The sequence below is a fragment of the Triticum aestivum genome, chromosome 4B (assembly GCF_018294505.1).
Source record: "Triticum aestivum cultivar Chinese Spring chromosome 4B, IWGSC CS RefSeq v2.1, whole genome shotgun sequence".
Taxonomy (NCBI): domain Eukaryota; kingdom Viridiplantae; phylum Streptophyta; class Magnoliopsida; order Poales; family Poaceae; genus Triticum; species Triticum aestivum.
The window spans coordinates 395,901,863-395,973,951 of NC_057804.1; the positions used below are offsets into that span (position 1 = coordinate 395,901,863).

The window sequence follows — 72,089 nt, forward strand, 5'->3', positions numbered from 1 at the left end:
GTCACCGTCTATAAAGCTCGACTTGTCGCAAAGAGTTTTCAACAAGTTCAAGGAGTTGACTACGATAAGACATCGCCCGTAGCGATGCTAAAGTCTGTCAGGATTATGCTAGCAATTGCTGCATTTTTCGATTATGAAATATGGCAGATGGACATCAAAACAATGTTCCTAGATGGTTTCCTTAAGAAAGAGTTGTATATGATGCAACCAGAAGGTTTTGTCAATCCTAAGGATGCTAATGAGGTATGCAAACTCCAGAGGTCCATCTATGGACTCGTGCAAGCATCTCGGAGTTGGAATGTTCGCTTTGATGAGGTGACCAAACTTTTGGTTTTATACAAACTTATGGAGAAGCTTGTATTTACAAGAAAGTGAGTGGGAGCTCTGTAGCATTTCTAATATTGTATGTGGATGGCATATTATTGATTGCAAATGATATAGAATTTTTGGAAAGCTTAAAGGGTTATTTGAATAAGAGTTTTTTAATGGAAGACCTGGGTGAAGATGCTTACATATTGGGCATCAAGATCTATAGAGATAGATCAAGACGTTTGATAGGACTTTCACAGAGCACATACCTTGACAAGATTTTGAAGAAGTTCAAAATGGACCATTCGAAGAAGGGGTTCTTTCCTTTGCAAGGTGTGAAGTTGAGTAAGACCCAAAGCCCGACCATGAACAGAAGAAAAAGTCGTCCCCTATGCCTCAACCATAAGCTCCATAATGTATGGCATGTTGTGTACCAGACCTGATGTGTGCCTTGTCATAAGTCTGGCAGGTAGGTACCAGAGTGATCTAGGAGTGGATCACTGGACAACGGTAAAAAATATCCTTATGTACCTAAAGAGGACTAAGCAAATGTTTCTCATTTATGGAGGTGACAGAGAGCTTGTCATAAAGGGTTACGTGGATGCAAAGCTCCAGCACTGATCCAGATGACTCAAAGTCTGAACTGGATACATATTTATTTTGAATGGTGGAGCAGTCATTAGGAGTTGCTCCAAGTAGAGCGTGGTAGCAGCATCTCCATGTGAAGCGAAACACATAGCTGCTTTGGGAGCGGTGCAAGGATTCTGGATGAAGGAGTTCATGTCCGATCTAGGAGTGGTACCTAGTGCATCGGATCCAATGACTATCTTTTGTGACAACACTGGTGCCACTGCCATTGCCAAGGAACCAATGTTTCACAAGAAAACAAAGCACATCAAACGCTGCTTCGAATCCATTCGTAATTACATTAAGGATGGAGACATAGAGCGTTGCAAAATTCATACGGATCTAAATGTGGCGAACCCGTTGACTAAACGTCTTCCACGAGCAAAACATGATCAACACCAGAACTCTATGGGTGTTAGATTCATCACAATGTAAACAAGATTATTGAATCTAGTGCAAGTGAGAGACTGTTGGAAATATGCCCTAGAGACATTAATAAGTTGGTTATTATCATATTTCCTTGTTCATGATAAATGTTTACCATGCTAGAATTGTATTGACCGGAAACTTCAATGCATGTGTGGATACATAAACAACATCGTGTTCCTAGTGAGCCTCTACTAGACTAGCTCGTTGATCAAAGATGGTTAAGGTTTCCTAACCATAGACATGAGTTGTCATTTGATAAGAGGATCACATCATTAGGAGAATGAGGTGATGGATAGACCCAACCGAAAGCTTAGCATCAGATCATATCACTTAGTTTATTTGTTACAGCTTTCTTCATGTCAAGTATCTGTTCCTTAGACCATGAGATCATGCCACTCCCGAATAACGAAAGAATGTTTTGTGAGTTATCAAACATCACTTCGTAACTGGCTGACCATAAAGGTGCTCCTCAGGTATCTCGGAAAGTGTTTTTTGGGTTGCATGGATCGAGACTGGGATTTGTTGCTCCGTGTGACGGAGAGATATCTCGGGGCCCTCTCGGTAATACAACATCACAAGAAACTTGAAAGCATGTGACTAATGAGTTTAGTCACAGGGATCTTGTATTACGGAATGAGTAAAGAGACTTGCCGGTAAGAAGATTTAACTAGGTACAAAGATACCGACGACCGAGTCTCGGGCAAGTAACATATCGCCGGACAAAGGGAATTGTATACAGAACTAACTGAATCCTCGACATTGTGGTTCAACCGATAAAGATCTTTGTTTAATACGTGAGAGTCAATATGGGTATCTAGGTCCTGCTACTGATTATTGATCAAAGAGGAGTCTCGGTCATGTCTGCATGTTCTCGAACCCGTAGGGTCTCATACTTAATGTTCAATAATGCTAGGGTAATATTGGGATATTAATATGGTGAAGTCGAAAAGTAATTCGGCATCCGGGACCACGAGGAGCTCCAGAATGGTCCAGAGGTAAAGATTCATATATGGAAATTTGTGGTCCGGGTTCCGAAAAAAGTTCGATTTTTTCGGTATTGTACCGGGAAGCTTCCAAAAGGTTCCAGAAGTCCACTAGGGGTTCCGCTACGTCCCAGAGGCCAGCATGGGCTGAGGAGGGGCTGCCCTACATGGGCCAGGCGCACCAACCCCCACAAGGTCCATGCGCCTGAGGGGTGGGTAACCCTAAGGGGAGGGGTCCACTTGCCTTGGAGAGCAAGATCCCTCCCCTGGCCGCCGGCCGCCCTCCTTGGAGGGAAGGAGGGGGGCTAGGGCTGGCGCACCCCTCCCTCACCCCTATATATAGTGGGGAGGCGTAGGGATCTTTGGGTGTTTTGTAGGAAAAAATTTGTTTTCCATGCAACGCTCCCCATTAGTTCTAGACTAGGTGGTGTTTACCACGTCGTCTCCTGGCCATATGGGCCAGACTGAGGACCCCTATGATGTTTAGCTAGCGAGCTACATTTGTCGGGCCCAGGAGCGCCAAGATGGATATCTTTCGAAGACTTGGTGCATACTCCAAGAGTTAGAGGTCATCTTCATCACGATTACCCTAGATGTAACCTATATAAACCAAAGGGTGATGATCGTAGACGACACCCTCGTAGACACACGATTTCATGTAGATCAACCAGTAACTTGTACTCACTCGAAATCAATACAATCAAGCAGTGTGTAGGGTATTATCTAAGCCTGAACTCCTGTTACCATCACACCAAGGCTAACAGCTCGGGAACCCTATCCGAGATCTGTTGGGTTTAGCTTCATCACCTACGTACGTGTGGACTTAAATAGGAATAACAAAACCTTCAGGTTGTTCCATATAAATATCCTCTTCTAATTCTCCATGTAAAAATGCAGTTTTAACATCCAATTGTTCAAGCTCAAGATCATGCATGGCAACAATACTGAGTAAAGTGCGAATAGAGCTATGCTTCACAACAGAAGAAAAGACTTCGTTATAGTCAATACCTGAAATCTGGCTATAACCTTTAGCAACTAACCTTGCTTTATATCTTGTCTCATCATTAGGAGAAACACCTTCTTTCCTCTTGAAAACCCACTTGCAACGAATAGGTTTCTTCTCTCTAGACAATTTTACTAAATCCCAAGTGCCATTCTTTTCAAGTGATTCCATCTCATCATGCATAGCGGTCATCCACTTATTACTATCACCAGAAATAATAGCCTCGGAATATGAAGAAGGCTCAGAATTACCTTCAATTTCCTCTGCAACAGATAAAGCAAAAGAAACAATATTGCACTCTTCAATTAACCTGTCAGGTTTATTAATACCCCGTCTAACTCTGTCACGTGCAAGATTCCAACTTGGTGAAACAATAGGCTGATTTGGAGTGGGAGTGACATGATCATCATCAACGACGGGTTCATCATGTGCATCACCAATTTCATTACCAGATGTATCACCTGTTTCAATAACATGCTCCACCTGAACAGTAGGCTCCTGAACAATAGGCTGCTGTTCACTCTCAACGGGAACATTAGTAGATGAAACATCATGTAACATAGCAGATTCATTAAAGATAACATTTCTGCTAATAACAACCTTCTGGGTTTCAGGATTCCACAATTTAAAACCTTTAACACCAGACTTATAACCAAGAAAGATGCACTTAACAGCCCTAGGCTCCAACTTTCCATTATCAACATGAGCATAAGCAGTGCAACCAAAAACTCTCAACTGTGAATAATCAGCAGGTGAACCAAACCATACCTCAATTGGAGTTTTCTTATTAAGATCAATAGATGGTGAACGGTTAATGAGATAACAAGCAGTGGAAGCGGCCTCAGCCCAAAAACGCTTATGCAAACCTGCATTGGACAACATGCAACGGGCTCTGGAAATAATGGTCCTGTTCATACGCTCAGCAACACCGTTTTGTTGAGGAGTATAAGGAACGGTGTAATGTCTGACAATGCCTTCAGACTTGCAATAATTTTTAAATTGCTTAGAACAGAATTCCATACCATTATCAGTGCGAAGTATTTTTACCTTCCTTTCAATTTGCCTTTCAATCATAATCTTCCACTCCTTAAATGCTGAGAATGCTTCATATTTATGCTTCAAGAAATAAGGCCAAACTTTTCTTGAATAATCATCAATAATAGTCAGCATGTAACTTGCACCACCTAATGACTTCTTGCGAGATGGTCCACATAAATCAGAATGCACATAATCAAGAATACCTTCAGTTGTATGAGTCGAAGTATTGAACTTCACCCTCTTGTGCTTGCCGAAGATACAGTGCTCACAAAATTTCAATTTACCAGGTTCATATCCATCAAGAAGACCTCTCTTGTTTAACTCTGCTAAACCGAGTTCACTCATATGTCCAAGACGCATATGCCAAAGGTTAGCAGCATCACAATCAGAATTCTTTGAAACAACTGGAGTAGCGTTACCTGAAACGGTAGAACCTCGAAGGTAATAAAGACCATTGGTCGAACTTAAATCACCTTTCATCACAATAAGGGAACCTTTGGTGACTTTCAAAACACTATCTCCACCTGAATACTTGTACCCCTTTGCATCAAGGGCACTAACAGAGATAAGATTTCTCTTCATCTTTGGAATATACCGAACATCTGTCAAAGTTCTGATCATGCCATCAAACATCTTGATTCGAACGGAACCTATGCCTTCAATCTTGCATGGTGAATTATCAAAACCCAAAACGGAACCAGCAGAAGTAGTGGAATCAAAAGTATTGAACCAATCTCTATGTGGACACATATGAAAAGTGCATGTAGTGTCAAGTACCCACTCATCATTGGTCTCAGCACATCCAGCAATAACGACAAGAGCATCATCGAAATTATCATCACGAGCAACGTAGCAGAATTGTCACCTTGTTTGTTACCTTTCCTCTTTTCCTTGTTCTGCAACTTCAAACACTCAGAGATGTCATGCCCGTCTCTCCTACAATATCTGCAATACTTCTTGTCTCTGGATTGCGACCGGCCCCTATAGACGTTCTTACTTTTGCCTCTGTTTCCATTATTGGAGTTCTTCTCCTTTGTCCTGCCACGAACAGATAATCCCTCGGCTTGGGATGAACTTGAACCGTCATGAGGCACCATTAATTTCATCTTCTCCTTGGAGTTCAAAGCTTCATAAACTTCATTAAGCGTGAGAGTATCACGACTGTATAATATGGTGTCTCTAAAATTGGTATAAGAACTTGGCAATGAACAAAGTAACATTAAAGCAGTATCTTCTTCTTCATACTTAACCTCCATTGCAGCTAGATCAGATATGATCTCTTTAAATTCTGAAATATGATTCAAAACATTACCTCCCTCGGGTAACCTGTGCAGGAATAATTTTTGCTTCAGATGCATCTTACTGGTGAGATCTTTAGTCATGCAAATCCCTTCCAGCTTTAACCATAGAGCGGCGGCAGTTTTCTCGCTCAAAACTTCCTGCAAAATATTATTATGCAAATGGAGTTGAATTTGTGACAAAGCCTTACAATCAATTCTTTTCTCCTCATCAGTCCAGTCCTGAATTCTATTCTTTCCAAAACTATCCAGTGCTTCATCATAGTCAGACTGTGCCAACAACGCCCGCATCTTGACTTGCCATAGTGTAAACCTTGTGTCACAATCTAGCAGCGGAAGATCGTACTTCATGGATGCCATGAATCGATAAATTTGTGTACACAAAGTAATACAAAAAAGGGCAACCTGGTGCATGTAGCTCCCGCTTGCGCAGGGTCCAGGGAAGGGTCCGACCACTTTGGGTCTATAGTACGCAGCATTTCCCTACATTTCTGTAAGAGGCTATTTCCAGGACTTGAACCCATGACCTCATGGTCACAAGGCAGCAGCTTTACCACTGCGCCAAGGCTCCCCTTCACACAAAGTAATACAAGCCGGTAGAAAAATTCTTGATAGTACTAATGTTGTGGGGCAAAGAACTAGAGAGATAGCACCTGGTAGTCGCTGGTGGCCGTAGCAATTGAGAAACTGTAGAAAAAAGAAAATCTGGACTTTTGGATCAGCTTGGCCTTGTGAGTAGTACTCCCTCCGTTCCAAAATATAGCGCGCCCACGCTTTTTGAGGTTCAACTTTGACCATAAATTTAACCCACGAGACCAACTGCGGCGGGATCAAAAATTATATAATTAAAAACTTTTTTTGAATACGAATTCATTGGTATAATTTTTTCGCCCGCCGCAGTCGGTCTTGTTGATTAAATTAATGGTCAAAGTTGAAGCACGGAAACCGAGGACGCGCTATATTTTGGAACGGAGGGAGTAGTACTCAACTAGTACTAGCAGGTCACGTGGAGTAGTACTAGTACTTTGACTGCTCTATGTTGATCCGGTCTTCACGTCACGATCGGAAGCAGCCTCAGGTTGCGCGCGGCAGCAGCGGAACTCGGATCGATGTGCGTGCTTGGGGACTTGAGCTTGTACGCAGCAGCAACAACTAGCGGCAGATACGCGTGCAGCGGCGCACACGTCGGAACCCTAATCTCCCGGTCTCAATCTCATATCGGTAAACTTGGCTCTGTATACCACTTGTTAGATAATAACGAGAAATAAACGAGACAGAGAGACACGGATTTTTACGTGAAAACCCTTGCGGGAGAAAACCACGGACGCACGAAGGCGCAATCACTATGATGGAGGAGTATTACAAGCACGAGACGACAGACCGTCTGATGTGCGACTACATGGAGTATATATGAGGGCAATACATGAGAGTCCTTGGAGGACAAGTAAACGAGTTGTACTCGTACGCGTCGACGTCAACACAAAAGCCCACACCGGTTGTACTACGTCTAGTCCAACATATTATAATTTGGATCACAATTTAACAAAAAACTTGATGGAATCCCTCCTTCCCACGCTCTTGAACCAGTGCTGCTTGCAATCTAATCCTATTGATATCTTCACAGGAGAATAATGGTCATGGTGCAAGATGTATTGATTATGAAGCGATACCGGCCATGATAAGCAATATCACAAATTGAAGGAGCTATCAGCTAACATACTTATATGTTGGACAGGAAGGGGCCATGACAGCTGATATTGTTCTTCATGTCGCTCCTAACAAACAAAACTGACAGGAGGTACATAACGTCTGGATCAGTACAAACTGAATGCTAGGTTGACATGTCTAAATTTTGTATTCATGGACATCAACACCGTTTGTGTGTCTTCATTTATTTATTTTATTGGACTTCTCAACACCCTTTCTCTATGTTGATATCCAAACTTGAGATTCTTGATGAGACACGTCTCAACTCCCTAATTGGATAACTAATCAAATGATTGCCCCTAGATGCCCATGTGCAAGACTAATAATAAATCAGTTAAATGAAATAAAAATTTCCGATCCCCAAGAGCTTTTGTGCAAAGAAAAAGGGTGAGGATCACACATGTATCCTCCTTTCAAAACACATGCACGCCACTACAATGCATGCTGAACTCGGTTTGTTCAGTGCAAAGCAAATTCATCAGTGATTTGGATAAAGATGATTCTCGTTGGATGACAAATGGACTTCATATGGGTGTTCAAACAATCAATGGACAGGCAATATTATATAACTAATCACGTTTGATGTCCCACCAGCCACGGGGATATGAGTGGAGCAAGGGTGAGGCTGCATGTCAGCCACACAACATAGACTAGAGGCAAAATCACATTCAGGACAAGAATGTACGGTACGCAACCACCCTGGATCTAACTATACCTTACAAGTTCTTACCAGCAGCCATTAACTGCGAACTCCCTGAATTATCTCTCGGCACCACAGTATAGGCTAGAGTAATTGGTGCAGGACTGGGTACCCCCTCTTGGAATTTGACATCAAAAGCCACAGATTGGTAAAGACAAACTTCATCTTCTTTGCAGTAGTAAACCTGCAAATCGGAATACAAAATGCTCACAATATGATCTTAGAAAAGAATTCCTTTAGTTCGGCTATGTGCTTGCACCAAAAGTACAACCCATGTCACAAAAGTGCAACACCAGGATACATCCATTGAATAAAAATGAGCACCACGTCACATGATCTGAAGATATCAATGATGCAAAAGGAATTCTTGTGTCCTAAATCAGTGACGTATCCACATAGATTCGAGATGATTCTATGCATGTGGCCTGTATTGGACCCTCTTTATAGAAAATATAATGTGCTGCTGTAGTGTTTGCTAGAAGATCATGCGGTACTATCACTGAGTGGAAAAGATCAGTGTGATGTTCACCGATGATCCAAGAAATTAAACAGAACTGTTGCTTGAAGGTTTAATATATCTCTACCTTGCAGTTGATCCTTCCTGTTGATGATGATGATGATGTTCTTTTGAACTTGAGTGACGCCTGCCCATCTGAGTTTAGAGATCCATTCACTGGCTCGATCTCAATTGCATTAGCTGGTTCTGTTTCCACATCAAATTTGCTGCGAGCTTCCTGATTCTCAGAGGTAAAAAAAGAAAGAAGATTTAGTCTACTGAAAACAAGCAAATTTATCATCTGAAGCAGCTCATGTTGACAGAGCTGTTTCAAGAAATGTTTACTAAAACACTGAACTGGCATTTAACCCAAATATACTTCATGATAGTAATCGCATGTAACATGTTAGATCTGATTAACCGTTATCCCTGTTCATATCTTACTGTCCTAGACTTCATACATGAATCAGGTACCTTCATCCGTTTTGGAAAAAAAAAGGTACCTTCAGGTTTCCAGTCCAGCTAAGCTGTATGAACATATCGCACAAGCCTTTTAACAAGACCAGTTCTTTGAAAACAGAAGTGCTCGTACAGAATATGGAGGTTGCAAGCATGAACCTTAAAGCATCAAGACAAAACAAACATGTTGTAGGCAGTACGGAGATGAGATGCTGTCACACAATCAAATGAAGAATGCTGCTAATTTTGAATTTGTACCACACTATAATGTGTACAGTTTCACAAAACTCTACATTTGTTGTATAAACTATCACAGAACTCCACACTAAGATAGCTTCACGAAATTCCACATTTTAGATTTTAACAGCGGTCTGACAAGTGCCCACCTACGAAACTCTTATAAATAGCAAACGACCTTCAGCAACTATAAATAACTATCATGCACCATCTACGAGAGACTATGATGCAAAAGATAAAATCCTGAGAAGATTTGGACCTTCGAGAAATGGTAACCATAAGGAACTGAGATTGCAAGAGACACATATCCTTCCATTGAGGAACCACCATCAACATTAATAACATTTGTGTCTGCTGATAACCGTCGTCTTAGGCGTCTCAACGCCTTCGGTTTTGGTGATGGCGGCTGCACTCCAGTCAAATCTAGTGTGCGCACCTCAGCACCTCTCTCATTCAGAACTATAGATCTGATTGCACTGTTGTTTGTATCTGCTACAAGAAATCTTCCTGCAAGATATCAGAAGCACAAGCATTACCCTCAGTTAACCTAAAAGAGAAATAATATAGGGAATAAGATTATATTTGTAACACTTGTATTTAACAACTTAACATAGAAAATAAAATGAAGTATTACCTTCTCCAACTTCAACAAGTCCTGCTGGCTCAGATAGCTGCATCAGCCAATTCAAAACATTCGTGTCATAAAGCGCTTCCTAGACAATATTTCTTTTCACAGATAGTAACATAAAGAATACTCCATCAACCTATGGTTAAACTAGTATAGAATGCTGATTACGGTGGTATTTTTAATTAATAAGCATCGCATATCAAAGTAAATGCAGACAATAGAGATTGGTCGAGTGATCCCTCACTTGAGCTGACAAGGCATCACCATCCATGTATCCTGCACGTCCAGTACCAGCAATCGTTGTAACTTTTTTTGTGACGGGATCTAACTTTTTTATCTGCAGTTTCAGAAAAGAACATGAAAATAATAGCGTATCTTGCAGCAAAACAATAGTGGTTGAAAGAGGCAAAAGAATCAGGGCATATTGTGTGCAGTAGGCACAAGAGGTGTAATAATGAACTAGAGGCACAATTACCATCTCTAATGGCCATGAAATTTTAGAAGAAATTCATCTACCGTAGCACAAAATTTCATATCCAAATTGATAGTGAGTAGTAGCAAATTCAAATTTAGTGTGAATAATAGCTTTTGGTACTATTAAGTACTCGCAACAGGATTCATATTTTTGTTTCTCGTTGAGTGTGTGGATTGAATTTATATTTAGAATTTTGTGGATGGATGCTCTTTGTATCGATGTTGTCCATTTTCTTTTTCAATTTATGACCAGAGCTAATTTAGCCTCCAATACAATAGTACATCCAGCCACATGCAAAGTTGGTGAAGGATTAGGCATATGTCCATCTGTTTTCATGGAGTACATACTAAGACTAATCTATTTCCAATTATGTACCCCATGAAAAAGCCTGTGTATTTTTATAGAACCAACCTGTGTAGTTTGCTGCTATGAAGTTTTACTCACGCATTCTGTTTCCTCTATGCTTTTTGGGGGCATATTGCTTGTGCTAAGGGGCAACCCATGTCCAGTCACATGCTGGTAGATGATTAGGCATAATTACTCTGCATGGCATCTAACTGAGATCCAGATTGCACCTACTAATTGAGTTCTATGAGCAAACCGAGCAATTGACAAGTCCTGTGGTTACTTATTTGATGGGGAAAACCTGAGTTATGTTCCCTTGGGAGGTGTCCCTTAATGAGTAAAGCTGTAGACAACATTCAGGTTTGCAATCACTCATTTATTAATCAACTGACGGAAAAGCTAACTGGCGACCGTTTGCTGGGAGAGCATGGCATTTCATACGTTTTTCCTGGCAGTTTTAGTTGTATCGGGGGTGGCAGTTTCTTTCAGAACACGGCATTTTCTGGGAGGATGGCAGTTCTGAGCCTTCATTCCAGAAAATGACATGCTCTTCTGAAGAAACTGACACCCCCTGACAAACTAAAACTGCCATCAAAACGTTCGCAAATGCCACCCCCTCCCAGCGAATGGTCGCAGATAAGAGGGTCCTTAATCAACTGGATCTGGTATTTGGTAAAGAAGACTCTACTTTAGTCATGGCTCTATGAAGCATTCTAGCACACTACTAAAAAAGAAATAAGTCCATTCTAGATCGTCGAAGGTGGGCGGCGCGCAACCTCCTCTCCGGCGTGGGGTGCATGAAGGCCGGACCTGGCTGTTCGCGGTCGGATCCAGCACGGGCGTGGCAGGGTGCGTCCTCGCCGGTGGTCAGCGGCTGCAGGCTGCTGGTCGGCTGCGCGGACCATGGTGGTGGATGTTGGCTGGCGGTGGGTGAGTTCGAGGGCCGGCTCGGCCAGCGGTGATGCCCCAGCGGCGCTGCGGTCCTCTCCTTCACCTTCTGTCTATGGCGGCGATCGAGGTCAGTGTTAGAGTTATAATATAAGTCATGTACCCCTTTGTATTTATCCCGTTGTATAAGGGGTTTCCTGCATATGTTCCACACCTGTACATGTACATATATATATCGGCCTATGGCCTCATGGGCATACAAGTTGCTTATTCCTAACATGGTATTAGAGCTAGGTCAATTTTTTTACACCCCGCAACTCATGTGATTGATCCTCCCGTGGCGCCGCGGCTGCTTCTCTCTCTCTGCCGTCGGTTTCCCACGTCCGCTCCTGCTGCTGGTCCCCACGGCCGCTCAACTCTCTCCTCCATCGAAGCTGCCTGCCCGCCCTCGATCGAAGCTGCCCGCTCGCCCGCTTCCTGCCCGACTTCTTCTGGAGCTCGAATCGCAGCCGAAGCAGGGGGCTGGTCCCGCAGGCGCCCCGGATCTCACGCTCGCTCGTAGCAGGCAGGGCGCTGCTCGCTCGCAGGACTCCCTGCTCGCTCGAAGCAGGCAGGGGACTCCCGCCGCCGCCGCTCGTTCTCCTGCGGCCTCCCGTTCTCCTCTCCAGTCGGCCACGATCTCCTCTCCGCCGGGCCCTGCGGTTCTGCCTGCCGCTCCCTGATCCCGTTCCCGATCCTGCTGATCTCGGATATCCGTTCCTAAAAGAAAAATGTCTACTGCATCGGGATATGTTGCTGTCCCTCGTTGTCCGGTGATCTTTGATGGTACTAACTACACCGAGTTTACTGGCTTCATGCGCATTCACATGCGTGGCATCCGTCTCTGGGGTGTTCTTTCTGGCGAGGTCTGCTGTCTGCCACGTCCGGTTCCTCCGGTTGCCCCTACTCCGCCGACTCCACTGGTTCTTCCTACGGATGCTAATCAGGCCGCCAAGGATGCGGCTAAGCTTGCTGATGAGGCTGCTGATCGTGCTTATGATGAGAGGGTTTTGGCTTATGAGGAGGCTCTTCAGACGTATCATGGTGCTCCGTCTGTTTACACCCAGTGGCTTGATGATGATGCTCGTGTTGCAGCTGTTCTCACTGCTAGTGTTCTGCCTCAGTTTGCTTCTGAGTTTCTGGGTCTTCCTACTGTCTTTGAGATGTGGACCCGTCTTCGTCAGCGCTATGAGCCCTCTGGTGATGCCCTATACCTTTCTGTGGTCCGTCAGGAGCATGCTCTTCAGCAGGGTGACTCTACTGTTGATGACTTCTACGCACAGAGTTCTGCTATCTGGCGCCAGCTTGATTCTCTCCGCAGTGCTGGTTGTCGTACTTGCCCCTGTTGCCAGGCTGTCCAGGCCAATTTGGAGTTTCATCGCGTCTACGAGTTCCTGTCTCGGCTCCGTAAGGAGTTTGAGCCCGGGCGTGCTCAGTTGTTTGCTCGTGGCCGTATTTCTCTCATGGAGGCGCTTTCTGAGATTCGTGCTGAGGAGACTCGCTTACGTGGTGCTGGTTTGCTGGAGGTTCCCTCTGTGCTCGCTACTCGGTCTTCTTCCACGCCACCTGCTGCACCGACCTCTTCTCGCTCGAGTGCTCCGCCACTCTTGCCCACTCCTTCTGGAGGCTCAGGTCGCCCCCGTCCACATTGCGACTACTGCAACAATGATGGTCATATCGAGTCCCAGTGCTACACGAAGAGGAAACACCTGCGCAAGGCACGATCATCATCTTCAGGGACTTCGTCATCTACCTCGACAGCTTCAGCCATTGCTTTGACTGAGCAGGATATTCTGAGACTTAAGCGTCTGCTCGCGGCTTCAGGTTCTTCCTCGACGGGTACTGCTGGTTCTGTGACTGATGCTTCCCGCCCTGAGCAACCGCCCTCTACACAGTCAGGTACATCCCCATGGGTTCTGGACTCTGGAGCTTCTTTTCATATGTCTTCTCATTCTTCCACTTTGTCCTCTCTGCGATCGCTGGATTCTCCTGTTCATGTCTTAACTGCTGCTGGTACTCCACTTTCTGTTGCTAGTAGAGGCAATCTTTCCACTCCTTATTCTGTTCCTGATGTTGCTCATGTTCCTCGACTTACCATGAATCTGTTTTCTGCTGGTCAACTTACTGATTCTGGTTGTCGCGTCATCCTTGACGTTGACTCTTGTTCTGTCCAGGACCGTCGCACGCACACTCTGGTTGGGGCTGGCCCTCGCCGCCGTGATTCTCAGGGTCTTTGGGAGTTGGACTGGCTTCATGTTCCTTCCGCTGCCACCACCATCGCCAGTTCCTCCGCTCCGGTCGCCTCCGTTACTAGTTCCTTCAAGCAGTGGCATCATCGACTTGGTCATCTGTGTGGTTCTCGGTTGTCGTCTTTAGTTCGTCGAGGTCTTCTGGGGTCTGTCTCAGGCGATGTCTCTTTAGAGTGTCAGGGTTGTCGTCTTGGCAAGCAGATTCAGTTACCATATTCACATAGTGAGTCAGTGTCTAAGCGTCCTTTCGATTTAGTCCATTCTGATGTATGGGGTCCGGCTCCTTTCGCTTCGAAAGGTGGTCATAAATACTATATTATTTTCATAGATGATTTCTCTCGTTACACATGGCTTTATTTCATGACTTCTCGTAGTGAGATGTTGTCTATTTATAAGCGTTTTGCTGCCATGGTTCATACTCAGTTCTCTTCACCCATTCGTGTTTTTCGTGCTGACTCCGCTAGCGAGTATATCTCTAAGATGTTGCGTGGTGTTCTTGCTGAGCAAGGAACTCTCTCTCAATTCTCTTGTCCTGGTGCTCATGCTCAGAATGGTGTGGCTGAGCGAAAGCATCGACATCTTCTTGAGACGGCTCGTGCATTGATGATTGCTACCTCTCTCCCGCCTCATTTTTGGGCTGAGGTCGTAAGATGTTGCGTGGTGTTCTTGCTAAGCAAGGAACTCTCTCTCAATTCTCTTGTCCTGGTGCTCATGCTCAGAATGGTGTGGCTGAGCGAAAGCATCGACATCTTGAGACGGCTCGTGCATTGATGATTGCTGCCTCTCTCCCGCCTCATTTTTGGGCTGAGGTCGTCTCCACCTCCACCTATCTTATCAATATACAGCCTTCCGCTGCTCTACAGGGTGGTGTTCCTTTCGAGCGTCTTTTTGATCGTTCTCTCGATTATTCGATGCTTCGCTTGTTTGGTTGTGTTTGCTATGTTCTTCTTGCCCCTCACGAACGCACCAAACTGACCGCTCAGTCTGTTGAGTGTGTCTTCTTAGGCTACAGTGATGAGCACAAGGGCTATCGTTGTTGGGATCCTATCGGTCGTCGGATGCGTATCTCTCGAGACATGACTTTTGATGAGTCTCGTCCCTTCTACCCACGCCCATCTTCCTCGACTTTTTCAGTGGAAGATATCTCTTTCCTCACTTTTCCTGACTCACCTATCACCCCCGTCAAGCCTGTGCCTATTCGTTCCACTCCCTCTGCTTCTCCACCTCTAGTCGATTTGCAGCCACCATCTTCCCCAGTCTCCTCACCTAGCATGTCACCGGATTCTACACCTTCATCTCCGGTGACTTCTTCGTCGCCACCCCCCGATTCTACCTTGGCGATTCCTCCTTCTATTGTTCCATCTTTTACTCAGCATTACACTCGTCGTTCACGACCTGTGGATGCCTCTGTGGATGAGTCGTCATCTTCGTCTCAGCCTACTTATGGCTTGCGTTCTCGTCCTCGTCCGCCTGTTGATCGCTTTGGATTTCCCACCGCTGGTGCTGCTGTTCTTGAGCCGACTTCTTATCGTCAGGTTGTTGTTCATCCTGAATGGCAGTTTGCGATGGCAGAGGAGATTGCTGCTCTTGAACGCATTGGTACCTGGGATCTTGTTTCTCTTCCTCCCGGAGTCCGTCCCATCACTTGTAAGTGGGTCTACAAGGTTAAGACTCGCTCTGATTGTTCTCTTGAGCGTCACAAAGCTCGTCTTGTGGCTCGTGGTTTTCAGCAAGAGCATGGTCGTGATTATGACGAGACTTTTGCTCCTGTGGCCCATATGACCACTGTTCGTACACTTCTTCCCGTTGCCTCTGCACGCCACTGGTCTATATCTCAGCTTGATGTTAAGAATGCCTTTCTTAATGGTGAGTTGCGTGAGGTGTACATGCAGCCACCATCTGGGTATTCAGTTCCTGATGGCATGGTATGTCGTCTTTGTCGCTCTCTCTATGGCCTTAAGCAAGCCCCCCGTGCCTGGTTTGCGCGTTTTGCCTCTGTGGTCACTGCCGCTAGTTTTTCAGCAAGTGCTCATGATCCAGCATTGTTTATTTACCTTTCTCCTCATGGTCGGACTCTTCTTCTCTATGTTGATGACATGATCATCACTGGGGATGACCCCGAGTATATTGCCTTTGTAAAGGCCCGTCTTAGTGAGCAGTTTCTTATGTCTGATCTTGGACCTCTTCGCTACTTTCTTGGGATTGAAGTCTCTTCTACCTCTGATGGCTTTTTTATATCCCAGGAAAAGTATATCCAGGATCTTCTTGCTCGTGCTGCTCTTACTGACGAGCGCATTGTTGAGACTCCTATGGAGCTCAATGTTCACCTCCGTGCTACTGATGGTGATCCCCTCCCTGACCCGACGCGTTATCGTCATCTTGTTGGCAGTCTTGTCTATCTGGCTGTCACTCGTCCGGATATCTCTTATCCGGTTCATATTCCGAGTCAGTTCGTCTCCGCTCCCACCTCGGTCCACTATAGTCATCTACTTCGTGTTCTCCGATATCTTCGGGGCACAATCTCTCACCGTCTATTCTTTCCTCGCTCCAGTTCTTTATAGCTTCAGGCCTATTCGGATGCTACGTGGGCTAGTGATCCTTCAGATCGCCATTCACTTTCTGCTTACTGTGTTTTTCTTGGTGGTTCTCTCATTGCCTGGAAGACGAAGAAACAGATTGCAGTTTCCCGTTCGAGTGGAGAGGCTGAGTTGCAAGCCATGGCTATTTTGACGGCAGAGGTGACTTGGTTACGGTGGTTACTTCAGGATTTTGGTGTTTCTGTCACTATACCGACTCTGCTCTTATCTGACAGTACAGGTGCTATTAGCATTGCGCGCAATCCTGTGAAGCATGAGCTCACCAAGCATATTGGTGTTGATGCTTTCTATGTGCGCACTGCTGTGCAGGACCAGGTTATTGCTCTTCAGTATGTGCCTTCCGAGTTACAGTTGGCGGATTTCCTGACGAAGGCCCAGACTAGAGCACAACATGGCTTTTATCTCTCCAAACTTAGTGTTGTTCATCCACCATGAGTTTGAGGGGGGCTGTTAAGAGTTATAATATAAGTCATGTACCCCTTTGTATTTATCCTGTTGTATAAGGGGTTTCCTGCATATGTTCCACACATGTACATGTATATATATATCGGCCTATGGCCTCATGGGAATACAAGTTGCTCATTCCTAACAGTCAGCTCCCCTCCAAACCATCTGAGCGGGCCGTGGCCGAAGGGCTGGACTTCTCCCAGGTGTTGATCGCCACCGAGGGCTGTGGATTCATTGCGGGCCACGGATTCACCCCCTCCTCCCTTCTGGTGGCTGAGTGTCACCGGGGTGCTCGGGCCCAGGTGGGGCAGGGTGGGGGTGGCGGTATTCAGATCTGACTATGCTCGAGTGGGCATGAGCCTGGGGCTCTCCAGGGGTGGGAAAGGAGGTGCCTATCCGCCCGTTCCTTTGGTGATCGGTGGCCATAGGCCTGGTGCGGGGGCGGGTTTGGAGCCATGGATGCCAGGGCAGCGGCCCTGGATGGCAGGCTTCACGGTTGGCTCTCCAGCAAGCAACGTTGAGGCATGTGTTGGCGGCGAGCTTCAATCATGTGGGTGGCGAGGTGTACGGTGTAGTCCTGGCGAAGTTGTCGCCGGCAGTGGCGGCATAGCCCTGATCTAGATCTGGAGTTCTCAACACGTCGGGTGCCCCCACATCGGGTGGGTCTTTAGCCTTTTCCCGGTGTGGTGGGTAGGGGCGTTGTCAATCAAAAGATTTGTGCCTTGGCGTCCGCAGTGGCAATGCCTATGTGTGTCGCGTTCCTCTTGGGGAACCGCCTTGGTCCCTTCCCTCGACACTCAGGGCGAAGACTTTGTCCGCTTCGGCAGACGCGGCGGCGGCGCGTGGCATCGGTACCTTCTTGTAGGAGGCGTCATTGAGTGTGGGTGGTTATCGGTTGTGTCGGCATTACTCCTGTGCCTCTACAGGACAGCACTCTGGCAGTGTCTGGTTGTGCACTCTTGTGCTGTTTTTGCGTCTTCGTGTGGTGTGTCGTGTTTTCTTTTCTGATCAGCTTCTGAGGGCTTCCTCAGCATCATGTATCATTTGGCCCTGTGCTTTATATATAAAGCAGGGCGAAAGCCTGATCCGAGTAGATCCATTTGCACAAAGGCAGCCAAGAACAATTTACAGCCGGCTCCTTGTGGTGGCAAAAGTTTCCGATTACCGCTGAGTCATGGGTCAAATAAAAACTATATACACTTAAACTTTCCACAATATTATAAATATGTATTTAGTGATCAGAACTGGTCAGAATTTCTGAGAATCCTCCAAATCTCAACTGTGATTATGCAAATTTTGTTTCTTGGATGCAAATTCACATGATAGTGTCAGAAGATGATTGATTACCTTGTGATTATAGGAATCTGCAACATATATTTGATTATCGCTAGCATAGACAACACCCAAGGGATGCTGGAGTAGCACATCCCAGCCAGTCCCATCATGATCGCCAAACTGAACAGAAGGGAACATAATTACCTCTTAATAGGATAAATTTAGAAAATTACAACAGAACAAAATAAATATGACTTAAAATGCTCGACCAGGTCAGTGCTCCACCAATAAACCATAACATCTTTCGGGATACATCTTTTGGTACCGAGAGAGAGAGAGAGAGAGAGAGAGAGAGAGAGAGAGAAGGTGAGAGAAATACCCTAAACAAATTATCTGGAAAATTTGGATCTCCCCCAGCAAGCCATCTTGACCCCCCTGACTTCAAATTAACAGCTCGAATGGAACTGCTTTCACTATCAGCAACAAATAACTCCTCCAGTTCTGCGTGGGTAACGCCATACAAATCAGGACTCTGTGGCCTCAGATAAAAAGTAGTACTATGGTAATCACGCAAAATATACCAGGATCCAATGAAATCCCAGATGGCTGCGCAAACGATGTGTTGGTGGGGCTGCAACATGAAACAACTAATTAAGAAATCATAGTGTGTACATCAAAGGACCAAAACACTGCAGCAGCCAGATGGGAAACTTCTAATTATCAGTGTGAATAGGCCCAAGTTGGTAATGTTGTTAAGTAAATCAACAATGCATATGGAAACCTTGTTGTTAGTTGTCACCCAGCATAGATGTGAACCCAAGGTAGCACAACACAGGGTAAAAGGTTTCAAACCAAAGAATAGTTATACACTGATACAAAGCACGACTATAACCTGAAAGGTTGTCCAGTTCTAACACTCATTGAAATTACAGAAACCATCAACACAAGGCTGCAAGTTATTGTCTACAAACATGTCAAGTGCACAATGAGTTCCTGACTTCCTAAGGAGACACAATAGAAAAAAGCTGCCATACTCATTCATCTAATAGTCATATGGATCCATTTATCATGTAATCTCCCAGTGAGACATAATTAAATAAATTGTTAGAAACAATCAGATAACAGCAGTCCATTGTTAAATAACCACAGCTACAAATTACATGCTTTGGCACTGTACGCCCATAGAGACGCCAGCTTACAAACTACTTTCCTGGCTGAAAGGGAAACACGATTACCTTGAACCATTCAGATTTTTTTCGGAGCCATTACCACTGAAAACTTCAGTTACACCATCAAGGGTGTTGTGTTTCCAGATTTGATGTTGTCCCGCCATCGCAATGTACACGGTCTCCTCCGAGGGAGCATAGCAGACATCCCATGGTGAATTTAGAACCTAGAATAACACTTCCAAATCAGGCTAACTGCCTTCTAAAAACATCAAGTTTGATAATTAACTTCCATAAATAGTTTTAAGCTAATCAATAAAATGCCCCACAGATGAAATAATGCTAAATTATATAACCGCCCATTTTTTGAAATTGTGGAGTTATATTTTCTCAAACTATCCATAATATAAGCATCAGGTCATCAGGCTTTACATCATCCCATCGATCAACACTTTTAATAGAATATCTTCAGATGATCTGATAATGTATGCATGCGTACTCTAACATTTAAAATCACTGCAATGCGGATGGTTCTCAACACATGTCATCATCATGTTGGAAATGGATCGCACGGTTGTGCACATTGGCAATGACCAGCATTTATCAGTTCATATTCGAGGTGCAGGTATCTTAAAACAAAAAGGTAGGTGTGAAATGGTAGGCACCATTTTCACCTAATGTTCTACTCTATGCATGAACAAACACAAACACATCAAATATCACAATTCAGGGTGTGACAGGATAGGGAACTGTTTTAGTCTTTGCCGCAGAATAGTGTTTTCTGGATAATCTGGAGCATAATGGGTGGATAGGATAGGAGACTGTAGATTTTATCTTTAACATAGATCTCAGGACTGCGGTAATACAGGTGCACAACACTACAATCAATCCCAGTCTACGAAGCTGGACCTTAGAAGGCAGTCAAGATGAGCTATTGACAAGCAGCTAGCACCCAAGAGCAGAAAAGAACACACCACCCGCCAGGGTATGACAGATATTTGTTGTTAACTATCTCTGCTTCAGCTCATGTGCGGATTAAGGATTAGAATTGAGCAGTATAATCTCTCTGGTCTGAGCATAAGAGTCAACCAAGTGATCAACGTTCTGTTTGACTACAGAAACTGCAAGTGGAAGCGTGCAACTAGTATAATCAAGGTGAACAGAACAGAAATGGCAGCAGTAAAAATATGTGCCATTGCAGTTGCATGCAAAATAATCCATATTCAGTTTCATGATTCCAATACAAATACTCCCTCCGTCCGGAAATACTTGTCATCAAAATGAATAAAAGGAGATGTATCTAGAAATACGTCTAGATACATCTCCTTTTATTCATTTTGATGACAAGTATTTCCGGACGGAGGGAGTACATGTTAAAAAGAACGTGCAAGCATGCCTGATTAGTTCCTCGGCCTCCTCCTTCGTAGTCGGAACCTTTGGTCCCATTTCCAGCTAGTGTTCTGACAGTCTCGTTAACAAAATCAACCTCTCTGGATAAGGATAAAAAGGCATTCATGTCAATAAAAGCAATACTTTGGAATATAAGAATTATCTGCGAACATGGTTAACCATGCTAATTGACTGTGTAATCAATATAAGATATCACTAGAAAAGAACAAGCAGCAGAACTAGTTAATCTTCCGCAGCAATAACAGTCTTGCCAACAGCCAGGGCAGAGGGGAGATGATCCCAGCCGGTGCAGAGTAGGGAGAAGGAGAAATCATAGGTGGGTGAAGAGGTCTATACAAAATCTCTAATGCATGTAGAAATAACAACGGGCAATATGCTTGCTCAATGCAGAGTTTTATGGAAATTTTCCTACAAAAAACTACTACAGATCGACTTTCGCCCGATGGGGAACTAGACCTGGAATGCCTGAACTATGGTTACATTACACTGATCCCAAAAAATAACTATCAAGAGATGGTCAACGACTTTCGCCCGATCACTCTGCTCAACTGTTGCCTCAAACTGATCACTAAACTATTGGCCAACCGTCTCCAAAGAATCATCTTACAGATCGTTCACCGCAATCAGTACGGATTCCTGCGTGGGAGATCGATACATGACTGTCTGGCGTGGGCTTTCGAATATATACACCAATGTCAAATGTCACAGGAAGAGATAATCCTACTGAAACTAGACTTTGCCAAGGCCTTTGACACAATTCAGCACTCGGCTATGTTAGAAATTATGAAAAATGTAGGATTCAATGACAAATGGATTCAGTGGATCCAATGCATCTTCACATCTGGGAAGTCCTCTGTCCTGCTTAATGGCACACCAGGAAAAATCTTCCATTGCAAATGTGGTGTGAGGCAAGGTGATCCCCTATCGCCGCTTATTTTTGTCATTGCCACGGACCTGCTTCAGACAGCTATTAATGATGCCCTTCGTAGAAATCTCCTGGAATACCCCATTCGACACACTATTGGAGATTACCCTGTCATACAGTATGCGGATGACACGATCATCATTATGCCTGCATGCCTCCGCCAAGCTACCAACATCAAGGAAATTCTCAAGGACTACGCCACGTCCATTGGTCTCAAGATCAACTTCCATAAATCAACTATAGTCCCGATAAACACCCCACCTGATAAATGCAAAGATCTGGCTGACCTCTTTGGATATACGGTAGGCTCCATGCCGTTAACGTACCTAGGACTTCCTTTGGGCACCACTAGACCGTCAGTCCAAGACCTGACTCCATTGGTCTGCAAAGCTGAGAGAAATGTCACAGCTGCTATGTCTATGATGTCGTACGCTGGCAAACTATCCTCATGAACTCATTGATCACCTCATTAATCATGTTCTCGATGGGCACCATTTGACTCCCCCCGAGAATTGTGGCCCAAGTGCCCAACTTGACAAGATCAGACGGCACTGTTTGTGGCAAAAAAAGACTGACGATGGCTTTAAGAGCAACTCTCTGGCTGCTTGGGATATAGTGTGCAGACCCAAGAAGAGTGGGGGTTTAGGTATCATTAACTTAAGGATTCAGAATGATGCATTACTCCTAAAGTTTCTTCACAAGTTCTACAACAGGCACGATATTCCTTGGGTTCACTAGATCTGGGAGTCTTACTACGGCAACACAATCCCACACGCACATGACCCTTGCGGATCCTTCTGGTGGAAAGATTTAATCCAACTAATGCCTACCTACCGTGGTGTGACACAAAATTGGAAGTGGATCTTCTGCTCTGTTCTGGAAGGACAATTGGAACAAAACCATTTATGCTGATGCATATCCAAGAGCCTTTTCTTACTCTATATCTGAAGACATCTCGGTGGAAGATCTTCTGACTTCAACGGACTCGCATCAAAACTTTCACCTCCCCCTCTCAATACAAGCTCGTGATGAACTAAGAGACATACAAGCTGATGTGGCCATGATCACCCCTTTGGTTACTCAAGACACATGGCAGTGTGGGGGGGGGAGGCAATACTTTCAGAACCTCTTCATATTACAAATTCTACTTTCGGGAGGTGATCGCCCATGAGGCATTTAGATGGTTGTGGAAAGCCAATTGCATTCCCAAGATTAAGGTCTTCGGTTGGTTCCTGCTTGCTGACCGCCTCAACACCAGAAATATGCTCAAAAGGAGGCACTACAACATTGGCACCAACTTTGACTGTCTTCTGTGTGGCCAACACGTTGAAGAAACGGTTGAACACCTGTTTTTTCTTTGCACTTCCAGTCAGGAATGCTGGAGATCTCTGAGCTCCCATTGGTCCATGCATGATCACAGACTAGCGATGATAAGTCATCAGAAAACCACACAACCCCGTAAGCTGTGGATGGACTATTTCCTGACGTCAGCATGGAGCCTATGGAAAGAGCGTAATAATCACTATTTCAGAAAAGTGAAGCCTACTGTAGAGTCCTGGAAACAGAGGTTCAAGGTGGACTTTTCCAACCTTAGATATAGGGTGCATCCCTCCAAAGTGCAATTTATTACTGCACTCTTAGATTCCATCTAATAGTTGCTTGCTACTTCCTTGTAACTTTGTGGTGTATCCACCCCCCCCCCCTTGTATGTACCACCCAGATGTAATTGTATCCCATATTACAAAGTAATATATATGCAGTAGGAGCCTTTCCTACTGTCTTCACAGTCAAAAAAAAAACTACTACTCCCTCCGTCCGGTGAAGAGTGTACATTTGGCTTTAAAATTTGTCCACAAAAGAGTGTACTTCTATCTTCCTAATGCACTTTAAAGTAGAAAAAAAATGTTTCACTCTCCTCACACCGTAATCAAGACCAATAACATTATACACATGGTCTCCTTAATTTCTACATGCACTTAGCTCATTGGGGGTTGGGTAATTAAAGAGGAGAGAGATTGTGGCTTGCACCTTTCCAATGCATTTTTTACTCCACTCCATAATTTGTCCTAAAATTTCTATATGTACACTTTTTCACCTGATGGAGGGAGTACATGACATTAGGCTACCTTCGCCCATTACAGCCGCCACTAACACCATTTGCTTTATCTCCCCTGCAATTCTTTTTTGCTCTTTCTTGGGTCTTATTATCCTCTGTTGCCGCTGCTGTGAGAGCGATTGTCATGTCTTTGTTCTCTATCTATTTCTTTTGCTCTGAACAGAAGGTAGGGCCTACCTCCCATTGCCCTCTCTGCGTAAGGCTAAATGGTCCCACATAAAGCTACTCTTCAAAGATAAAATTAAGGTATAAAGACCATGTCATGCAGAGAGGGTTTTTGGCATTTTGGGCAATAGCACAAAATACAGATCAACTAACAGTAGCCAAGTCACATTTGTGACTGGTAGCAGTGGCAGATGGAAGGTATCACTTTCACGACTTCAAGGGTATGAAAGGAGCAGTTATTTGGTGGAAATTCAATGATTTGAAACTTATTCAATGGCATATAAGGATATTTTCCCTTTAAAATAAGCCATAAGTGTACATTAATAAGTAACTTTTCATGTTACCACTTAATGGCTACCCCCCCGGAAAATATGAACTGAGCATCCTAACTTAAGTCAGTGGTAGTACTCACCGCAGTGCATGGTTCTCAGTGTCCGCTACATATAGGATATTCTTTTTGAAATTGTATGCAAGACCCTGAAAATTCATCGCAAGAGACATGAGATCATTACATAAAAATGAACAACAAAAGCAAGTTCAATTCAATGAAACATGTATTGTTTTCTTAAGAAACACATGAAGGGAAAGCTGATCTTGATAGCTTAGCCTCCTGCCAAAACAAACATCAGTTTTGAAGGACATTGAAATGCCCTCTGTTCACATTCAGCAGAGATATTGCATCTCCAGATCTTTACTCTAGTAAAGCCATGGTACCACCAATCCAGTACCCAGCAGCTGTAAGAGCAGAATTTTATTGCAAGGACACAACATAGCCATGTTCCTTACTTGAGGGCGATTAAACGAGGCAGTATCAAATTGGCCATCAAGTAGTCCTTCTTCCGAACTTCCAACTTGGCATATAAATTCCCCGTCCAGGTTAGTGACCACCTTAAGTTTCAGAAATGAGGATAGAACAAACAGCTCAGTACACTCTAAGGTAAAGTAGGCTTCATATGTGAAATAAAGTTGCCAAATAATGTTAATGACATATTGTTTTCTAAGGTGTATATTAATTAAGGAGAAATGTGTGTATTACAATCGCAGGAACTGAGAAATAGATACTCAATGTAAAAGTACAAATACTCACAATTCGATTGTGGTTACTGTCTGATATAAATAATCGATTGTTCTGTACATCAATTGCAAGTTTCCCAGGAAACTTTAGTGGTGAAGTTATTAATCGACCATCCCTGTCCTTCTCCAATGCCAAGGGGAGGGAATTATTCTGTAGTAATTTCCTTTCATCATAAAACTCAAGTGCTGCACCAACTACGTCATCAAGGTCCTGGAGAGAACATGGTTAAGAACGATTGACAGGACATTGGCATATGAACAACCACACTGAAATAATCCAGCATGGCTTGTTCCTGGAAATGATTTTACATTTGATTAGATAGCATCACTGTATGGAGAAACCTAAAAAAGACATGCATTTGAAAGGGTATGCAGATAAGTGCATATATCAGGGTAGATGTGGTGGAAGCAACAACTGATATTATATTTCTTGGTGGTAGTGAAGAGCTTTGGAAGAGAAGTACTCCCTCTGTTCCAAAATAAGTGTCGTGGTAAGAAAGTATAGAGTGAGTATTACTATACTAACATAAGTTTGTAACTTTTAGGGGATAAAAACGGTGAGAATAAGTAAGCAAGTATACACATCTACATTAAATATCAAAATCATTCAAATTTATAAGCTAAATCCATGTTTTGCACTTTCGTGTTTATCTGTTGGCATTGATCCAAGGCAAAAGATCAGCGAACAACAGTGATTAAACACACTCCACCTTCGTATTATGCTCAGCAATATGCACATTTCAAGTTTATTTGGGGGTTGAGGTTGGTATGCCAGACAGCATAGCATATTTGCTGGTATATCACAGATAGCAGTTGTAAATCAACACACAACATCAAGAGTTTGTAAATGTTTATTTGCTTGGTTCTAAATATAGAATTAAGTTTTTGAAACCTTACTCCTTGCTAATGCTTCAACTCTTCAAAATGCATTTAGTAAATATTTTTTGTAGGGTTAAAGCATGCAAAAACAGATAGCTTATACATGAGAACATTAACACACGACTTAGGACTTGAGTCTCATCTTTGGAAAAGATGTCCATCAGTACCTTTCTGTGGCCTTCGCCTGATATTTGTGCTAGAACCTTTCCATTGGGCGCGACAACCACAAACGTCGGCCAAGAGTTCACCCCCAGTTCTCTCCACAAGTACATGTCACCGTCATTTACAACCTTTGATGAAAGGGTGGAGGGTCAAATAAGTTACATAGTGCGCAAATACACGGTCTCACGTGCGCACAGGAAAAACACATGATAGTTACAATGGCAAGAGACTGACTGAGAAAAGTGATATTTGTTTTAGAGAACACACATGAGGACATATATTCTTGCATAAGCAGATAGTCTCGTGTACAACAAAGTACTGAACAGAAAAATAAGTGCAACTGCCAACAGCAAGGTTGCCTGACAAAATACTAACAGGACATCTACAAACTAAACAACTAATTCTGAACAATAATGATATGCACCTGTACCGGTAATAGAAATGCATGGAAACGAACGAGATGCAAAAGGGGAAATTTGGGGAAAATGGATATTTGCCACCACAAATCTCAATGACATGTGACCTAAGGGACCAGATGTCAGTAGCAACTCATTCTTTGAAGTGGCCAATATCCAACTTCTCCTTTCAAAATACTCGGCACATTTTTTTTCTCTTGATCACTCACCCCAGTGTGTGTTATTTTATATTAGAAGAAAGCGCTGAAATGAAGGTAGGTCTTACAGCAGAAAAACAACCTGAAAAAACAGAGAACTAAAAAAACAAAAGCAGGCTAAAGCTACAAGAAGAAACAGAAGAACTAAGAACCGATGCCAAAAGCCAAAAGCCCAAAACCAAAACTGTGCAGCTAGCATACTGCTGTGTACATATAAAATTTAAAGAAATAAACGAGTACTTGTCCAAAGTGAGACTGCAAATTGAGCACGTGAAGGCACTTGAATGATGCTCTCCAGTTGAACATTTCAAGAGTTATGGCTGTTGCCTTACTGGATGAGTAACATTGTAGCGCAGGACAGCACTGCGGATGGCTTCAAGATCTTTTTCATTATCAAATTTGGCAGAATGCACACCAACAACAGTGAACTGCACAGGGTCAAGCAACATGTAAATATCCAATACATCCATCTTCCAACTTATCAAGGTCTTTAAGTGACAAAAAAACACTTAAACTTAATTGCATCATGATCAGCTAAGCAGTAAGGTGTCATGAGTTGTGCCGATAATAATGCCAGAGCAGGTGTGACAAATTTTCAGACAATATATACGCACAAGTACAACGTTAGAAATAAGGAACACCAGATAACAGTAGCTGCATGAGGAGAGGGCTGTACTAACAACTTCACGAGTTAACACTTTTATGGTAGCGAACTCTAATATAGTGCAGTTTACAACTCAATCAGAAGACCTACAGTATGAAATTATAGGGAGCCTTTCAGTTTCAAAACTAATGATTACGACGTGATCAAAGTACTGAAAATAGCAAGGTGAACCAAAACGCAGCAAATTTCTGATAATAGATAACATAAAGAGTATACATGTCAAGGCTCACAGCACCCAAATACCAAAGTTGCTGTGTTAGAAATCATATCAGGATTCACAGCTTCTAAAACCTGCACTTCTGTATTAAGACCTGAACTAGTAATCTAAATATCATTTCTTGCGCAACGTGTGAAGACAAAAGCAGAAGCTCACAGGTTTATCTTTATACTTCTTCTCTATAAACTCCAGGTCTGGCAAGACATGCATGCAGTTGATGCAGCAGTATGTCCAAAAATCCAACACGACTACTCTTCCTTTTAAATCCTGCATTTTGCATAGGAATTATTTCAATATTATTGTCGCAGTTCCAGAGGCCTAAATCCCATGGTAGGAAAATAATTTATCGTGTTTAAAGAAAAATGAAATTAACCCATCTGAAACAGATGCCTTCTCTGGAGCAAGAGGAAGGAATGCTACCACTAACAGTAACTACAACAAGTTGACTAAGTACAGATAAGTCTATTGCTTACAGCAAAACTGACACTTGAGTCAGTCAAACTGCAGCTAGATTGAAGATTTTGTATCCAAATTAATACACATCTCTCATTTCTACAACCCTTTTAGTTCTGTAGGTGCATAAGATCTTAAAACATACTGGGGCTGCAGAAACTATCTGAAAGACTACTACTAAGATGACAAGCATAAATAGTCAAGGTTCCCCGGATAGGATACATCGCTGCAATTCCATACTGAAAAATTACGCTCATCAAGAAAAAAAATGTTAAAGTTTTCATCACAGTGAAGTGCCAAACATATGTTTCGCTGCAACTGGTTCTGTTGGCAGTGTCCCTAGCAAACATGTTATGATGTTCAGCACGTTTTACACAACTGTCAGTAATCTTTAATCGATTGTTTGCTCACCAAAATTGCATATGCACCAAAGTTTGAACATCATCAATGGAGCTTTCTGACCTTGAATAGGCGTATATTGGTTTAACTTTTTTTTCATGGCAGATTAGAGAAACTCAGATTGACATTACTGCCTATCTTAACCCAGCTATTTGGCAGATACTCCCTCCGTTCCAAATTACTCGTCATGGTTTTAGTTCAAATTTGAACTAAAACCACGACGAGTAAATTGGAACGGAGGGAGTAGTTCGCAAGCTGTGACTTTGTGGTACGCAATATTAGGATTTCTAACTATAACTGAAGAGACATTAAAGATTGCAATAGCATGTCAACAGTTACCAAGGTATATTTGTTTGGACCTGTGACTGAAAGAGCAAATATCCTGTAACAGACTTGACACTTTCGCAAATGAAGTATATATTGTAATCCCAGGTTTCTAAAACAGGTCCAAATCTATCATATATGAATAAAAGGGATCCTTAAATCAGGTGTTTGTATGTGACGGGATTTTACTGTTTTAATTTGGAAGTATTTACCAGTAGAAATTGTTGCAGGATAGCATACCATGTTCCATTATATGTTTTTGGTAGACACAACATTGTCACTGGCAATATAGCTGACAATCAGACCACAGAAACAAGCTGTCTGCTCCAAATCCCTTCCACCCCATTCATGTTTTGCATTTATGTTTCATATTCAATCGGATAAGAATTATAGCCAAACTTGTGACAATGTGAGTAGGTGAGATTTAGATAAAGACTACCATGAAAACTGAAAGATCCAATAGGAGAAAATATGGCACATGTGGTACTGTAGCAAAGTTGCAGCTACTGAGAATAACCTAAAATGGGTTCAAAATTACTCTTCCAAACTGAAGTGGGGCTGTATTCAGCCAGTCGAGCTTTCTTGGGAACTCAGGTACGTAAGTGGCAGAGCCCCTATAGAAAATTTTGGAAGTGTGTTAGCGTTACTTTAAACATGTTTAGCCATGAAGCACATTCTAGCATTACAGGCCTAGAAAATTGAAGAATATGCAGGTAGCCAGTTACCTACCCAGTTTCAAAATCAGCTAAATACTTCTTTATTTGCTGAACTCTTGATGACAGTGATTCTCCTACAAAAACCGCGCAGAGAGATCAACATGTAACATAGCAACAGATTTCCCAGTTGCAAGAGAAAGATGAGACGAAATCAACAACTAGTTTTTGGATCTAACGTCTTCCAAGCTAGTTTCAATCATCTTTCGACGTGCTGCAAAAAAAAAACATTGGATTCGCTACAGTAAAAGCTGGCATGAACAGTCTAACTGCCTAAGATGACACCATGATGTTATGTCAGATGGGGTCTGAAACTACTTGAGAGCAAATCTGGCGTAATAGCTCATGGTCTTATTTTTGTCAAAGTTGACTAGGTTCATCAGTTATACTTGAACGAGACTTCAACGTACTTTCTTTAATCACTAATGGACTTGCAAATCCCATATGGGGTTGAATATTTGTGTGCTTACCTTCATTAGTTGCAAAAATTGAACTGTTCCCACCCGTAAAAAATTAAGCAGACCTTTAGGAGATGCGAACTGCATTGCCTGAATAAATTAAACGAAACCGACAAATTAATCTAAAAGAAACACTTCCTGCCTGAAAGAATTTACTTCATGGCAAGTGTACAATTGTGCACAATGAAGCAGAAACTTCAAGATGCAGCATAAACTGTAGAAATTGATATGGGAGAAATAGAACTGCAATATGAATCAGTGCTTCCTTCATATGGATCAACAAAACTGTTGTTATTTTACTACTAGAAACTTTGGAATCGACCCTCAACCCAGAAGCCAACACCACAAATCTATTAGGTTTATTCGACTAGTGTTAGCCATTGACATGCAAGGCAACGTTGCTAAACCTACTAAATCCCCGGCAGCGGGAGGAGAGGCCATCGATCGGATCCAGGAGAGTACCTCATGCCACACCGTGCAGAAATGGAGCAGCCAGTGAGGTGCGCCATCGTCTTCTCGGACTGGTAGCAAAGCACACAACTTGCCTGTTGCAGACCACACCGAGCTAGCCTCTCAGTGGTCCAGCAGTGATCCTGGCAGGCGAGCACATGAAGAACTTGGCCCTAAGGGGGCACCAAGATTTCCAGTTGAGCCAAGAGCTCACCGACCACCCCTGAAGTAAGGAACCGTAGCAGCTCTTAAACGTGTACTGGCCGTCGGGCGTCCAATGCCACAGAAGGACATCCGGCGAATTAGATAGCTGCACCCTGCGCACCAACCACCAGACCTGGACCTACTGCCACAAGACTAGGGGGTTCAAATCCTCCCTGATGCCCGTGATCCAGCGATGGTCGGGCAAGGCATCTCGGACGGTTCGGCGTTTCTAGTGCGCCCTAAGACCAAAAGCAGGAGATCATGTGTAATCTGCAAAATGGTTCTACCGTCAAGCCAGCGATCCTCCCAGAAGAGGGTGGAGCCCCATCACCAACCAATGAATGCCCATCTTGGTGGATGCAGCAAACACCTCCCGCTAATCCTGGGAAAATTGCAAGTCCAGACCCCTCCAAGGGCGGAGTGGGTCAGTGCGCATCCTCCACAGCCAACGAACCATGAGGCTGACCGCCGCCCTAAGTCCGGAGCACCCAAGCCTCCAGTCTGAGGGACTGGCACACCCTATAACTATTAACGTGACAGTGGGCGCCCTGCTGCAAGGTTTTGTCGACCTGCTTCTGCACCTTCTTGTACATGCTTAGGACCAACAACTAGTGTAGAGGCATGGTGGCCAGGACCGACTTGACCAGGGTGAGGCGCTACGGTCGTCATCACGGATATACAAAACCAAATCAAGACAGAAAAGCATGAAACAAGGTATGAAGGTAAGTAGTTGGATGTGATAGTGAAAGTAGTGTTTTCATTATTTCAAAGAAAACAGAAAATGCATACTATTTTCAGCCCAATTTAGAGCCCTTAAACATATTTGCTGACGGCAAAAAGAAGGGTAAAATGTGACTCAGAACTTCTACAACAACGACTGAGGACAGGTGGCAAAGTGTACTAGTATACAAAGTACCTTCCAATTTCCGATTGTAAAGAAAAGACATGAAAAAGCTATTCCAAGACTTCCATATCTTAATATATCCCGACGAGAACCCAACAACCTGCAGAATTTCTTCTCTGGATGTCAAACAATTATGTGTCAAGTATAGTTACTATGAACTGCATTTCTCTGAACATGCGAAAGACCATTCTATTGAGGAGAGTGAATAACCCCTATGGGAATTCTATAACAAGACAGATTCAGTGTAAAATGTGCATTCCTAGAAAAAGATTTCAAATAAGCTGCAAGTTAAGTACTTGCAGATAATAGCAAGCTTAGCTTCTACAAATAAGCACTAAGCTTCTTTGCAGAAACAGACCTTACCCTTGGCCTTTCGAACTTGAAGAGTTTGTATTCTCAACAGATTCAGCATTAGTTGCTCCATTCAGAATTTCAGGAGAAGCATTTCCTAAGGAACTAATATTCTCGGTATTTTCTGTCCGTTCATCTGCATCAACTTTCTTTTAATCAGTACTAAGTACACTGATACAACAACAAAAAATAGCATTCGGAGTCAATGAAACAGAAAATTGGCATATGACAAAGTTTCTGCATGGAACAATTCAAGAAACCCAACGAATACCATTAAGATTCAAGAAACCACACAGGATATTATTCATTGAAGTTGATAGAACAAAACAAGTGAATTTTGCGCACAAGATACATAGGTTTTTCTTTCCGGTTTCTCCTACAAGAGATGTATTATTAAAGTAAATCGATTATGCTTGAACTACATACTGTGGTAAGCATTAGAACCACCATACAAGATGTCATTAATTGAAATATCTCCAATGTCTTTTCTGATGAACACAGGACTGGCTTGTTGTAATGCATCTTCATCTAGAGAAGTCGTCACAGCAATACATCTGCAAGATGTGTAACCAGAACAACTATTTAATGTAATAAAAAATTCACATTGGTGCATCTGCACAATTAAACAGAAATTGCATCACATATTTGAATTGCATGGGTTCACGGGCACACTGAAAACAAATAGTACCAACTAAGATATGGTGATCATTACAGGCAAATCTCTTTTTTGTAAGAATAACACAAGTGATTCATGACTATAGAATCAATATTTACAGGTCAAATGCCACACAGCTCATGGAAATAATTGATAGAACAGAGTAGCTACTTTGGATGTCAAGAAAGACCATCGACTCATTAATTGCCTTATGAGAAAATAAGGCTTCAAAGAACTTAAGCACCGCTATCATTGTCATGGTGGTCATGTAATGCTGCATATATGAGGGCATGTACAAAGGAATGCCACATCCCACATATGATCTTTTATAAGGTTGAAAAAAGAGAGCGCGTATAGAGAATGAGGCTCTCTGTTTGCCCATATTCTCATAGACAGCTTACATATGCATTTCGTATGTCGTACACGCACTATCTGTATCACCCGCCCACAACATGTGGCACTACATATAGCGCACTTATAGACAGATCATTGTACATTTGTCTCTGATTTATGTTATAGATGATATGAATCATACAATAGTAATATTAGTACATGCCAGCATTTATGCAAGTCCATGGTAAAAGATTTACTACAATTGACTAAAAATATTCGGATTGTGCAGTATGACCAAAATAAGCCAGACAATAAACAAAGGGATAAGAACGCAATACAGACCGTATTTCCGCAGCTTTCGCAGCTTGAACTCCAGCAAGCGCATCTTCTATCACGATGCACTGGTACAATATCACATACTCAAAACTTCATATGCAAACTAAATGAAAAACTACAGAAGGGGTATACCAAGTATTTAAGAACTAAAATCTCAAAAGTAGGATGGTTACTTGCATATCTTTTGTCTCGAACAAGCATTTATTCATTGTATATTTGGAACAAGCACACCAATAGGACGCAAAGCAGCACATACCAACACTAGTGGCATCAACCACGCAACCATAATAACAACAAAAAATCAATGAAAACTATCCTAACCTAAGACCAAAACAAGAGAACAAAATTATCAAATCCTGCTAAGTGTGCCAGGGGGTCTTGTATGCAGTGGCAGGAGGCAAAGCCCCTTAGCCCTAGCCAGGGAACAGAACTGTCAAATACTGCGATACTAATGCTAAAAATAGAAGCATATTCAGCCTTCCCCAGTTCATACAATAAATAGAGCAGCTCGTTGTAATGAAACTCTCCACATAAGAGTGAAAACCAAGTGGTGGAACAGCATTCAACATTAGATTTAACCCCTTCTGCCTTGCCTTCGGGCATGTACTAACTAAACATCCCAGTTATCATTCGTCACATCCAATTACCCAAAACTATCCACACTTAAGCCACAGAAGTATATAATTATCGCCACAAATAGTGAATTGCCTGATGATGATTCAAGCGGCCACTTAGGAAAATGGCTATGTGATGTACATGGATGACTTTGTACTATTAAACTATAACTTCTCTTTGTTATCTAAAAATACAAAAAAGCTACGGAACAACAAAACTAGGGCGTTAGCAGTGGCGAATCTAGCATGACAATGGAGGGTAAGCTTAAAACATCAAGTTCCTAAGCCTAATTAGCAAATGCATTGCAATTGTTGCATGTAAAACACCAGAATATGCTTGTCAAGTGATATGGTTAGCTGAAATAGGATTTTGGAGGGTAGGCTTAAGCCTATTGACCACCCCCCCCCCCCCCTAGTGGAATCGCCACTAGGCTTTAGGGAGGGAAAGGAGGATTAGAAGCAAAAGGAGATATAATTCTAGCATTCTGCTCCTGTGTTTTTGATCTAGGATATCCATATACCAAGAGGTTTATTTATGAACTCCATAGAAATCCATCTACTGACAAATCTCCATGTAAGCAGCAATGGATATAGGTCAGCATGGTTGCAGATTTACGAAAGTCACTCGATTGAACCCAGCATGTATATTTTTTCCACAGCCAGAAGACCACAATTTTTTTTAACGCGTCATAAAAGGGATGTGCATGTGATTTGCAAGATAAATTACCTCATCCGTGTCAACACCTAAGTTCTTAGATGCTGCAAGGAATATGTCTGGAGCAGGCTTTAAATTTTCAAAAGCATCAGCGGAAACAATAGCATCAAATCTGAAATTTGGAAAAGGTTCATCAACACCAAGTAGCAGATGTAGGAAAGCATAACAATGAATTCAATTGTCCATCTTCAGATTTATCTGAAGTCAGTAAAAACTGTTCAGAGCAAGTTTAAAACAGCCTTGGTCATACTTGCTGCAGACTATGATTTACACTTTCCAAATTAAATGAAGCTCTAAAGTGGTAAAGCAATTGATGCATTAACCAATAAAGAAATTGAAATCATGAAATTCTAGGATGAAAGGAAAATTTATAGGCTCAGCTCTACTGAGGCAGTACAACATAGTAGCAACAAAAAGTTCAGTGTCATTGCTCTAATACAATTATGAGATTCAAAACTCGATAGAAGTTTATGAACATGGTCTTGGAATTCAAATAAAAGGAGACACTTACAGCGATACAGGCAAACCAGCAGCCGCCAGATTTGCGTCAACCTTAACCCTATCAGCGCTAGATGCAACAGCGACCTTCAGACCTGCGTTTTTGCACTATACTGACAAAGCAATAATCACTAAACCATTAGGCTAACACAAATCTAAATTCCAGCACTGCAAATACCTCCATGATGAGTTCCAGAGCCCCTGGGAACCCAATTCCAGAATTTGGTTTAGCATACTGCAGAAAAGAACTTAATATTTTAGCATGGTGCAATCAAACTGAAATGGAGAATAGACGAAAAAGATTGCACAGCAAATTTAAACCTTGTCAAGGTATATCTCAAAAAAGCGCTTCTTGGCGCTTTCAGTACTGAAAGCTTTCACTCCTTTCACCCTGGCAACACCTCCAAGGAAATTGGCCTCGCCTAAATCATTTTTATCCACATTGGAAGCAAGCAAAAAAGATGAAGCTGATAATAACTCCTTTATTGTACAACTCAGATCATGCAAAAAAGTAATGAGAGAATAAAATGTACACAATTAAATGCTTAATAATTGGTATCATGTCCACCAATGCAGGGATAGGGGAAACATTTAGGACCCTGATAAGTGCCACACGTGTGGCACGAACACATGGCAACTCCGAACGTTTTTTATGGCAAGTTTAGTGACGAGAGGATGGCAACTTTAATTGTCAAGCATGGCAACTTCTTTTCGGATGGCAAGTTTTAGTTTTTTTGGGGGGGTTGTTCTTTCTTTTCGGATGGCAACTTTAGTTGTAAAAAACATCAGGGCCGAAGTGCTTCGTGCCACACATGTGGCACTTATCATTTGGGAACATTTATGCTTATAGCTAGACATAACATACTCCTATGACTTCTCTGATGCAACAGTACCTTTTTAGTTCATTAAATGATTATACGGGCATTGACAGAATGTTATTGTTTTAAAACTAGTAGAAAAACAATTTGCGAGGGATTATGGTTACTGGCAAATAAGCATATAACAAATTAGTATGAAGCTGATAAATCACTTCCACATTGGAAACAAACAAAAACTGATAACAATTCATTTGTTACATGACTCAGATCATGCAAAAAAGTAACGAGAGAAGAAAAGGTACATGATTAAATGTTTGATACTCCCTCCATCCACGTGTGTTGGGTGCCTACTGCCTAAGAGAATCTAGAATTCCCAAGAGTGAAAGGCACAATCTAATATCATGTGCTCCAGTGCAGGGATAGGTAAAACATTTATGCTTATAGCTAGAGATAACATACTGTCATGAGTACTCTGATGCGACAGTACTTTTTTGGTTCAGTAAATGGCTATCTGGGCAGTGACAGAATGTTATTGTTTTAAAACTAGAAAACTAATTTGTGAGGGATCATGGTTACTGTCAAATAAGCATATAATCAATTAGTGGTCAATGAAATTACCAAGGAATCACAATGATCCATGGTCTGAGCATATACAGACTGCCAACTTACACAAATTAGAAAACTTAAGAAGCACAGAACTTGGTTCGAGCATACTGTACAATTACTCTGCTGCCGAAGTGGTGTACAATGTACTATCAAGCCAACTAGTACAGATACACAGGAAAAAACACTACTGTAGGTCATTAGGTCATAGTTTTAAAAGCAATATTTTTAGGTCATAATGTGCATACAATATTTGTAGTTCAGATTACACGCAACCTAATAACGTAGGGGGCGCAGAAATTTAAGGTATACGTGCATATGGGATGGGATGGTCGTTAGAAATCGCGCGAACTGCATTTCCGATCTGACAGTACTAGTAGCACAGAGAGATAAGTCACCTGTGCCCGTGAAGGGGATGAAGTCATCCACGGTGACGTCGACGCCCATCTCGGCGAAGACGTCCACGGCGGCGCGGCGCGACGGCTCCTCGCTGTTGCAGAGCACGCCGTCCATATCGAATAGCACGGCCGAGACCTTCCCCCATGCCCCCGGCACCGCCTCGGTCTCCGGCGAGGAAGGCGCTGGGGCGGAGGCGGAGGCGGCGACGACGGGACGTCGCCCCCGGCGAGGGAGTTGCGGGGAGGCGGCGGCGGTGGCCCGAGATAGGGCTTTCGGTAGAAGTAGAGGGCGGAGCGGTGGCGCCGGGGAGGCGAGCGGGTAGTGCCGAGAGGTGAGAAGGCGGTGGAAGCTTCTAGAAGGCACGATTTGCCGCGCCATGGTAGCCGTCGGGGACCGCGAGCTCGGGAGTAGTGGGAGGCAGGGACGGTTTATGTGGCGGGGCGGCCACGGTGCACGAGCGGGTGGATATCTGGTCCTAAACGTGGTCGTCCTTTGCTGCGGTCTCTGCTTGGCCGGTGCGACCTTATCTTTGGCATGATCCACACAAAATGGAAGAGGGAAAATGAGGCGGGAGAAACCAAAACAAGGGTAGCAAACCCCAGTAGCAGGAATTTGTGAGGCAGAGGAGACTTCTTTATCGAAAAAGCCTTTCGTAGTGCTTCATAAATAAAGCAAACCATCAAAACCACAAATGATAGAGGCGGGGTGTCCCAATCTTTCGATAAGATGATAACTATCGATTTGGTGGAGACGACTTTGACGATCCGACTACAAACGTGCACGACGTTGCGCCTTAGCAATCGCTAAACCAATCTCCTGAAGTTATTGACCACGCCGAAAGCACGGTCAACCTGACCACGAAGGTCTATTCCTGCAAGCAATCGAAGAACAAGCAATAATATGATAAAAGCAATCTGAATATTGCGAGTATATATGAAGTTTTGATAAAGATGAGGATCCGTAAGCGGTCTTGGTCTGGTCGTTGGACACAAACGAAGTACACGAAGTTGCAATGGCTAACTTTTAACTAAACAAATCCCAAGCGAAAAGCTACTAGATGGATCTACTTATATAGGATCAAGGGGTGGCGGCCTAGGAGGTGGGAGGACGTCCCAAGGCAGCCTAAAACTAACCCTAGGTCGTACAAGGCCAATGGGCCCAAGTGGAGGTGATGCAACACCTTTGGACTTGTTGTTTGACTCGGATTCTGCTGCAGCGTCTGATTGTTTCGTCTATATCTCAACGCTCCGGATGAATTTGAAGGTGAATCCAATTAGGCTGGAAAGAGCACAAAATTTAGAATCCAACAAAAAAAGAATCACCCAATTAGGAGTCTGTATGAAAAAGTTGTTGGTGTTTTGAGACAGGTATGTCTGTGCAATCCGAATCTGAATCCAGAACGTGAGAGACTTGGACTCTATCTTCTCTTGGCCCAAAAGTGACGTGAGAGAACTTTTTGAACATCACTTAAACATCTCTTTCTCTCTTATCTTCATATGTGAATTGTACAAATATCCCATACACCTGCAATTAGACAAAACACAAAAGTGTGTGAAGTATTTTTGTTTTGGATAACATAAATAGATTATTGAATAGTTTGCACTAGAAATCACCTGACAAATATGCATGTATGCAATATTTTTGGTCGTATCCAAGGTAGTCATGTCCTCATCATCCTCCCCTTTTTGAAAACAAAGCCGTCCTCGGCGTTGCTTAATCTGAAATGTGGCTAAGAAAAGAGACAAGGTATACATGTTGTATATGTATATGTCATCCATTTTTACTTCCCTTGATTTTTGCACATATGACAACATGTATACATGAGTAATTTTTATAAATCATAAAATATAAAGCCAAAATATTATCATAAATAGAAGGCATGAAAATATTGTAACTCGGTTTGCACATATAAGTGAAGCTCTTATTCCTATCAAAAGATTGACAATATTCATCATTAAACCATCCCAACATTGGTGAATAAACCTTACTTGCATCAAATTTACATGCTACAACATGCTTAAATAAGCAAACATGCAATAAGTCATTCAACACAGAATCATCACCAAGATTAGAGGTCATATCAAAATGATTAAACATTGGTTCTTTTGCATCAATAGTTAATTCAATGGGTGCACTCAAAATTGTTGGTATTTCAGTTGTTTGATCACATGGCAAAGTCAAATTATCAACATAATCCTCTAAAATAGGTGGTGTGATCAAAGTAGTGGGTAGCTCAACACATGATGTATTCAAGTTAACTAGGCATGTATCATTTTCATGTGAAAGTGGAAAATCTGTACCTTTGTCATTACCTCTTATAGTCAACTCAGATGATGCAGGCACTCTCGATGGTGATGTGTCACATGGTGGAGATGATGTAGTCCTCGCAACAACGGATGTGGTTGTCATAGTACGCCTAGTAGTTGAATAAACATCTGTATCAACAGTTGGAATGTGCACCGTGCGCTTGTTCTCCTTGTGGGCAACACGTCGTTTTATTTCCTGTTCAGCTTTGCAAGCAAGATGAAACAAATGGTCCATAGGATAACACTCTTCATGAATTAATATCTCCTGAATATCATGGTTTAATCCTCCCCAAAATCTATCCATAAAATCTTCTTCACTTTCTTCTAAAAATGAGTGCAACAAGGTAGTTTGTAAATCCTCATAATATTTTGTTACGGTGTCACTACCTTGTTTTAAATGTTCCAGTTTTTTAATCATGCCACGAGTATAATAAACATCGACGAATCTATCTCTCATGACATGTTTTAAATCATCCCAAGTATTAGGTACATAATCAGGGTGTAACCGAAAATATTCACTCCACCAAACTAGAGCATAACCAGTGAAAGAACCAACCGCAACCGTAACTTTTTTACGGTCATCAAAATTATGGAAAGCAAATATATTATTTATGTCTAACTCTCATTCAATATATAAAGCAGGTCTAAAACGGCCATTAAATGGTGGTATAGAAACATGAACCTGATCATGTGCATTTGGATGTTTGTGCACCTCTCGTGACGGTTTGTGGTATTTGCATAGGTGGTGGCATGTCTCCCACGATCGACAAAGCCCATGAATTGACTCTGGATCCTGTCATGATTAGTAGAACAAGAAACAAAATCCAAAAATAATGTTCCTATAACTACTAGGATGTGGTGGTAAAACGCTCACAGTAAAGCAAATATCAATGTCTTACAAGTTCTTACCATGCAGCAGGCGGTGATCGGCAACCAGCGGGGTCAAGTAACTCCGAATATTGAGTAAAGCGAATGCCAGGGGAGCGTACGTATACACAGTGTAGAAATATGTGGAGCTGGGTTGGCTATATATGGTAGCAAAAGATTAGCAATAATCAATTCAAAGATGCAATGTTGAATAAACGCTCAACGACGGTACTGTGCTGGTCCTAGGCTAGACCGGACTAGAGACGCGAGCCTAGAACACTAATGAGGTCACGGCGTAACACAACTAGCATCAATGAAGGATACTAAGTAGCTCTTGACAGCAAGATATAAGTGAAGATCACAACGGCAGTGAAGATAATGATGAAAAACAACTGCCAAGCAGGATATACAACAACTCTCTCTCCAACTTTCCTCTTGAAAAGTTTGAGCCAATTTTCTGATAAATTCTTTCAAAGAATGCTACTAACTCAAGCTTTCCAATGCAAAAACAATCACTCAATTCCGAGTTGGCCTGAAAAATTGGAACAAGCTGTGTTCACGAACTTCGGAGGGCAAAAATACTTATTTAGAAGCCGATTTTGAGGTGTCAAATATTGAACTAGCTTTTGCAACTATTTACATGCGGCTCGTCGCTAGCTTCAATTTGAGTACTCACTGAGCCAAAATGAACTTCTTATGAGGAAGATACACCTATTTTACTGAACAGTGCGCAAAACAGATTCCAATCCGAATTCAACTACGAGATTGAGTCTAGATAGATCCGAATTTTGTTTTTTTTTCTTCTCTCTTTTTTTTCCTCACACTTTTTTTCCTTTTTTTTTCTCCGACTTTTTTTTACTTTTTTCTCTTTTTTTTCCGTCTTTTTTTTCTCCTTCTTTTTTTCTCTCTCTCGTTCGAAACAAACTAGATAAGATGCAGATTGGATCAAGCGAAGATGTGAATGATCTCAACTATGATTATGACAATGAACGGTGGGTAGCACGTGGTGGAAACTGATGGATGGATGGTGAACAACGGAAGGGCTAATGATGCAGCGGCGGCGTGACTAATGTGAAAAAAACTCTAAACTCTAAACGAACTAGACACTAAGACCAGCAAGTCGACACGACGATGCAACCGATAATTCAATAATGCATACAATGAAAAGAAAATTGCAAAGGCTCAGACTGGCTTGGACAAAGGATGAATAGATCTAACTTTTTTTTGTGGCTTTTTCTTGGACAATAGGTAAGAAAATAAATCTAATCTAGGAAAACTGGAAATTCTCACCGAGCAACCTGAAAACTGATACCACTTGATAGAGGCGGGGTGTCCCAATCTTTCGTGATGGTGAAGATGTGTTCGTTGTCCAAGAACTTCTTTCTCCGGCGGGATGTCCAAATCTTTCGATGAGATGATAACTATCGATTTGGTGGAGACGACTTTGACGATCCGACTACAAACGTGCACGACGTTGCGCCTTAGCAATCACTAAACCAATCTCCTGAGGTTATTGACCACGCCGGAAGCACGGTCAACCTGACCACGAAGGTCTATTCCTGCAAGCAATCGAAGAACAAGCAAGAATATGATAAAAGCAATCTGAATATTGCGAGTATATATGAAGTTTTGATAAAGATGAGGATCTGTAAGCGGTCTTGGTCTGGTCGTTGGACACAAACGAAGTACACGAAGTTGCAATGGCTAACTTTTAACTAAACAAATCCCAAGAGAAAAGCTACTAGATGGATCTACTTATATAGGATCAAGGGGTGGCGGCCTAGGAGGTGGGAGGACGTCCCAAGGCAGCCTAAAACTAACCCTAGGTCGTACAAGGCCAATGGGCCCAAGTGGAGGTGATGCAACACCTTTGGACTTGTTGTTTGACTCGGATTCTGCTGCAACGTCTGATTGTTTCGTCTATATCTCAACGCTCCGGATGAATTTGAAGGTGAATCCAATTGAGCTGGAAAGAGCACAAAATTTAGAATCCAACAAAAAGAGAATCACCCAATTAGGAGTCCGTATGAAAAAGTTGTTGGTGTTTTGAGACAGGTATGTCTGTGCAATCCGAATCTGAATCCAGAACGTGAGAGACTTGGACTCTATCTTCTCTTGGCCCAAAAGTGACGTGAGAGAACTTTTTGAACATCACTTAAACATCTCTTTCTCTCTTATCTTCATATGTGAATTGTACAAATATCCCATACACCTGCAATTAGACAAAACACAAAAGTGTGTGAAGTATTTTTGTTCTGGATAACATAAATAGATTATTGAATAGTTTGCACTAGAAATCACCTGATAAATATGCATGTATGCAATATTTTTGGTCGTATCCAAGGTAGTCATGTCCTCATCAACAAAGTACCGTATAAGTTCACACAGGCACACACACCCAGGTCGCACGACAAATAGCAGCTCAACGAGCCCTAAAAGAATAAAAAAACGGTGGCAAGGCCACGAAGATGCTAATCTGGCTCAAGTGATGGCGGAGGAAGCGGCGGCGCCAAGCAAAGAGCCATCGCACGAAGATCAGCAATGATGATGTTGGTGGCGTCCCGGCCCTGGAGGCGGCTAAGCGACCGCCAAAGCTACAAATAGCCACACATTTTAAAACACGTCGAAGAGGAACATGCTGATCACTAGCTTATTCTGAACCGTCCAAAGCATCCAAGCAAGGACGCCAATAGTCAGCCACCTAATGTGGCGACTCGCTGGGGGCGAGGCCTGGATCTCGGCGAAGAGGTCCGGGAAGTTGGTGTTACACCAACGACCACCGACCACCTCCCGCAGGCAACTCCAGAGAAACTGGGCAGAGACGCACGAGAAGAAAATTTGATTTGAGTCTTCTTCGGTCCCACAAAGAGGACACATCCCATTTCCCCGACCATTTTGTTTTAACACCTCAACGCCAAAGGGGACTCGCCCGTAGATCCACTGCCATAAGAAGATTATAATCTTCAGAGGGAGTCTGATCGACCCGATCTTCTTCGGGGGCTCCGGCCCAGGGGTGGCAGCAATGGCCCGGTATAGAGACTTCATGGAGAATCTGCCCGAGGGCTCTAGGTGCCAGGATAGGCGATCATGCGCCGTCTCCAGGTCCGGCTCGTGGAGCGCAACGACGTCCATGAGCTCGTGTCAGGCGGATAGTCCTGGGGGCCCAAAAGGGCACCGGAACACAAGACGCCCTGAGTCAATAAGGGTCGTCTCAACTGAGACCCGAGGGTCGACTGCGATGGATAACAGGTCCAGAAAGCGGGCCGCAAAGGGAGAATCACCAGCCCACCTATCGAACCAGAGTAAGGTGGTCGTTCCGGATCCCACCAAAATGGAGGTCTCGATGCGGAGAACATGCAACAGTTGGATGATGGACTACCAGAACTGGGAGCCCCCAGATCGCTGACAGAAAGCGAGGGGCTGGCCACACATGTATTTATTCCGGATAATGTGGAGCCACAGGCCGCCGTCCCCATTGGCAATACGCCAGAGCCAGCGCATCAGGAGCGCAATGTTCATCCGTTTTGGAGGACATGATGCTGAGGCCGCCCTGGTCCCGCGGCTTGCAAATTTCGGTACACCGCACCATGTGGTATTTCTGATTATCACCCTCGCTGCCCCAGAAGAAGCGAGCTTGGACCATGTCGATCTCATGGTGAAGCGTCTCGAGCAGGCTGTAGAAGCTCATGATGAACAAGAGGAGGCTGGATAGGGATGAGTTAATGAGGATCGTCCGACCAGCCTTAGACAACCATCTGTTGGAAATATGCCCTAGAGGCAATAATAAAAGTATTATTATATTTCATTGTTCATGATAATTGTCTTTTATTCATGCTATAACTGTATTATCCGGAAATCGTAATACACGTGTGAATACTTAGACCACACTATGTCCCTGGTAAGCCTCTAGTTGACCAGCTCGTTGTGATCAACAGATAGTCATGGTTTCCTGACTATGGACATTGGATGTCGTTGATAACGGGATCACATCATTAGGAGAATGATGTGATGGACAAGACCCAATCCTAAGCATAGCATAAAAGATCGTGTAGTTCGTTTTGCTAGAGCTTTGCAAGTGTCAAGTATCTCTTCCTTCGACCATGAGATCGTGTAACTCCCGGATACCGTAAGAGTGCCTTGGGTGTATCAAACATCACAATGTAACTGGGTGACTATAAAGGTGCATTACAGGTATATCCGAAAGTAGCTGTTGGGTTGACACGGATCGAGACTGGGATTTGTCACTCCGTATGACGGAGAGGTATCTCTGGGCCCACTCGGTAATGCATCATCATATTGAGCTCAATGTGACCAAGGTGTTGGACACGGGATCATGCATTACGGTACGAGTAAAGTGACTTGTCGGTAACGAGACTGAACAAGGTATTGGGATACCGACGATCGAGTCTCGGGCAAGTAACGTACCGATTGACAAAGGGAATTGCATACAGGGTTTGATCGAATCCTCGACATAGTGGTTCATCCGATGACAACATCGAGGAGCATGTGGGAGCCATCATGGGTATCCAGATCCCGCTGATGGTTATTGACTGAGAGCGTCTCGGTCATGTCTGCATGTCTCCCGAACCCGTAGGGTCTACACACTTAAGGTTCGGTGACGCTAGGGTTATGAAGATATGTATATGCAGAAACCCGAATGTTGTTCGGAGTCCCGGATGAGATCCCGGACGTCACGAGGAGTTCCGGAATGGTCCGGAGGTAAAGAATTATATATAGGAAGTGCTATTTCGGGCATCGGGACAAGTTTCGGGGTTATCGGTATTGTACTGGGACCACCGGAAGGGTCCCGGGGGTCCACCGGGTGGGGCCACCTGTCCCGGGGGGCCACATGGGCTGTAGGGGGTGCGCCTTGGCCATCATGGGCCAAGGGCACCAGCCCCTATAGGCCCATGCGCCTAGGGTTTCCCCCTAGGAGGAGTCCTAGTGGTGGAAGGCACCCCTAGGTGCCTTGGGGGGGAGGGAAACCTCCCCTAGGCCGGCGCCCCCCCTAGTAGATGTCTGGGTTGCACAACCGTATGACCCAGCTGAACATTAACCTCCCAGAAGAGGCGGTCATTGACAGAATCCTCCAGTCGCTCCCACCAAGCTACAAGAGCTTTGTGATGAACTACAACATGCAGGGAATGGAAAAGACCATTCCTGAAGTGTTCTCGATGCTGAAGTCAGCAGAGGCTGAAATCAAGAAAGAACATCAAGTGTTGATGGTCAATAAGACCACTAAGTTCAAGAAGGGCAAGGGTAAGAAGAACTTCAAGAAAGACGGCAAAGATGTTGCCGCGCCTGGTAAGCCAGTTACCGGGAAGAAGTCAAAGAATGGACCCAAGCCTGAGACTGAGTGCTTTTATTGCAAGGGGAAGGGTCACTGGAAGCGGAACTGCCCCAAATACTTAGCGGATAAGAAGGCCGGCAACACCAAAGGTATATTTGATATACATGTGATTGATGTGTACCTTACCAGTACTCGTAGTAACTCCTGGGTATTTGATACCGGTGCCGTTGCTCATATTTGTAACTCACAGCAGGAGCTGCAGAATAAACGGAGACTGGCGAAGGACGAGGTGACGATGCGCGTCGGGAATGGTTCCAGAGTCGATGTGATCGCCGTCGGCACGCTGCCTCTACATTTACCTACGGGATTAGTTTTGAACCTTAATAATTGTTATTTAGTGCCAAGTTTGAGCATGAACATTGCATCTGGATCTCGTTTAATACGAGATGGCTACTCATTTAAGTCTGAAAATAATGGTTGTTCGATTTATATGAGAGATATGTTTTATGGTCATGCTCCGATGGTCAATGGTTTATTCTTAATGAATCTCGAGCGTAATATTACACATGTTCATAGTGTAGATCCCAAAAGATTTAAAGTTGATAACGATAGTCCCACATACTTGTGGCACTGCCGCCTTGGTCACATTGGTGTCAAGCGCATGAAGAAGCTCCATGCTGATGGACTTTTAGAGTCTCTTGATTATGAATCGTTTGACACGTGCGAACCATGCCTCTTGGGCAAAATGACCAAAACTCCGTTCTCCGGAACAATGGAGCGAGCAACCAACTTGTTGGAAATCATACATACCGATGTGTGCGGTCCAATGAGCGTTGATGCTCGCGGAGGATATCGTTATGTTCTCACTCTCACAGATGACTTGAGTAGATATGGGTATGTCTACTTAATGAAACACAAGTCTGAGACCTTTGAAAAGTTCAAGGAATTTCAGAATGAGGTGGAGAATCAACGTGACCGAAAGATAAAATTCTTACGATCAGATCGTGGAGGAGAATACTTAAGTCACGAATTTGGTACACACTTAAAGAAATGTGGAATCGTTTCACAGCTCACGCCGCCTGGAACACCTCAGCGAAACGGTGTGTCCGAACGTCGTAATCGCACTCTATTGGATATGGTGCGGTCTATGATGTCCCTTACCGATTTACCGCTATCATTTTGGGGATACGCTTTAGAGACAGCTACATTCACTTTAAATAGGGCACCGTCTAAATCCGTTGAGACGACACCGTATGAATTATGGTTTGGAAAGAAACCTAAGCTGTCGTTTCTAAAAGTTTGGGGATGCGAAGCTTATGTCAAGAAACTTCAACCTGAAAAGCTCGAACCCAAGTCGGAAAAATGCGTATTCATAGGATACCCTAAGGAAACTGTAGGGTATACCTTCTACTTAAGATCCGAAGGCAAGATCTTTGTTGCCAAGAACGGATGCTTTCTGGAAAAAGAGTTTCTCTCGAAAGAAGTAAGTGGGAGGAAAGTAGAACTCGATGAAGTACTACCTCTTGAGCGGGATAGTGACGCGGCACAGGAAACCGTTCCTGTGATGCCCACACCAACTGAAGAGGAAAACCATGATAATGATCAAGGTACTTCGGATCAAGTTACTGCTGAACTTCGTAGGTCCACAAGGACACGTTCCGCACCAGAGTGGTACGGCAACCCTGTCCTGGAAATCATGTTGTTAGACAACAATGAACCTTCGAACTATGAAGAAGCAATGGCGGGCCCGGATTCCAACAAATGGCTTGAAGCCATGAAATCCGAGATAGAATCCATGTATGAAAACAAAGTATGGACTTTGACAGACTTGCCCGATGATCGGCGAGCGATAGAAAACAAATGGATCTTTAAGAAGAAGACGGACGCGGATGGTAATGTTACCATCTATAAAGCTCGACTTGTCGCTAAGGGTTATCGACAAGTTCAAGGGATTGACTACGACGAGACATTCTCTCCCGTAGCGAAGCTAAAGTCTGTCCGAATCATGTTAGCAATTGCCGCATACTATGATTATGAGATATGGCAGATGGACGTCAAAACAGCATTCCTTAACGGGCATCTTAAGGAAGAACTGTATATGATGCAGCCGGAAGGTTTTGTCGATCCTCAGAACGCTAACAAAGTATGCAAGCTCCAGCGATCCATTTATGGACTGGTGCAAGCATCTCGGAGTTGGAACATTCGCTTTGATGAGATGATCAAAGCGTTTGGGTTTATGCAGACTTATGGAGAAGCCTGCGTTTACAAGAAAGTGAGTGGGAGCTCTGTAGCATTTCTCATATTATATGTAGATGACATACTCCTGATGGGAAATGATATAGAATTTCTGGACAGCATTAAGGCCTACTTGAATAAGTGTTTTTCAATGAAGGACCTTGGAGAAGCTGCTTATATATTAGGCATCAAGATCTATAGAGATAGATCGAGACGCCTCATAGGTCTTTCACAAAGCACATACCTTGATAAGATTTTGAAGAGATTCAGAATGGATCAGTCCAAGAAGGGGTTCTTGCCTATGTTACAAGGTATGAGACTGAGCTCAGCTCAGTCACCGACCACGGCAAAAGATAAAGAAGAGATGAGTGTCATCCCCTATGCTTCAGCCATAGGATCTATTATGTATGCCATGCTGTGTACCAGACCCGATGTAAACCTTGCCGTAAGTTTGGTAGCAAAATACCAAAGTAATCCCGGCAAGGAACACTGGACAGCGGTCAAGAATATCCTGAAGTACCTGAAAAGGACAAAGGACATGTTTCTCGTTTATGGAGGAGACGAAGAGCTCGTCGTAAAGGGTTACGTCGATGCTAGCTTCGACTCAGATCTGGATGACTCTAAGTCACAAACCGGATACGTGTATATGTTGAATGGTGGAGCAGTAAGCTGGTGCAGCTGCAAGCAGAGCGTCGTGGCGGGATCTACGTGTGAAGCGGAGTACATGGCAGCCTCGGAGGCAGCACATGAAGCGATTTGGGTGAAGGAGTTCATCACCGACCTAGGAGTCATACCCAATGCGTCGGGGCCAATCAAACTCTTCTGTGACAACACTGGAGCTATTGCCCTCGCAAAGGAGCCCAGGTTTCACAAGAAGACCAGGCACATCAAGCGTCGTTTCAACTCCATCCGTGAAAATGTTCAAGATGGAGACATAGAGATTTGCAAAGTGCACACGGATCTGAATGTCGCAGATCCGCTGACTAAACCTCTCTCGCGTGCAAAACATGATCAACACCAGAACTCTATGGGTGTTCGATTCATCACAATGTAACTAGATTAGTGACTCTAGTGCAAGTGGGAGACTGTTGGAAATATGCCCTAGAGGCAATAATAAAAGTATTATTATATTTCATTGTTCATGATAATTGTCTTTTATTCATGCTATAACTGTATTATCCGGAAATCGTAATACACGTGTGAATACTTAGACCACACTATGTCCCTGGTAAGCCTCTAGTTGACCAGCTCGTTGTGATCAACAGATAGTCATGGTTTCCTGACTATGGACATTGGATGTCGTTGATAACGGGATCACATCATTAGGAGAATGATGTGATGGACAAGACCCAATCCTAAGCATAGCATAAAAGATCGTGTAGTTCGTTTTGCTAGAGCTTTGCAAGTGTCAAGTATCTCTTCCTTCGACCATGAGATCGTGTAACTCCCGGATACCGTAAGAGTGCCTTGGGTGTATCAAACGTCACAACGTAACTGGGTGACTATAAAGGTGCATTACAGGTATCTCCGAAAGTAGCTGTTGGGTTGACACGGATCGAGACTGGGATTTGTCACTCCGTATGACGGAGAGGTATCTCTGGGCCCACTCGGTAATGCATCATCATATTGAGCTCAATGTGACCAAGGTGTTGGACACGGGATCATGCATTACGGTACGAGTAAAGTGACTTGCCGGTAACGAGACTAAACAAGGTATTGGGATACCGACGATCGAGTCTCGGGCAAGTAACGTACCGATTGACAAAGGGAATTGCATACAGGGTTTGATCGAATCCTCGACATAGTGGTTCATCCGATGACAACATCGAGGAGCATGTGGGAGCCATCATGGGTATCCAGATCCCGCTGATGGTTATTGACTGAGAGCGTCTCGGTCATGTCTGCATGTCTCCCGAACCCGTAGGGTCTACACACTTAAGGTTCGGTGACGCTAGGGTTATGAAGATATGTATATGCAGAAACCCGAATTTTGTTCGGAGTCCCGGATGAGATCCCGGACGTCACGAGGAGTTCCGGAATGGTCCAGAGGTAAAGAATTATATATAGGAAGTGCTATTTCGGGCATCGGGACAAGTTTCGGGGTTATCGGTATTGTACCGGGACCACCGGAAGGGTCCCGGGGGTCCACCGGGTGGGGCCACCTGTCCCGGGGGGCCACATGGGCTGTAGGGGGTGCGCCTTGGCCATCATGGGCCAAGGGCACCAGCCCCTATAGGCCCATGCGCCTAGGGTTTCCCCCTAGGAGGAGTCCTAGTGGTGGAAGGCACCCCTAGGTGCCTTGGGGGGGAGGGAAACCTCCCCTAGGCCGCCGCCCCCCCTAGTAGATCTCATCTACTAGGGCCGGCGCCCCCTGGCACCCCTATATATAGTGGGGGAGAGGAGGGACTTCATACACCAGCCCCTGGCGCCTCCACCTCCCCCCGTTACGTCTCTCCCTCGTAGTCTCGGCGAAGCCCTGCTGCTGTGACGCCCTGCATCCACCACCACGCCGTCGTGCTGTTGGATCTTCATCAACCTCTCCTTCCCCCTTGCTGGATCAAGAAGGAGGAGACGTCTCCCGTCCCGTACGTGTGTTGAACGCGGAGGTGCCGTCCGTTCGGCGCTGGTCATCGGTGATTTGGATCACGTCGAGTACGACTACATCATCACCTTGCAAGCTTCCGCACGCGATCTACAAGTGGTATGTAGATGCAAACTCTCTCCCTAGACTCGTTGCTTAGATGAACTCATAGATGGATCTTGGTGAAACCGTAGGAAAAATTTTAATTTTCTGCAACGTTCCCCAACACCATCGTCCCTACCATGGCTCAATACGGTGATGGAGTTTGAGAACCGAAGGCCTCAAGTCAGCGGCGGATAGCCAAGAGTCACTAATGGGAATCCCCAACCAAGTATTGGGGAAAGAGCCAAGCTAACAATTAAGTCGGTTGGCAATAGTCTGACTCTCAGTGGGGAAATAGCCCATTACCATCACCTCGCTCTTATCAAAATAAATATTGAGGCCTGACATCTCCTAGAAGCAAACCAGGAGAAATTTGACGTTCGTGATATCCTCCATGGTGCCCTCGACCATAATGATGGTGTCATCGGCGTACTGGAGAAGGGAAACGCCACTTCCGCCCACCAGATGTGGAACTAGACCTCCGATGTGTCCCGTGGCCTTCGCCTTGTCGAGGATGGTAGCTGATACGTCTCCAACGTATCTATATTTTTTGCTTGTTCCATGTTGTTATATTATCATTCCTGAATGTTTTACAATTATTTTATAGCAACTTTATATCATTTTTTGGGACTAACCTATTGACATAGTGCGCAGTGCCAGTTGCTGTTTTTGCTTGTTTTTTACTTCGCAGAATATCAGTACCAAACGGAGTCCAAACACGGCGAAACTTTTTGGATAATTTTTTTGGACCAGAAGACACAAGATGGGCCAAAGAAGTATCAGAGGGGAGGTCCGAGGTGGGCACAACCCACCAGGGCGCGCCTAGGAGCCCAGGCACGCCCAGGGGGTTGTGCCCCCCTTGGTGACCTCCCGCACCGCCTCTTCACCATATAAATACCCAAATATTTCAGAAACCCTAGGGGAGTCGACGAAACACAATTCCAGCAGCCGCAAATTCCAAAACCACGAGAACCAATCTAGGCACCATCATGGAGGGGTTCATCATCCTCATTGGTGCCTCTCTGATGATGCGTGAGTAGTTCATCATAGACCTATGGGACCGTAGTCAGTAGCTAGATGACTTCCTCTCTCTTTTTTGATTCTCAATACAATGGTCTCTTGGAGATCTATTTGATATAACTCTTTTTGCAGTGTGTTTGTTGGGTTTATGATTAGATCTATATCCATGAGTATTATGATCAGATCTATATCCATGAATATTATGACCAGATCCTGGAGATCTATCCGACGAACTTTGAGTTTATGATCAGATCTATATCCATGAATATTATTTGAGTCTTCTTTTGATCTGTTATATGCATGATTATTTATAGCCTCGTATTTCTTCTTTGAATCTTTGGTTTAGTTAGGCCAACTAGATCGATTTTTCTTGCCATGGGAAGAGGTGCTTTGTGATGGGTTCGATCGTGCAGTGTTCTTTGCCAGTGACAGAAGGGGCAGCAAGACAAGCGTGTATCATTGTTAATAAGGATAACAAGATGGGGGCTATTCCTACATGAATATATCTCGTCTGCATCATGTCATCGTTCTTATTGCATTACTCCGTTTCTCCATGAACTTAATACACTAGATGCATGCTGGATAGCGATCGATGTGTGGAGTAATCGTAGTAGATGTAGGCAGGAGTCGGTCTACTAATCTTGGATGTGATGCCTATACCGAAAAAGGCTTTCACCCCACTTTATATATAAATCAAACCACCTAGCACAAGGTCCAACAATGTATCGACAAGCGAACACACACCGCCACTGCACACATAGTCTCACAATACAACAACCACACGCACACACACCAAACGGAGAAGGTTCTTGATGTAGGGTAGAACCCTAGCGGCCCGATCTTTCATGATTGGAGGGAATCCTACGAATAACACAAAGAACACGAGGAGAAATCATGAGGGGAAACACGAGAGAGTCACTCAAACCAACAAGATTCGATTACACATGTGCTAGATCCTCGAAACACAAAGAGATACATGATTCAAGGTCAATAAAGGACGATACAAAAGGTCTTCTCCGTGAGGAGGTCTTGAAGGGTCTTCCCGTGATGAGGTCTTGAATCCTCTTGGGGGATCTTCTCCGAAGAGGCGCTCGACTCTGATGGAGAAGTAACCAAGTGGATGAGCAAAGCTCTATCTCAAATATGAGCTATCACAGTGCTAACCCTAATACGGAGCTAGGGGACAAGTATATATAGTCCAAAGGGGTAAGTGGAGGGATACATGGGGTGGAACCCCTTTCACTGCGCGTAGGCAGGGCGGTAGTATCGGTCACGGGGGCGGTTGTACCACTGGGAGCCTAGGTGCTGGTTCCTGGAGGTGTTCGCGGAAGGAAGTAGCGGTTGTACCGGTGGGTGGGGCGGTTGTACTGGTCCTTTGGCTGATACGGGGATAATCCGGTGTAAGTCCATCTAGTGCCACCCCTAGTTGGTTTTGGAGTATTGACGACAAACTTGGTTGCGAGACTAATGTGTTTGTGAGAATTGTAGGATAACATAGGTAGTAGTCCCATATTGATTCGGTTTACCTGCCAGAGATGACCCCTAAAAATGTGTGAAGACATTGAAGACAATCGTGGTCTGTGAAGACATTCACATTGAAGACTATGACAGGAGAAGACATCGCGTGAAGACTATGGAGTGCGAAGACATAGTTGTCTCGTAGCTTCCTTTTCTTCTTTGTTGAGTCATAGGAACCACTGTACCATTAAGTGGGGTCCAAGTGAACAAAGTCAGAGTGACTGATGTGATGTTTATGGGCTTTATTTTACACATTTATATCATTTTTGGGACTAACCTACTAACCGGAGGCCCAGCCCGTATTGCTATTTTTTGTCCATTTCAATATTTCGAAGAAAAATAATATCAAACGGAGTCCAAACGGAATGAAACCTTCGGGAGCGTGATTTTTGGAACGAACGTGATCCAGAGGACTTGGAGTGCAAGTCAAGAAGCAGCCGAGGCCTCCACGAGATAGGAGGGCGCCCCCCTATAGGGCACGCCCCCTGTCTCATGGGCCCCTCGGGCGTCCACCAATGTACTTCTTCCTCCTATATAAGCCTACGTACCCCGAAAACATCCAGGGAGCCAACGAAACACAATTTCCACCATCGTAACCTTCTGTATCCGCGAGATCCCATCTTGGAGCCTTCGCCGACACTCTGCCGGAGGGAGAATCGACCATGGAGGGCTTCTACATCAACATCCTTGCCCCTCCGATGAGTTGTGAGTAGTTTACCACAAACCTATGGGTCCATAGTTATTAGCTAGATGGCTTCTTCTCTCTTTTTGCATCTCAATACAATGTTCTCCCCCTCTCTTGTGGAGATCTATTCGATGTAAACTCTTTTTGCGGTGTGCTTGTCGAGATCCGATGAATTGTGGGTTTATGATCAAGTTTATCTATGAATAATATTTGAATCTTCTCTGAATTCTTTTATGTATGATTGAGTTATCTTTGCAAGTCTCTTCGAATTATAAGTTTGGTTTGGCCTACTAGATTGATCTTTCTTTCCATGGGAGAAGTGCTTAGCTTTGGGTTCAATCTTGCGGTGTTCTTACCCAGTGACAGAAAGGGTTGCAAGGCACGTATTGTATTGTTGCCATCGAGGATAACAAGATGGGGTTTATATCATATTGCTTGAGTTTATCCCTCTACATCATGTCATCTTGCTTAATGCGTTACTCTATTCTTATGAACTTAATACTCTAGATGCAGGCAGGAGTCGGTCGATGTGTGGAGTAATAGTAGTAGATGCAGGCAGGAGTCGGTCTACTTGTTGCGGATGTGATGCCTATATACATGATCATGCCTAGATAATCTCATAATTATTCGCTTTTGTATCAATTGCTCGACAGTAATTTGTTCACCCACCGTAATACTTTTGCTATCTTGAGAGAAGCCACTAGTGAAACCTATGGCCCCCGGGTCTATCTCTTATCATATTTGCTTCCAATCTACCTTTTTTTGCATCTTTACTTTTTGCATCTATATTATAAAATACCAAAAAAATATTTATCTTATCTTACTATCTTTATTAGATCTCACTTTCGCAAGTGGCCGTGAAGGGATTGACAACCCCTTTATTGCGTTGGTTGCGAGTTCTTTGTTTGTTTGTGTAGGCGCGTGGGACTTTTGAGGAGCCTCCTACTGGATTGATACCTTGGTTCTCAAAAACTGAGGGAAATACTTATGCTACTATTGCTGCATCACCCTTTCCTCTTCAAGGAAAACCAACGCAAGCTCAAGACGTAGCATGATGCTCAACCAAATCCTATGTCTTCGAGCGAAGACAATGATAGCAAATCTTATCCAGAGCTGGATAAGTCAGCTTGGCTTGTAGCCCAAGCTAAGTTGCCGCGTGTGTTTGAAATCTGCCTTTGGACACGTGTCAGTTCCTTAGTGACTCAGGGTCATTTTGGACAAATTAGGTCGGGTTGCCTCCTGGCTATAAATAGCCCACCCCCTACACCATAAATTGGAGGCTGCTCAGAGTTAGTGCACGGCTTTTGTCGTTTGAGAGCAACCCACCTCCGAAGCCTTTGAGAGAGAATCCTTGCGAGGACAACGCCCAAAACACCCAGAGCCAAAGAGTGTTAGGCATCACTGAAGTCTTTCTGTCCGTGTGATCTGAAGACTTATTACACTTGAGGACTGTGAATCCTCCATCCGGTTAGGCGTCGCGTTCTGAGCATCCAAGAGTCATTGTGGATTGCCACTGAAGAAGTCTGTGAAGGTTTGGAAGTCTCCCTTGAAGACTTACCAAAGTGATTGGGCGAGGACTAAGTGTTCTTAACTCAAGGGGAATAAGGTGAAGACACGGTCTTCTGAGTTGAATCTCAGCCTCCCTAACCAAACATACAGTTGTCACAACAACTGGAACTGGTCCAACAAACCCCTTGTCCTCTCCGAGCAACTGGTTCTATCCTACCTCTCTCACCTTACTTATAGTTTGTCTTCATGAAGTCTTTGCCTACTTGCCTGATCTGATTGACTTCACTGTGTGAAGACCGTTGTTTGTTTGGCTTCATACGTTCTTCCATCTTGATCCATATTACCTAGTTGCTCATAGTTTTCGTGCTTTCACTAAATTGCTTACTTGACTATGGCTTGTCTAGTGTGGTCTACCTTCCGCTGCATACCAATAGGTTCATTTCTATTGTTTGTCTTTGAAACACCCTGTTTTGAAGACTTCCATAAAAATCGCCTATTCACCCCCTCTAGTCGAATACTAGCACTTTTAATTGGTATCAGAGCAAGGTGCTCCCTTGTTCTGTGTGATTCGGTTTAACCACCTGGAGTTTAGCTATGTCGGCTGCAGGGATAATCAAAGTCTCCGCTGCGTGCCCTGTCTTCGATGGCACTGATTACCCCTACTGGAAGAATAAGATGTGTATGCATCTTGAAGCCATTGACGTCGATCTCTGGTATGTCGTCAAGAACGGCGTTCCCAAGACTGGTGAAGGTGTCACTCCTGCTGATGTCAAGAAGTTCATACAACTGGACTCAACTGCCAAGAACATCATCTGTGGTCATCTAACCAAGGGGCAGTATGGTCGTGTGAGTGCTCTGGAAACTGCAAAGCTAGTCTGGGACTGGCTCTCCAAGGTCAATGAAGGCGACTCAACACAGAGAGATTCAAGGATCAGTGTTTTTTGCCATCTCTTCAACCGCTTCAAGAGAAATGTCAATGAGAATGTCCATCTCACATTTGATCGCCTCACTGATATCACCAATGAGCTTCATGCACTCGACGCCACTGAGATCACTAAGCATGAAATCGTCAAGACACTTTTGAGATCTCTTGACAACTAATTTGACACACTGGCCCTGATGATTCAAGAGCGCCCTGACTTCAAGACTCTCGATCCGTCTGACATACTTGAGAGGCTCAATACACATGAGTTCCAGCTATCTGAGAAAAGATATATCTATGGTCCCAACTATGGTCGTACTCACGCTTTGAAGGCAAAGGCCGTCTCCTCATCTGAAGAAGAATCTGACTGCAGTTCTGGTGATCCTAAAGACATTGGAAAGGAGCTCGCTATGCTTGTGAAGAAGTTCCAGAAGTTCACCAAGAAGAAAGACTTCAGAAAGTCTTCAAGATCCAGCTCAAGAAATGATGAAGCTTCCTCTTGTGATCACAAGAAGAGAACCTGTCACAAGTGCAAGAAACCTGGTCACTACATCTCTGAGTGTCCAGAGTGGGACAATGAGACGACGATGAAGAAGAAGAGCAAGGAATATGATTCTGATGACAACAAGAAGAAGAAATCCTCAAAGTCTTCTTCCAAGTCTTCATCGAAGTCTTAATCACACAAGAAGAGCTCATCTAGCAAGGCTCGTGCTTTTGTTGGCAAGGAGATGGATTCAGAGGAGGAGTCTGCATCTGAGGAGGCAGAGGTGGAGTCCGAAGAGGAATCTAATTCTAGAGTAGCAAGCCTGGCTGTAGCTTCTGCATACGTCGCCGAGTCCATCTTCAACACTGAAGACAATGGCCTCGTCACCAACGCCGATGCCAAGGATGAGGATGACTCTGCTCCCACCTACTGCTTCATGGCACATGGTGCCAAGGCTATGACACCTCAAGCTTCAGAATGGATTATGGACAGTGGCTGCACCAACCACATGACTGGTGACCGAAGTCTTCTGATGGATTTAACTCTTCGTCCGTCTGATAAAAGTCATATCACATTTGCTGACACTGGTAAAATTAAGGTATTGGGTCTTGGTAGAGTTGCAATCTCAAAGGATCAGCACATGGATAAAGTGATGCTTGTTGAATCCCTTGGTTTCAACTTAATGTCTGTATCAATGCTATGATTGTGATTTGGAAAATATCGTTGCCTTGTCCTTTTGGAATTTGACAAATCTCTAGTCTTTGAAGGGTATCGAAAAGATGATCTGTATATGGTAGATTTCTCAGCAGGACCACAGCTTGCCATATGTCTTCTAGCAAAAGCTTCAGAGTGCTGGCTCTGGCATCGGAGGCTAGGACATGCAGGCATGAGGAACTTGTACACTCTCGCGAAGAAGAAACATGTCGTGGGCATCGAAGGCGTCAAGTTCAAGAAAAACCATCTGTGTGGTGCATGTGAAGCTGGGAAGATGACTAGGGCCAAGCATCCCTCGAAGACAATCATGACGACATCTCAACCCTTCGAGCTGCTTCACATGGACTTATTCAGCCCTACTCACTACTCTACTCTTACTACCACTGCTTGTCTCTATGATTTTGTTATTGTTGATGATTACTCAAGATATACCTGGGTGCATATAATTCTCTATAAGACTGAAGTGCAGGATGTCTTCAGACGCTTCGCAAATCATGCCATGACGAACTATGGCGTCAAGATCAAGCACATCAGAAGTGACAAGGGCACAAAATTCAATAACACCGGCCTCGACACTTACCTTGATACACTGGGCATCACTCATGAGTTTATGCTCCCTACAAACCTCAGCAGAATGGCATCATGGAGCGCAAGAACAAAACTCTCATCGAGATGGATCGGACGATGCTAGATGAGTACAAGACTCCAAGGAAATTCTGGCCTGAAGCCATTGACACTGCATGCCACATCATCAACCGAGTTTATCTTCACAGGCTTCTAAAGAAGACATCATATGAGTTGCTAACTGGTAAGAAGCCAAACGTCAGTTACTTTAGAGTATTTGGTGCTAGGTGCTAGATCAAGGATCCACATCACACTTCAAAATTTGCACCGAAAGCACATGAAGGTTTTATGCTTGGATACGGAAAGGATTCGCACTCCTACAGAGTCTTCAACCTCTTTCACTATAAAGTGGTTGAAATTGTGGATGTGCGGTTCGATGAGACTAACGGCTCGCAAAGAGAGCACCTACCAAATGTGCTAGATGAAGTCCCTCCTAGTGAATCTATCCAGCTCATGGGTACTGGAGAAATCATACCGTCTGAAGCTTAGGCTGAAGATGAACTCATCATTGCACCAAGTCAACCAGAAGACAATGCTCAGCCTAAAGTCAATGTTGAAGCTGAAGACAATGATCTGCTAGGTCAAAATCTTCGCCTAGTACATCCCCGTGTTGCTAATGAAGTATAGATTGAGAATATAATTGACAGCATCAATGCACCTGGTCCACTGCTATGTCTTGAGCTTGCGTTGGTTTTCCTTGAAGAGGAAAGGGTGATGCAACAAACTAGCGTAAGTATTTCCCTCAGTTTTTGAGAACCAAGGTATCAATCCAGTAGGAGGCTCCTCAAAAGTCCCATGCACCTAGACAAACAAACAAGAACCTCGCAACCAACACAATAAAGGGGTTGTCAATCCCTTCACGGTAAATTGCAAAAGTGAGATCTGATTGAGATAATATGATAAGATAGATATTTTTGGTATTTTTAGGATATAGATTGGAAAAGTAAAAGATGCAAATAAAAGTAGATTGAAAACTTATATGATAAAAGATAGACCCGGGGGCCATAGGTTTCACTAGCGGCTTCTCTCAAGATAGCATAAGTACTACGGTGGGTGAACAAATTACTGTCGAGCAATTGATAGAAAAGCGCATAGTTATGAGATTATCTAGGCATGATCATGTATATAGGCATCACGTCCGTGACAAGTAGATCGACTCCTGCCTACATCTACTACTATTACTCCACACATCGACCGACTCCTGCCCGCATCTAGAGTATTAAGTTCATAAGAACAGAGTAACGCATTAAGAAATATGACATGATGTAGAGGGATAAAATCATGCAATATGATATAAACCCCATCTTTTTATCCTCGATGCCAACAATACAATACGTGCCTTGCTGCCCCTGCTGTCACTGGGAAAGGACACCACAAGATTGAACCCAAAGCTAAGCACTTATCCCATTACAAGAAAGATCAAACTAGTAGGCCAAACCAAACTTATAATTCGAAGAGACTTGCAAAGATAACTTAATCACACATAAAATAATTCAGAGGAGATTCAAATACTTCTCATAGATAAACTTGATCATAAACCCACAATTCATCGTATCTCGACAAACACACCGCAAAAAGAGTTACATCGAATAGATCTCCAAGAAGATCGAGGAGAACTTTGTATTGAGATTCAAAGAGAGAGAAGAAGCCATCTAGCTAATAACTATGGACCCGAGGGTTTGTGGTAAACTACTCACAACTCATCGGAGAGGCCTTGGAGATGATGTAGAGGCCCTCCGTGGTCGATTCGCCCTCCGGCAGAGCACCGACGAAGGCTCCAAGATGGGATCTCGCGGATATAGAAGGTTGCGGCGGTGGAATTAGGTTTTTGTGGTGCTCCTCGATGGTTTCAGGGTACGGGAGTATATATAGGAGGAAGAAGTAGGTCGGTGGACGCTCGAGGGGCCCACGAGGGTGGGGGGCACGCCGGGCACCCTCGTGGCCGCCTCGGTTGTTACTTGACGTCCACTCCAAGTCTCCAGGTTTGCATTTGTTCCAAAAAGATCGCTCCCGAAGGTTTCATCCTGTTTGGACTCCGTTTGATATTCCTTTTCTTCGAAACACTGAAATAGGCAAAAAAAAACAGCAATTCGGGCTGGGCCTCCGGTTAGTAGGTTAGTCCAAAAAATGATATAAAAGTGTAAAGTAAAGCCCATAAACATCCAAAACGGGTAATATAATAGCATGGAACAATAAAAAATTATAGATACATTGGAGACGTATCAAGCATCCCCAAACTTAATTCCTGCTCGTCCTCGAGTAGGTAAATGATAAAAACAGAATTTTTGATGTGGAATGCTACCTAGCATAATTCTCAATGTAATTTTATTTATTGTGGCATGAATGTTCAGATCCAAATGATTCAAAATAAAAGTTCATATTGACATAAGAAATAGTAATACTTCAAGCATACTAATCAAAGCAATCATGTCTTCTCAAAATAACATGGCTAAAGAAACTTATCCCTACAAAATCATATAGTCTGGTTGTTGCTCTATCTTCATCACACAAAGTATCATGCAAAACCCCGATGGCAAGCCAAGCAATTGTTTCATACTTTAGTAATCTCAAACTTTTTCAACTTTCACGCAATACATGAGCGTGAGCCATGGACATAGCACTATATGTGGAATAGAATGGTGGTTGTGGAGAAGACAAAAAAGGGGAAGATAGTCTCACATCAACTAGGCGTATCAACGGGCTATGGAGATGCCCATTAATAGATATCAATGTGAGTGAGTAGGGATTGCCATGCAACTGATGCACTAGAGCTATAAATATATGAAAGCTCAACAAAATAAACTAAGTGGGTGTGCATCCAACTTGCTTGCTCGCGGATACCTAGGGCATTTTGAGGAAGCCCATCATTGGAATATACAAGCCAAGTTCTATAATGAAAGTGACAACATAGGAGACTCTCTATCATGAAGATCATGGTGCTACTTTGAAGCACAAGTGTGGTAAAAAGGATAGTAGCATTGTCCCTTCTCTCTTTTTCTCTCATTTTTTATTTGGCCTTTCTCTTTTTTAATATGAAGTCCGATGTCTCATCCCGACTTGTGGGGGAATCATAGTCTTCATCATCCTTTCCTCACTTGGGACAATGCTCTAATAATGAAGATCATCACACTTTTATTTACTTACAACTCAAGATTACAACTCGATACTTAGAACAAGATATGACTCTATATGAATTCCTCCGGCGGTGTACCGGGATATGCAATGAATCAAGAGTGACATGTATGAAAAATTATGAAGGTGGCCTTGCCACAAATACGATGTCTACTACATGATCATGCAAAGAGCAATATGACAATGATGATGCATGTCATATAAACGAAACGGTGAAAAGTTGCATGGCAATATATCTCGGAATAGCTATGGAAATGCCATAATAGGTAGGTATGGTGGCTGTTTTGAGGAAGGTATATGGTGGGTGTATGGTACCGGCGAAAGTTGTGCAGCACAAGAGAGTCTAGCAATGGTGGAAGGGTGAGAGTGCGTATAATCCATGGACTCAACATTAGTCATAAAGAACTCATATACTTATTGTAAAAATCTACAAGCCATTGAAAACAAAGTACTATGTGCATGCTCCTAGGGGATAGATTGGTAGGAAAAGACCATCGCTCGTCCCCGACCGCCACTCATAAGGAAGACAATCAATAAATAAAATTGTGCTCCAACTTCATCACAAAGCGGTTCACCATACGTGCATGCTACGGGAATCACAAACTTCAACACAAGTATTCTTCAAATTAACAATTACCCAGCTAGCATGACTCTAATATCACCACTTCTATATCTCAAAACAATTATCAAGTATCAAATTGATCATAGCATCCAATTCACTTTCTATGATAGTTTTTATTATACCAACTTGGATGCCCATCATTCTAGGACCAATTTTACAACCATAGCAAATACCATGATGTTCTAAAAGACTCTAAAAATAATATAAGTGAAGCATGATAGATCAACAATTTCTACAAAATTAAGCCACCGCCGTGCTCTAAAAGATATAAGTGAAGCACTAGAGCAAAACTATCTAGCTCATAAGATATAAGTGAAGCACATAGAGTATTCTAATAAATTATAAATCATATGGGTTTCTCCCAAAAGGTGTGTACAGAAAGGATGATTGTGGTAAACTAAAAAGCAAAGACTAATATCATACAAGACGCTCCAAGCAAAACACATATCATGTGGCGAATAAAAATATAGCTCCAAGTAAAGTTACCGATAGACGAAGACGAAAGAGGGGATGCCTTCCGGGGCATCCCCAAGCTTAGGCTTTTGGTTATCCTTGAATATCTTGGGGTGCCATGGGCATCCCCAAGCTTAGGCTCTTGCCATTCCTTATTCCACAGTCCATCAAATCTTTACCCAAAACTTGAAAACTTCACAACACAAAACTCAACAGGAAATTCCGTAAGCTCCGTTAGTGCAAGAAAGAAAAAACCACCACATAAGGTACTGTAATGAACTCATTCATTATTTATATTGGTGTTAAACCTACTGTATTACAACTTCTCTATGGTTCATACCCCTTGATACTAGCCATAGATGCATCAAAATAAGCAAACAACACACGAAAAACAGAATCTGTCAAAAACAGAACAGTCTGTAGCAATCTGTAACTTTCAATTACTTCTGGAACTCTAAAAATCCTACAAAAATAGTAAGTCCTGGGAAATTTGTCTATTGATCTACAGTAAAAAGAATCAACGCAAAAGCATGTTTCTGTGAATTACTAAAAAAAATTTCGTGCGTGCAAAGTTTCTATTTTTCAGCAGAATCAAATTAACTATCACCGTAGGTTATCCTATAGGTTCTACTTGGCACAAACACTAATTAAAACATGAAAACACATCTAAAAAGAAGCTATATGAAATATTTATTACTAAACAGAAGCAAAAATCAAGAAACAAAAATAAAATTGGGTTGCCTCCCAACAAGCGCTATTGTTTAACGCCCCTAGCTAGGCATAAAAGCGAGGATAGATCTAAGTAGTGTCATCTTTGGCACTCAATTCATAAGTAGCTCGCATGATACATTCATAAGGTAATTTAACTTCCTTTATAGGAAAGTGTTACATGCCTTTCCTTAATGGAAATTGGAATCTAATATTCCCTTCCTTCATATCAATAATTGCACTAATCGTTCTAAGGAAAGGTCTACCAAGAATAATAGGACATGAAAGATTGTAATTTATATCAAGAACGATAAAATCTACGGGCACATAATTCCTATTTGCAACAATAAGAACATCATTGATCCTTCCCATATGTTTCATAATGGTGGAATCCACAAGGTGCAAATTTAAAGAGCAATCATAAAAATCATGGAAACCTAGAATATCACATAAAGTTTTCGGAATCGTGGAAACACTAGCACCCAAACCACATAAAGCATAGCATTCATGATCTTTAATTTTAATCTTTATAGTAGGTTCCCACTCATCATAAAGTTTTCTAGGTATAGAAACTTCCAAATTAAGTTTTTCTTCATAAGTTTGCATCAAGGCATCAACGATATGTTTGGTAAAAGCATTATTTTGACTATAAGCATGAGGAGAATTCAACACAAATTGCAACAAGGAAATACAATCTATTAAAGAACAATTATCATATTTAAATTCCTTGAAATCCAAGATAGTGGGTTCAATGCTATTTAAAGTCTTGACCTCTCCAATCCCACTTTTACCAAATTTAGCATCAAGATCTAAAAACTCCGAATTATTGGGACGCCTTTTAACTAAAGTTGACTCATCTCCAGTCCCATAATTATCAAGATTCATATTGCAAAACAAGGATTTAATAGGGGACACATCAATAACTTTTAGATCTTCATCATTATTTTCATGAAAACTAGAAGAACACGCTTTTACAAAGCAATCTTTCTTAGCACGCAACCTAGCGGTTCTTTCTTTGCACTCATCAATGGAAATTCTCATGGCTTAGAGAGACTCATTGATATCATGCTTAGGTGGAGTAGATCTAAGTTTCAAAGAATCAACATCAAGCGAAAGCCTATCAACGTTCCTAGCCATCAACTTTAAGCAATTTTTCTTCAAGCAAAGCATTAAAATTCTTTTGAGAGATCATAAATTCTTTCACGCTATTCTCAAAATCCGAGGGCATCTTATTATAATTTCCATAAGAGTTGTTGTAGGAATTACCATAATTATTAGAGGAATTACTAGGGAACGGTCTAGGATTAAAGTTTCCTCTATAAGCATTGTTACCAAAATTATTCCTACCAACAAAATTCACACCCATAGATTCATTATTATTTTCAATCAAAGTAGACAAAGGCATATCATTAGGATCAATAGGAGCACTCTTAGTAGCAAACAATTTCATAAGTTCATCCATCTTTCCACTCAAAATATTAATTTCTTCTATAACATGCACTTTTTTACTAGTAGATATTTCGGTGTGCCATTGAGAATAATTAGCCATGATGTTACCAAGGAGTTTGGTAGCTTCTCCTCAAGTGATTTCCATAAAAGTGCCTCCCGCGGCCGAATCTAAAAGATTTCTAGAAGCAAAATTCAATCCGGCATAAAGATTTTGTATGATCATCCATAAGTTCAAACCATGAGTAGGGCAATTGCGAATCATTAATTTCATTCTTTCCCAAGATTGGGCAACATGCTCATGATCAAGTTGTTTAAAATTCATAATATCGTTCCTAAGAGAGATGATCTTAGCAGGAGGAAAATACTTAGAGATAAAAGCATCTTTGCACTTATTCCATGAATCAATACTATTCTTAGGCAAAGACGAAAACCAAATTTTAGCACGATCTCTAAGTGAAAACAGAAATAACTTCAATTTTAAAATATCATTATCCATATCTTTCTTCTTTTGCATCTCACACAAATCAACAAAGTTGTTTAGATGGGTGGCGGCATCTTCACTAGGAAGGCCGGAGAATTGATCTTTCATAACAAGATTCAGCAAAGCAGCATTGATTTCATAAGACTCAACATCATTAAGAGGTGCAATCGCAATACTAAGGAAATCATTATTATTGGTATTGGAAAAGTCACCCAATTTGGTATTATCTTGAACCATCGTGACAACCAATCCAACACACAACCAAATAAAAAGGCAAGCAAAAGAGAGAGGATATTGGGAAAGAGAGGGCGAATAAAACGGCAAGGGTGAAGTGGGGGAGAGGAAAACGAGAGGCAAGTTACAAGTAATGTAGTGCGAGGGAGATAAGTTTGTGATGGGTACTTGGTATGTCTTGACTTGAGCGAAGGCCTCCCCGGCAACGGCACCAGAAATCCTTCTTGCTACGTCTTGAGCTTGCGTTGGTTTTCCTTGAAGAGGAAAGGGTGATGCAAAGTAGCGTAAGTATTTCCCTCAGTTTTTGAGAACCAAGGTATCAATCCAGTAGGAAGCTCCTCAAAAGTCCCACGCACCTATACAAACAAACAAGAACCTCGCAACCAGCGCAATAAAGGGGTTGTCAATCCCTTCACGGTAAATTGCAAAAGTGAGATCTGATAGAGATAATATGATAAGATAGATATTTTGGTATTTTTAGGATATAGATTGGAAAAGTAAGAGATGCAAATAAAAGTAGATTGAAAACTTATATGATAAAAGATAGACCCCGGGGCCATAGGTTTCACTAGTGGCTTCTCTCAAGATAGCATAAGTATTACGGTGGGTGGACAAATTACTGTCGAGCAATTGATAGAAAAGCGCATAGTTATGAGATTATCTAGACATGATCATGTATATAGGCATCAAGTCCGTGACAAGTAGATCGACTCCTGCATGCATCTACTACTATTACTCCACACACCGACCGACTCTTGCCTGCATCTAGAGTATTAAGTTCATAAGAGCAGAGTAACACATTAAGAAATATGACATGATGTAGAGGGATAAACTCATGCAATATGATATAAACCCCATCTTTTTATCTTCGATGGCAAAAATACAATACGTGCCTTGCTGCCCCTGCTGTCACTGGGAAAGGACACCGCAAGATTGAACCCAAAGCTAAGCACTTCTCCCATTACAAGAAAGATCAATCTAGTAGGCCAAACCAAACTGATAATTCGAAGAGACTTGCAAAGATAACTTAATCACACATAAAAGAATTCAGAGGAGATTCAAATATTTCTCATAGGTAAACTTGATCGTAAACCCACAATTCATCGGATCTCGACAAACACACCGCAAAAAGAGTTACATCGAATAGATCTCCAAGAAGATCGAGGAGAACTTTGTATTGAGATTTAAAGAGAGAGAAGAAGCCATCTAGCTAATAACTATGGACCCCAAGGTCTGTGGTAAACTACGCACAACTCATCGGAGAGGCCTTGGAGATGATGTAGAGGCCCTCCATGGTCGATTCGCCCTCCGGCGGAGCGCCGACGAAGGCTCCAAGATGGGATCTCGCGGATACAGAAGGTTGCGGCTGTGGAATTAGGTTTTCGTGGTGCTCCTCGATGGTTTCAGGGTACGGGAGTATATATAGGAGGAAGAAGTAGGTCGGTGGATGCTCGAGGGGCCCACGAGGGTGGGGGGCACGCTGGGCACCCTCGTGGCCGCCTCGGTTGTTGCTTGACGTCCACTCCAAGTCTCCAGGTTTGCATTTGTTCCAAAAAGATCGCTCCCAAAGGTTTCATCCTGTTTGGACTCTGTTTGATATTCCTTTTCTTTGAAACACTAAAATAGGCAAAAAAGCAGCAATTTGGGCCGGGCCTCCGATTAGTAGGTTAGTCCCAAAAATGATATAAAAGTGTAAAGTAAAGCCCATAAACATCCAAAACGGGTAATATAATAGCCTGGAACAATTAAGAATTATAGATACGTTGGAGACGTATCATCCACTCACCCGTTCAAGAGCAACGCAACTAGCAAATTTCTGTGGGCACTTTGCATTTGTCTCTATATATGAACCCAAGCAAGTTGTTGAAGCCTTTATGGAACCTGAATGGATTCAAGCCATGCAAGAAGCGCTTCACCGGTTTGAGCTGAATAATGTCTGGGAATGAGTCAAGCGCCCTGATCCTCGCAAGCATAATATCATTGGCACCAAATGGATCTATTGCAACAAACAAGATAAACATGGTCAAGTTGTCAGAAACAAGGCTCGTCTGGTTGCTCAAGGTTACACTCAAATAGAAGGGATTGATTTCGATGAAACATTTTCTCCAGTGGCAAGACTTGAAGCCATTCGCATACTGCTTGCATATGCCAACCATCACAACATCCTTCTGTACCAAATGGATGTGAAGAGTGCCTTTCTCAATGGCAAGATTGAAGAAGAAGTGTATGTTGCACAACCACCTGGCTTTGAAGATCAAAAACATCCTGATATGGTGTACAAGCTCAACAAGACACTGTATGGCCTCAAACAAGCTCCTCGCGCTTGGTATGACACGCTCAAAGACTTCTTGAAGTGCAAAGGCTTCAAACCTGGTTCTCTAGATCCAACACTCTTCACGAAGTCATACAACGGTGAACTGTTTGTGTGCCAAATCTATATGGATGACATTATCTTCGGCTGCGCCAACAAGAGATACAACGATGAATTTGGGAACATGATGCAAGAGCAATATCAGATGTCCATGATGGGTGAGCTGAAGTTCTTCCTTGGTCTTCAAATCCGTCAGCAGAGGAATGGCATCTTCATATCCCAAGAGAAATACCTCAAAGATTGCCTGAAGAAGTTTGGAATGCAAGACCGTAAAGGATACACGACGCCAATGCCAACCAAAAGTTATGTGGGTCCTGACGACAATGGTAAGGAGTTCGATCAAAAGGTATACTGCTCCATGATTGGTTCCTTACTTTACTTATGTGCATCTAGGCCAGACATAATGCTTAGCGTTTGCATGTGTGCCTGATTCCAAGCAGCACCAAAGGAGTCGCATCACCTAACGGTGAAGCGAATACTTCGATATTTGGCTTACACCCCAACGATAGGATTATGGTATCCAAAGGGCTCAACATTTGATCTGATTGGGTATTCTGATGCTGATTATGCTGGTGACAAGGTTGATTGCAAATCCACCTCAGGAACATGTCACTTTCTCGGTCGATCACTTGTCTGTTGGTCTTCAAAGAAGCAGAACTGTGTGTCACTCTCCACTACTGAATCTGAATACATTGCTGCTGGATCATGCTGTGCTGAGCTTCTATGGATGAAGCAAACTCTCAAGGACTATGGCATCAACACGAAGAATGTGCCACTCCTCTGTGACAATGAAAGCGCCATCAAGATTTCCAAGAATCTAGTTCAGCACTCGAAGACAAAGCACATTCAGATCCGTCATCACTTTCTCAGAGATCATGTCAACAAGGAAGACATTGATATCATTCACGTCAACACTGAAGAGCAATTGGCAGATATCTTCACTAAGCCCTTGGATGAGAAAAGGTTTTGCAAGTTGCGGTGTGAGCTAAATATCCTAGAATCCTCGAATGTCCTGTGAATGGACACACATCCTAACGCTTATGCAAGTTGACGACTTAGATTTGCAACACATGAAGTAACATATATCTTCAATAAATTAATGAAGACTTACCCTCTGAGTGTGAATACATTAATGTGGAATTTGACGCCACGATAATTGTGCGCCGTGTCTGGATCTAATACTTCCTATATGGTGGGTAACGCCACCACCAAATTCTTATTGAAGCGTTTCTCTTGGTGTTACAATTGCAAAGTCTTTGCATTTGGATTGTCTTCAACATTGATTTGTCTTCATGATTTATCTTCACAATGTTGATTTGGTTCATATCCATATATATATTTGTGTTCTGTCCTATATAGCATTCACTTATAGCTATGTCTTCACTCTTGAATCTTTTGATCTAAGTGCATGTGATCAGACCCTAACCTATTCTATGCTTCCACCTCAACTCTATCTGTCCAAATCATATGCATTCTATTGAAACCTGTTGATTGTCTTCTCCGAGTCCTTATCAGCAGAGGACAATCTGACAAACATTTAATCTGTTTTTAATGCTGCATCCTTATTTCCTAAAAACCGGAGAAGCCGGAACGACCACCCGACAATCCAGGTGTGCGTGTCAACATGGAACAACTCTCAATGAGTTGCATGTATGCCACGTGTCTTTCAGATGTGAACCGCTAGGGGCACCTGCGTAATTGCGCTGCGCTGCCCTCCTCTTCCTTATAAATTCTCACCCGCGCGGTCATCATATGTTCTTCCACCTTGCCACCTCCAACAAACCCTAGTGCCTCCGCTATCTCACGCCCTCGCCGAAGAAGAAGCGCTTAGGGCCCGCAACCTCTTCGTCGCTGTCCTCATGCCGGCCGCGGACCTCGTCCTCTTCGCCGCCGCCATAGGTGTGTTCCGCCGCCAAGTTAGGGCGCGGGAGATCGAACTGCTTGGCCTCTCTTCCCATCCGTCTAGCATTTCGTCAAGGGTAAATAAATCTTACTTGTTACTGCCTTTTAGATCTGTCAAATCCGACCACTTTTTCCAAAAGTGGTTTCTAAGCTTCCAAATCTAGAATTGTTCCCTTCTGCATCTCATACCATGCTTAGTATATTCACTTATGCTTCATAACTAGTTAGATTCCTCGCTTGTACTTATTCATGGATTCGTACAAATCTGGAACTGACTCTCTCCAAATAAGTGAATGTCTTCGCACTATGAGGTCAATGTCTTCAAAACTGATTTATCTTCAAAATCTCCTAAGAATGCATATGACCTCTTCCCCTTCCCTCACATCTCTAATGTTGTCACAGGTACATGTTCGTGGGAGAATCCCTTGGTTCTCATAGTCTGCATTCATTTGTAGAATACTTACAGCATCACATTGAATCACCTGAAGCCAGTTCTTATCCGAAGCCAATCAGACAGAAGCCACTCTCTGTGCTGAAGCCAATCAACTTAAATATTATGGCTTCAGAAAAGTCTGCTCGGAAGGGTGGCAGGCAACACCGAGGCAATACAGCTCTTGATCCGCCTCCTGCCTTGTATGAACAATACAAGTCAGACCCTGATGAAAACTACAACCAGCGCAAGAACCGGATTCAGTGGATTCGAAGATATTGGGCTGAGGAGTGGTTCAAGTACATATTTGTCACGCCTGAATATGCTGAGAAGAATGCCATCAAGCATCCATGGGAAGACTGTCTGTATCGCGGCCTAGTGCCAAAGAACAAGGCTGAAGCTATTGCACAGGAATTCTATCCTTGCATGGTCAGAGGACCATAGCCTGAAAATGTCGACCCATCCTCCTTATTATGGTGTCGTGACGACAATCTCTTCAAGCGCAACTTTTAGTTTGCTAAAGATTCTGCTACCCATAATGCAAAAGACTATGGCCTCCACTTCAACCCTGGTCCCTCTGCTCCCAGATCCGATGGGACACGTGAAGCCAATGAAAATAGAATTGGCCCCTTTGCCAATTTCAATGGGCTTCTGTCTCACATTGCTGCTCAGAGAGCAGCAGTGGAGCACTCTGATGGTGATACTAATACTTAAGCTGCTCCCTCACCACCCAAAGAAAAGAAGAAGAAGAAGAGAAAAGCTTCTAAGCCGTCTTCTTCGTTGAAAGCTTCAGCAAGGAAGCCTCTAAGGATTGCACCGCCTGAATCCAGTGTGCAATCTGAGGACTTATCTCGTGTGTCCAAAAGGACCAAGAAGCCACTGCCCAAGAAGGCCACAGGACAACCACTGACACCATTCGCTGTGCTTTGCAACAAAGATGAAGCCATTGATCTTTCCAGTGATGAAGATCTTGCTGATGATGCTCTGGAAATGCTTATCAAGAGCAAGCAAGAAGCTAAAATCTTCAATGATCTGCCGCTCTTTGATGTTGATATTCTCAATAACTTCATCGATGAGTGGTTTGACAACCAGGACATCAGTATTGATGATCTTCAGCTCCCGGTGGACATCAACATCACCTTCCATGGTGCCATTTTGCTGGTGAATTGGCCCTGGCTCAGAAGATTGTCGAGCTGAAGAACAAGATTGACTATGAGAAGGCTCATTTCAAGAAGAACATGGACAAGCTCAGTGTGGCTGATGTTCAAATCTTCAAGAAGATGCTGCATGACTGAGGGAGTCCTGGATAAGGGGGTATCCGGACAGCCAGACTATATACTTTGGCCGGACTATTGGGCCGTGAAGGTACAAGACTCAAGACTTCGTCCCATGTCCGGATGGGACTCTCCTTTGCATGGAAGACAAGCTTGGCGATCCGGATGTTAGATCTCCTTCTTTGTGACTGACTCTGTGTAATCCTAGCCCCCTCCGGTGTCTATATAAACCGGAGGGTTTAGTCCGTAGGACAAGAACAATCATAATCATCATAGGCTAGCTCCTAGGGTTTAGCCTCTACGATCTCGTGGTAGATCAACTCTTGTAATACTCATATCATCAAGATCAATCAAGGAGGAAGTAGGGTTTTACCTCCATCGAGAGGGCCCGAACCTGGGTAAAACATCGTGTCCCCTGCCTCCTGTTACCATTAGCCTTAGATGCACAGATCGGGACCTCCTACCAGAGATCCGCCAGTTTTGACACCGACATTGGTGCTTTCATTGAGAGTTCCTCTGTGTCGTTGTTGTAAGGCTCAATGGCTCATCTCGTTGTCAAGGACAACATCACCTCTGGGGAAGCCCTGACGGTAGGCCAAACTCTCCGACTAGGCGGCTTCGTCATGACCGCCCGATCGGCTGCCGCGCCGACGATGACCTCTCAGGTCATCAAAAACAACCTCCACGTCAATTCAGAACTCGCCGAACAGATGGATCCAATGGAGCTCTCCTCCCTTAATGAGCTCTTGGATCGCATCGCCGCTCTGGGAGTCGCTACAGACTACGATCGGATTGGGTTTAAACCCGACCAAAGGGATATCAAATCCCCACCAGTCACCCGTGAGATAGCGGTAGTGGAAGAGCCACACATGGATTATCCCTCTAATTTGAGGACGAACTATGTCCGGATTACCGAGCTCTCTGAGCCGGATACCCGCTCGCGGGAGGACATGACCCAGACCCCGGACTTAGAATCGGGTAACAGGCCAGAAAAATTGGGCAACATCCCGGAGTCCGAGCTGTCAAGCCTGGAAGCTCCTCTACCCCTGGATGTCAAATCGGGTCAGAATTCGGACTTAACTACACCCACCCACCCAGACTTATGCCGTCTTTCCCATATCAGGCAAGAGACCCAAGAGACAGTACATCGCTATTTGATCCAGATTCCTCCTTGTGAGAAACAGGGTCAAGGATAGTCGCGAGGAGGACGCAATCTCACTTTTCTGCAAAAATTGCACAAACAAAGGGATCCTCAATGCTATAAGTCGCCGTAACATAGTGCACTTTGCTGACTTAGCAGCCATAGTACAGAAGTACTGCGCGATGGAA

At 43.3% G+C, this 72,089-nt stretch overlaps 1 pseudogene across 1 annotated transcript; it reads right to left on the minus strand.

Moving 5' to 3' along the window:
- Positions 1-7,923: 7,923 nt before the first annotated feature.
- Positions 7,924-37,335, minus strand: LOC123092320 (protein SUPPRESSOR OF QUENCHING 1, chloroplastic-like; annotated as a pseudogene). Its single transcript, XR_006444471.1, has 28 exons — positions 36,847-37,335; positions 35,349-35,449; positions 35,206-35,262; positions 35,041-35,135; positions 34,542-34,641; positions 33,207-33,265; positions 32,303-32,430; positions 31,889-32,012; positions 31,538-31,625; positions 29,980-30,057; positions 29,526-29,586; positions 29,335-29,410; positions 27,777-27,887; positions 27,072-27,167; positions 26,132-26,254; positions 25,099-25,296; positions 24,798-24,899; positions 24,424-24,488; positions 20,792-20,885; positions 19,465-19,622; positions 18,811-18,860; positions 18,609-18,730; positions 18,302-18,409; positions 10,159-10,251; positions 9,921-9,957; positions 9,546-9,793; positions 8,679-8,828; positions 7,924-8,278 (listed from the first exon to the last, which is right to left on the minus strand). The product of XR_006444471.1 is annotated as a protein SUPPRESSOR OF QUENCHING 1, chloroplastic-like (transcript).
- Between the last annotated feature and the right edge of the window lie 34,754 nt (positions 37,336-72,089).